Source organism: Battus philenor, unplaced genomic scaffold (genome assembly GCF_028537555.1).
Source record: "Battus philenor isolate CCGP_79_NKW_IND1 unplaced genomic scaffold, ilBatPhil1.0.hap1 SCAF_19, whole genome shotgun sequence".
NCBI lineage: Eukaryota > Metazoa > Arthropoda > Insecta > Lepidoptera > Papilionidae > Battus > Battus philenor.
Window position 1 is genome coordinate 11458831 of NW_027181681.1, and position 72089 is coordinate 11530919.

Sequence of the window (72089 nt, forward strand, 5' to 3'; positions counted from 1 at the left end):
GGGTGCGTTTTTTTATTTTCGAGTACAATAAAGTGTTAAATGATTAATTAATACAAAAACTTTTTTTTACGTCAACATTGTTCATCATTTGGATTTGAATTGTATATATTATACTACGTTCTGTGTTGAAGTAAAAAAAAAATTGAAAAAGTTATCCAAAGTAAATAGCACTGGCGGTATATAGATAAAATCCATCCATTAAGAAATAGTTCAAACAGTGTTAGAAACTGCTGCTTCGGAATTGTTCGTGTAAATATTGCAGAGTGCGCATGTGAAATATCTCGTCAACTGTCGTGTTACTTTAGGCTCTGTTATATAAGAATTAGGTTAGACACTTTAGATGTATACTTCAATTCTGAATTACAGTCATGGCGTCAAAATAGGTTATACTTTGTTCACCACGAAGCACCATAACATAGTATTGACTGCGGATTCGGGGTAATTTATTTTAAGTAAGAAAAGGACCACTATATAGCTACTTCCGCCATTACATTAGCGGAAGTAGCTATATAGTGGTCCTTTTCTTACTTAGGATGGACTTCCGCAAAATAACGCCTGAATTCATTAGTGATTTATTTTAAGTAAAATATGTTTTACTTAAAAATAGAACAACTTGATAATAATTAATTTTTTTAAAGAATGGTAATTTATTGATTGTTGGGCAATTTATTTGTATCTGTGAAGTTTTTGCTGTTAGCCCTAAGGCTCTTACAGGTATACATAAGGTCGTACAGGTACATCGGAAATGATTTCACGGAATGGAAGGGTCCGTGAACTATGGCATTGTTATATATAATAGTTCAAACATAGCATTTTAATCTGTCGAGTACGATCGCTTAATATACAAAACAGAGAACCTCTATCGGCTGTCAAAAACATTTGTAAAATAACTTTAATAAAAATTGTTACAATGTTGACAACTGTAACATTATTAATAAAACAAAATTACATTCGAAGCGTGTTGAGAAAAATAGGATCTGATATTATCACAGCATCATCTCATTATCAAAACTACTACTTATCTCATTACAAAGAATGTGAACATCGATGGATACAAATTAAATACAAACAAATGTCGTAAGGGCGGTGGGAATTTTTAATTAATTCTAATTACAAAGATTACCCACCGTACAATTACGAGATTTTATTCGTATGTAATTAATCTTTTATGTAATGAATTTCCTAATAAGCTGCTAGGCACAAAACCAAAAAAAAAACGAGTCTCCTTATTCACGTAGTGTTTCTATTCATACTTTTATTATGGCGGACATGGTTTATATAAATAGTATAAAAAATAAAAAAAAATGATGTAGTGTGTGCTAGGATGTAAATAAACAAAAAGACAATAACATATATCATAAAATATAATAATAAAAATATAACAACATTACTATAGAAGTTTTGGTAGTGTACAAAAAAAATAGATGTATCTACTAGAGTGAAGGTAATTTTAAATAAAAAATCACTAATTCATACATAAAACTGTTTATAAAGGTTTGTAACTTTCGTGGAATTATAATAACCACTGGATTCTTCTACTTTTCAGCCAATGGACTCCCACTGCTGGGCATGGGTCTCCCCCAAAAGACCGCCACGGTAACTGGTCCTGCGCTACCAGCGACCAGCGACTTTCTAGCACGTCTTTCAGCGACGCGTACCAGCTCGTGGTCGCTACTTAAAAGGCTTTCGTCCCCTACGACTATAGGCTGCACTTAGAGATTATCATTTATTCATCTTTCTCTTTCTAGTATTCAATCACATTTTTTTTATTTTACCCGAGTCATTCTTATGAAATATGAATTTTCTCTACTTATCACACTGTCTGCTACAGCTCTGCAGAAGTCCAGGAATATAGGGCTTGGACTGGTCTCCAACTGGGGAGTTGACCGACAATTAAAGGCTTTTACAGATTTTACAAGATCCTCTGTGCAATGTGGGCAAAGAAATTGAGGATTCTATACAATGAATCCGTGGAAAATCTAGTGAATATTTTCAGCTCTTAATTTGGTCTTAGGGATCTCTTGTTCACCTCTACATTTTCGTCTACCAGGGTGGCGATGTCACTTATCATAATCCTGTCTCCTAGCTCTATTTCAGACAGACCGAAGTCCTTCAAATACAGGACAGTCTGTCACGTGGTGCACCACGGTCTGAAATACGACTTCTTGTCCAGTTTTCGGATAAACTCAACAAAGACATCTGTCTACCTTGTGGGAGGATGCCCAGCGCTGCGCTTGCCGATTCGTCATCACCATAAGGCCCCAGCGGTCATATATTCTACGCGTTGCGTTGCCCACTGCTACTTCAATTTCTCAATTAGATCTCCTCATTCTTTTTTCTATCCCGATTTTAAAACATAGCCCTCTACGTGACTCGTTGACCGACCAATCTCCTTACGGTCGACAATACTAAATTAAGATAAACTATTTCTATATGTCACGTAACATAAAGGTTGTCGTAGTGTGGTGAGTGACACCGTTAATATAAACAAAACAGTATAGATAAGTAGTTACCAAATAAACTGCACATAAAATAACTAGTCAATTAATAATAGGAAAAATAGAATAAGAAAAGTGTAATGTATTAAAAAAGCACAAAACAAAGAAAAATGTGGTAAAAAAATAGAATATGTAAAATAAAGAAAAAAAAATGTACCTAGCTACCTAAGATTAATAAGATGATAGAAGGAAGGCGATTAAAGCAAGAAGGAATGAAAGAACAAAATGAAAGATATTGTGATGAAAATAAGGTAAGAATAAAAGAAATTGAGAAGTATGACAGTGAGTGAAGAATAAAGATAAAAAATCTGAAAAAATTAGTTGTAAACAAAGACCCTGATCCCAACTAATTAGGGGTACGAGAGGAAAAAGAAAAAAAAAACATAAAGGTTGTATATAGTTTTTCATTTATAAATTATCGGTATAAAAAATTACAATTAATTTAATAAAAATCTTAATATCAGTTTGTGAAGACAATTTGGTTAGCCCAGTGTATACGCAGCTTTATATAAATCTACTCATCGAAGACGACAACAGGATCTCCCGGTCGTATAAATATGTATTCGACTTGTCATAATATAACAATAAATCTGTTAAGTACTCAAGAAATTATTGCACAGTTGCGGAATCCACTAACAATGTAAAATTTCATTGATTCATCCGTTTTAATTAGTGTACAATAAATGTTGCGTAGAACGCACATCCGTGGAGTCGTACTGTAATTGTCTTATCTTTGTAAAACTATCTCCCAAGGGAGCTAGGATCGTAAATGGAAACAAAAGAATTAGTAAAATTAATTTATGGTGTCTTTTTGCATTATATTCATATAATGTTTATATATTTATTTATTTACTTAACAATTTTTTATACATTTTGAGTATAACGGCGAACCTAATGCCGAAGTCTCTACCAGTTAACTGTTCGGGCAGTGCCGAGATACATTAATGAAAGTAAGTGAAACAATATAAAGTCATAAAAGAAGAAAATGTAAAATTTCTAGATATACTATTTATATAGATGTAATAAATAATAAAAACCAACTATCGTGTTAATTTCGTCAGCTTGTCAAGAAACAGCTTTCGAACCTTTGTTTTAAATGAGGATCGATTCCTGATCAATCTAATATCTAGGTAGGAGATAGGAGAGGATCGTGGAGGAGGCTTATACAAGTAAAGGATTGTAGCGCCATAGGAAGAAGAAGATGTACATCACTTTCATTCGTCTGCAGATTTTCATATAACTGATTCAATCTCGTTAAGAATACCTGATCATAGTCCTGATTGAGTGAATATTTAATTTTTTTTACGTATATCTGCCTATCTGAGTTTTCAGCAGAGATCCAAACAACGGTATTTTCTATTACAACTGCCCTGAAAAAATCTGAGGACCCACCAAAGCCTCCGGTCCTTCGGAGCACTTTCTCTCCATCACGGAACACGCGACACGCCGTCCTTAAAGCAGAATTTAAATAAATTCCACTCAACGTATCGAAACCAGGACAATGGCCTCACATCGAGGCCCATTCGGACAGGATGCACCGAATGCCGCCCGCCTAGCATGCGTTCAAGCGATAGCGGTCAAGAGAGGCCTATATCGCTCCCGACCGCCGAGTAGTCCTCGCTCGTACAACATACACTACACCTCATTCACTACACTATACACCTACACGGATATAATCTCCTTTCATGCGTGCGTCTTCGATGTAACTGGGATAGTAATTTCCACGGATTCAGTTTCGATGAAGCTGTACAAAGCCTAAGCCGGCTAGCAGAATAAGTTCAACATAAATATGATAATAATACAATACAAGCGGATAAGATTGTATGAAAACAGCTCATCATGGATTCAGAAGGTGCTTCAACATGAACAAAACCTTAACTAAAGAAATGAAAGAAACAATTGAGAGGAACAATATTCTTTAAAAATTCAGTGGATGTTAAAAAAAAAAAAATAAAATGTTTTCACCGTTTAAAACGAAGTTTAAAATGCGTCAATGAATACCCTTCGGCTTGATTTACAATCCAGTATAAAATGCCTGTATAGTTAAACTTGTATCGGTGTAAACAAAGGATGGTTAAATTTTATACGATCATAGCAAGTTGTAATGGAAATTCTGTTACAAAGGTCAAAGTCACTGGTTTTTATGCATCGAATTTTTTTTTTCGATTTATTGTTGAGAAAAATTCTTCGATGGTAGGATATTACATCTAGTAGGAAGTAAATAATCTTGAAATATTTTTGAACAACAATTTTCAACGACGGAATTTTAAAATAGCTTTACAATTCATTATTGAAGTTTTATAAATATTTCTTGTATAGAAACACAAGTCTCTTTTAATATATTTTTACCAAATTATGAAATTTAACTAAACTATTAACTAAGAAAATTTAGTTAAAGTATAAATCATATTGGCAAAGTGACCACCGGATAGGCGTGTTGAAGTGACAATGGAAAATGGAAACGGCACATAACATGCAGAACAAATAGCCACTGGAGCCTTAAAAATCTGTAGTGGAGATCATAGATTACGTATCAAGTCTAGCTAAGTGAAGATTATAGCTCCTTAGAGACATAATATTTTTAAAATAAGAATTAGTGATTTTTTTTAATACTATTAGCACCATCGCAGCTCTATAAAAAAATAAATACTAGAAAAGACTGAAACACATTGGAATATATATTATTTATTGCTTTTAAAAATTAATAATAAACAGGGGTTGCATTTAAAATTGCTTAAAATATTTCTTATTATTTGACATCCTATTTGATATTGACGTAAAGATTTTTTAACTTTTTCTTGTGATTTTTGAAGTCGACTGTTCGACAGCTAGATATAAGTGTTTTTATTTACTCAGTGAGCCTCTGTTTGTACGAAAGAAGTGATACTTTTGCGATTTCTACGCAATTTATTTTTGCTCACGATTATATGGATAAACAATTAGCTAAATCGATTGAGCCATTCTCTAGTATTGCCTTATTTATATAAATAGTTTTTAAAATGAAAATATTTTTTTTTACACAAATTACAATTTTTCTGATGAAGATTTAAACGCAATGAAACAAATGTTTATTTCTTTGAAGAGGCTTTGTTGGGGACCTTCGAAACCTCAACATATAATTCATACACATTGTGTGCAGTGTGGCAAAACTGAGACTTACGGTCGCGGATTCAATTCCTGAAATACAATCTAATATAATTCACACTTCGTGCATTAACTTTATAATATTGCTACTGTTCACAAACAAGTGTCCAGAGGAAGCATAGTAGCACCCTCTGCGTACCACACCGCAATTGCCACCCCGTCTGCCTAGTGTAGCGATTATGGAATACCCCCACTAGATATTTTTGAGAAAAGGCTATACTTTGCAGTGGTCATTTTATTCTCAAGCCTTCCTACTTCCGTTAAGCGGTAGAAACTTTTTATAATTATTATTATAAAAGTTATTACTTATTTTATTTCTTTTTTTACAACTGTTTGGTTTTTGGCTCCACTCTAATTCCCTTACATTATTATCTAAGTATATTCTAGTAAGCAGTGGTTGTTCATGGGCTGAAACGACGACGATATAGCGTTATTCATTCTAATTTTCTCGAAAAACTACTACTAGATTCAAAATGCTGTTTCTATTACAAAGTACCTGCCAATAACCTTGTTAGGCACTCTTTTAATGTCAATGTACAATTTGTTCTTATTTTAAATCATGTAAACCTGCATGATACTAATACCAGGCATATTTGGCCACGTGTATCACAATTTGCTTTATTGATCAATGATAATACGCTTATCGGCATATGACTTACGATTTTATTAAAAAGTATGTATTTGTTCAAAAAATTACGATTCAATTGTCAACTGTAAGAAAACATGTTGGATTTAAAATTAGAATTGGTAAACCTTTTTAAACAATTTATATAATTCTTAACGACCATAATAAAACAAATGAATATGGCGATGCAATTTAAAAAATATAAATTAACTGCAAAAATGTACACAGTAATAGGATGTTAAATTAAACATGACTGTACATCAAGACGTTCTAATAACCTTTGATAGAGGCATGAGTGTGTGTAACAAAAATGTGTAAACAAAATGACCACTACACGGCGAGTTAAATAATTACCCGTTGCGAAGTGAGAGATGAGAGAATGAGGCTTTAGTATTTTGTTCGTTCATGCAATACACCAGCCTCGAAAATAATGCTGACCAATTCACGTAATTCAAGAACAGGCTGTCTCTAATCGTCTATTAAATCACTCTTATACATTCAACAAATAGATACATAGTTTATATATATATAAATATATATATATATATATATATATATATATATATATATATATATATATATATATATATATATATATATATATATATATATATATATATATATAAATATATAAATGATACAGTTTTAGCTAGAAGAAGAATCTAAAACCTTATATATACGTAATGGATTCAGGCCTTATTTTGCGGAAGTCCATCCTAAGACCAATATATAGCCACTTCCGCACATGCAGTAGTAGTCGTGCAATAAAGTGCATCGCCCGCCAGCCCGCTGATAAATTAATTATCTAATAATAAGCGATAACAATTAATTATATATACAAAAACTATTTATAAGACATTTTTAATTAGCTGTTCCTATTTCGTTTGTCGGCAGTCAGGCATCTTAATTTTCTGAAATCTTTTTTAATTCTGAATTTAAATCGTCATCATCATCATCGTATACACGTGGACTTTGCCAGGATCTATCGTTTTACGAGGACCTTAACAAAGTCACCTTTCGACCTTGTGGCTGTAGCCTTCACTCCAGTACGATAATGCCCCAATACTCATCTATTCGGTATGCTATGGGACGAAATACTGCCTCTAATCTACCTTAATAAAAAACTTAACTCTTATATTTGCCAACATAAGTGCTATTCAACCTCTTTTGAACTTAACAAGGTCATCTGTGACCTAAGTGGACCTTTGCTGTGCTTGCTGGTCTGCGGCCTCCACTATGAACCCACAAAACCTAGTAATCCATTTATTCTAAGATATGTTACTTGCCCACTACGAACTTATCAGTCCACTGTACTATATCGGTTACTTTACTAATCTGAATTGTAATTTTAATCAATTTTCCTTCAGCCAACTCTCTATGTTATCATAGTAGAAATAGTTGCTGTAGAATATAGTTATTGAAATATAGTTCAGATCTCTTATCCGACCTTGAGTCAGAATTCAAAACACGTGAGTGCCAAGCCAAGGTCCCCTATTTGTGACCCTTGACATAGAGCATCCGCCTAAGTGACGAAAGTATTTGGCAGACCTTTATTATTTATTTAGATTATTTAGAGTAATCACTCGAATCGTGATGTAAGTTATTCTAAGTAGATCTATTTTACGTTCAACAACTGTATATTCCTTCCCTAATTAGATTCCTGCTACACCTATATAAGTAAGTTGTATTATTTTGAATCACATGTACCTTCCAATGTAATTTAGAAAAGACTCAAATTAAGATATCTACAATGGCGTCTACCAAAAATATTGACAGATAATCTTGTTAGGGTAGACGAAAATGTTGAATACGGACCACTTAGCATTGGTCATATTGGAAATAAATGATAGAGACATGTCCAATAGTGGACGTCTTACGTCAAAAATGATGACAATGTATGTTAAACTTAAAGTTGCAGGAGTTCAAAACGCGTTCAGATTTAAAAAGAGATTGTAATAAACCAGACGGGTTTTTTTTTGGTCACTCACATATATCCTTTATATATATGGTAAGAGCAATTCATTTTCAAGCTTTATTATTTTAAAATATTACGTTTTTTTAAATATCGTGTTATATTATCAGATATATTGCATAGGAGTGTATTGTTAGGTCGTACGTCGATAGTAAGTAAATATAGCAAATGATTTAACCAAAATTTTTCGCAGCGAACTAAGTTTGTTCTGTTTCTCAATCCAATGCTTCTGCCCACGATTATAGTTATTGTAACGAGGTCTAGAATAAGCGCCTCCAGGTCTCTAACACTTGGAACTCGTTGAAGCTGTCAAAGTCAACAATGTCAGATTCAACGAAAAGATATCGAAGTATAACAAAATCAAGGTTAAACACATTCTAGATTGTAAATGTGTATAATTTAATTAAAAATATAAAATAATTTTGACAAAGATGGAGATATCTTAGTCCTCAGTAATACAACCTCCTTTGTGAAAAAATTAAAAAAAAATCCTGTACGATATTCTCATGTAGATCAAGTATTTCATTTATTTGCTGTAGTGTAACATGAACTGTTTCTTATATCCTTTTATCACCTTTTACATAAGCATCAACAGCTGGACATGCCTCCCCCATAGACCTCCAATAAGACCAGTAGAAGGTTGCTTGCACTCATTGTTTTTTGAGGATCTTAACAAAGTTATCTTTTAACATTGTGGCCATGGTCGCCACTCCAATACCTTAAGGCTCTAACGGTTACCTATTTGATACGCTATATAGCCTGCTCACTAAAAATCAACACTTTTCCATAATTATACTGTGCGCGAACATGAGACCTTATTAAAGCCTGGTTAAAATAATACATCTTATTGAAATCCCATGACAAAAATCTGAAGGCTTTACATTAAAATTACTACAAATAAATATATAAACCGATATCTTATAAAAAGAAATAAATATTATATTTATTCTGTGTCGTTATTAATCTATGCCCCCTGTAAAGGACTCAAAATAAAAATTATTTTACGCTACCTTAACTAGGTCGTCGGTCTACCTAGTGGGCCTGCCCACGCCGCGTCTACCGGTTCGTGATCGCCACTTCGGAACCTTTCGCCCCAAAGTCACTTCAGACAAAAATATTTAATATAATGGTATACAGTATCGTGTCTCATTTTAAGTATACTACATATAAGTTTTATAAGATTAGATATTTACTTTGATGACTTTGACTGATTAGATATTACAATTTTGCATTATTCATTTATCATTTACTTATCTTAAAACAGAAACCTATTTTTTATTGTAATTTGTGGTTGTTCGAATAAATATATAAATTATAATACAATATTATTATAAACCTCGTACACATTTTTAATTTTTAATTAGATGGTGCATTATATATATATACATCGTCCATATTACAAACCTTAACATTTATTATCTAAACTGTATTTTACAATTGTATATAACTGTAACTGACTACTTAAGCAAAAGTTTTTAAAATATTACATAACATTTACTAAATATTCAATGTTATATCTTAATTATATTCCCAAAAGGGATCAAAAACGCCTTTCAAAACCTAAGAACCCACCCAAACTTGTCAATAAATTAACTAAAAAAGAAAAAGGAGATTCAAATGTAAAAAGTTAACGACCAAGAAGACAAACTCTTCAAGAAGACCTCCTGAAGAAAAAACAGCAAGTGTCGGCGGAAGCGACGCGCCGGGAAGCGTTTTTAGTTTAAAGTTTTGTGGTTATTTGGAATTAAAAATTATATGGTCCGAGACATTAAGCTCTAACAGCCTTTGCAAATCTACTAGCACCTTCTTCGATCTGAATAAAGACTATCTTAATTTTGTCTAGTATTAGCTATTTATAATTAATATTAATTTTTATAAACAAAAAATGCTCTTTTAAAACGTAACATTTATTGTTATACTTATTTACACAACACTGTTACATCTATTTTCTGATTTGTAAATAAATAAGCTGCAACCCGGTAACAGGTGTATCTACCACAATCGCGACATATGTTTTGTGCTTTTTTTGCTTTTCCTCTGTTGATTTTAATGCTGTTAGCCTCAGGGCTTTTACAGTTTCATCGGTACTGAGTTCACGGAGCAGAAGAGTCCGTGAACTAGATTATATGGCAGGTGGATTGGGGATCGCAGTATAGTATAATGGTACACAGGGGACGCTGCTATACATCCTCTGGAAGCTTATTTGTGAGCAGTGACAATCCTATACAATTAAAGCACAGTGTATAAAATATAAAGGATTGTAATCGAACTCGCGACCTAATGATTCCAAGTCTCAGTCCTCTACCGCAGGGATACCTCTGCTTGTACATTAGCCATTTGGAAAAACATGAATTTTCGAGATAAATGCCACAGACACACATCAAATGACAAAGTAATTTTTTGTACAAGAACCTTCTGCAAAGTATGTGGACAAATCACAAAAAAGAAATTTACGAAAATCAATTAAACGGGTTAGAAAGTTCTCAACTTATAAGATGTTCAAGTAAAATAGGTATTATAAACAGCGCTGGTAATGTAAAAATCTTTAAGGCGTTTGATCCTATTCGAGTATTTATTTTTTACAAATATACCGACAAAATTAACTTCCTTTGTATATATATACATTGCCTATGTATGTACATGAATTTTAATGCAGTCACTAAATATAAATCTCATTTTAATCAAGCACATATTAACAAGTCTAATTTGTAAGAATTCCGTACGAAGCGACGAGGTAACAGTTTAGAAAACATAAATTAGAGTTTGTATATTTATAATTATGACATTATTAAAAGGTGCTATATGCATATCGCTTCCAACAGGTTCTATTGTATATTTATGTTAGAAGCTTATATACATCTGTCTACGATCTATCGCTAACACAATGAAGATAATAAACAAAAAAAAATTTTTTTAAAAAAATAAAAATACTGAAATTTTTAGATATTTTGCAATTTCCTTTGGGGTCACTTTGTGCCTTAACACGCCTCCCCAATTAAAAAGCCCTGGCTGTATTAATTCATTCATGTTTACGGCACACATGGGTTTCGCTGAGTACTTACATAGATTTAAACTCAAGGAAAGCTCCCCGTGCAACTGTGACCCAGCGGTGGACGAGATCGTGGTGCATGCAATAATAAGCTGTCCAGTATTCGCTAGGATTCGAGATTTATGGAACTGGAAGACAGGCTGGAAGTAGTGATACCATCACCTCCCTGATGGGGGACGGAGAACACCGTCATATCATCTTAAGATTTTGTCACAGAACTGTAAAGGAAGCGATCAATAGAAATAAAAGATAATTATAAGTTTGGTAACGCGAAACGCTAATAAATGTAATATAAAATAAAAATTAAATAAATAAACAAAAATAAAAATAAGAATAGAAACAAATTGTAAGCAACTAAAATGTCGAGGAATGTGGCGAACAAAGAGAGATGACTTGTGACGGACTTGGAATGAAAGAAAGAGAATGTAAGAGATTGCAAATTTTGAAAGCGGATAGAGTGTAAATAAAAAGAATGATGACAATATATAATGGGAAAAGTACTTCCATGTCCTAACAATAAGGTAAGAAGGAGAAGCTCTTAAAGAAGGGGCCATTTAAAAAAAAAAAAGAAATTTAAAACATAAAACTGTCACATAAAAGAACGCTTTAGATCAAATATATTAACACACAACTTTTTAATCGTAATTAAAAATAATTAAGCAAGTACCAAAAATACGAAACGTACACGAATCTAGTATAATTCAATCAACCGGTCGGTTTTACAAGTATCAAATTTGACCGGTATTCGAACTTGAAACTTATGACCCAGTTATATATCTATACTCGTACAAGTTATTTATAGTTATGTAAGGGGTGTGTTGTTCAATTAGCTATTACTTATTTTTTTATATTTATTAAGTGGTCCGGAAAGTAATGTCGCTTTCTTAAGTTAAATTCAAACTCCTACATTTTTTATAAGTTTTATTTCTAATAAACCACATATACATCTTCGTTATCAACAACCTTTTACCATCTATTATACAAATTTTTAATGCCGGAGCGGTAAAAAAAATCAATCAGTTTTTCTGTAAAATATATCGACAGAAACGACATTACTTTTCGGTTTCCCTAATATTACGATTCTAGTATTTTAGTTGTATAAGGTATGGGCTGTGTTACAGCCATCAGCGTTGTTATTGTCGTCTTTCAAGTTCAAAGACACCCACAGCAAGGCTCTGGCCTCCCCCATATATCTATGGGGAGATATACTATAATACACCACCTTTGGCAGGCGTGTTGGTAATCGCAGTGTGGTATTATGGTAAGCAGAGGTCGCTGCTGTATATTCTCTGGAAACTTATTTCTGAGCAATGGCAATCCTTTATAATTAATACACAAAGTGTATATTTTGTAAGATCTCAGGAATCGAACTCGCGACCTTCAAGTTCAAGTCTGAATCCTCTGTCGCTTGGTAACCATCGCTTAACAGCTTCTTGCTTCTTAAATAGCGAATTAATCAAATTAAAATAAAATAATGATTTGACTTTAATTTTTAATGTTATAATATTAATTATATTATATTATAATATTGTACAGAATGTATACTTTTTTTATTATTCATAATTTTAAAAATTTTGATTAATTAAATTTATTATGTTACTTCATATGTAATTTCAAATGTTGTATGTACATAATTTTGTACAAGCAAATCATTATTAATGATTTATTATTTGCAATTACTAATAGATATCCATAATGTTGCTATTAAATTTAAAGACTTCATCAATTTTATATGATATATATTAATAAAGCACAAGATTATTAATAAAATATTTATAATGTACTTTTGTAATTTATAAATTATATTTTTTAATAGATGATAGACAAAAACATGAAATATCTAAATAAAAAACGTAAAAGTCAATAATGAAAAACTTACAACGTAATTATATATTGTAGTGGAATAGACAAAAAAAAAACTAAAGTTCATTCTATTTATTGGGAAAAGTTAGATGTTTCATTATAATATGGAATGAATTTTGCAATACACGCCAATGCGTATATAAAGTCGAGGGAAGCTGTACCTAGCATCATTCGAGAAGTCACCTCCGACACAAAGTCACACACATCAACCATGCAGCTGGTGAGTTGATCTAAACGATACATCAATATTAATTCTACATAACTTTGATCCGATTCTTATATTGTGATTAAATAATCGATTATAAAGTTCAAATGTATTTATTATTCTATTTTTCATCATTTTAATTTTTTTTATTTACATATCACGTGAATTGTATTTTTAAAATAATATATATTACATATTCTTTAATAGTAAATTTATATATAATCTTTTCTATAATAATTTTATTATGTCAAATATATAGGCAAGAATAATCTGTGTTAATTTTTTTTTAAATCTCTGGCTGAATATAACTAATACCTTTGTCCATTTTAAAAAAAAATTATAAACTTTTAAATTACAATTACAATAATATATTTTTCCGCTGTACGCTTTTTTTACAATTTATTTAATCTAATATTAAATAATTCCAACAAAATGTTAATCAATGACGTATTAATATTAATATATATTTTACTATGATTGATATCGTTAGAACTTTATATGTAGAAATAAGTTCTAACTTTAAAGTCATTGTATAAGTGAAGATTTATCTCAGAAAGACAAAATAAAACTATGCTTTGTTAAAACGCACAGATTCAATTCGTATGTTCAAAGAAATTTTATTACGTGCATAATTCTGAGAAATACATAAGAGTTTAAAATATTTTTTAATTTTATTTATTATTTTGTATAACTGATTGTTGCATTTGCTCCGGAGAGCTTTGAGCTAAAGAGCTGCTTCACACCACATTGTGTCCCACCAGTAAATATATTTTTTTTAATATTTATCCGTACAATAATTTTTAAGATCCAGTATTTGATACCTTTTCTTTGGTTTCTTTTGTTATCAAAATGTTTAAGATCCACAAAAATCCCTCTCCATGGACGTCCTCTCTGCTGATATGAGGGACCCTGGTAACTCTAGAAATTTCTTTTTTTGCTGCAGCCCCAGCCACTGCTATTTTAGATAGCTCATTTCCATATCCCTGGCCTGCTTTCACAATGGTTTATTCCATGTCAATCACCGCCTCGGTTGCTAAAGATAGTGGAACAATAAGACCCCCAATCTAAATAACTACCTCCAAAAACCCATTTCTGGCGCGGAAAGATTCCTGTCGTTACGAAGTTCAGTTTTCTTTTAAGAGCTTTTGAACCTGGTTACTACAAGTAACCTCTGAGCTCGATTGTCTACCAATCTGTTAAAATTACCAAAGTAACCATGCCTAAGTTTTTGAACGAAGATTCTTAAAAAAGTTTTGAGGAAACTCTCGAACAAATTTACTATCAATTGGTGTAAATTATTCGCCATAGAGCTTTGTAAAGTATCAAGGGCACCGCAAAGTAATGTCGCTTTCTTAAGTTAAATTCACGCGACTACGTTTTAATAAGTTTTTATTTCTAATCATCAATATATCCACTTTCGTTATGAACAACCTTTTACTATCTAGTATACAAATTTTCAGTGCCGAAGCGGTAATAATTAATCGGTTTTTTGTAAAATGTGGCGAAATAAACGACATTACTTTCCGGTTCCCCTAATAATATAAAGTAAAAGTCTAGAAATAAAACACTGTCGTAAGAAAAACCTAATTGAGATAAATCCCTTTTAAGTTCATTCTCCCATTCTGAACAATTAATACTATTTTAATAAAGGCAAATTACTTTACAAGCTGCTGATAACATTGCTTCAACAATGCAACACAACGGTTGCGTTCCTTTTTTATAATTACCATGCTTTTTGCGAAGACGAAAACAATGAGTCTTTAGTCGAAAATGATAAGAAGAATGCACAAAGGCTTTAAACGGGCATTCAAGTTATGAGCGATAATAAGGAAGTTAATTTTTTTTTAATGTCGTTAAAACTTTTGGTGTAGTCGAATAACAAAATGAGAATTATTACGATTTCGGAATCGATTTTTGAACTCGGTTTTCGGAAAAATCGATTTTGACATATATTTTTTTATTCATTATATATTTCTGAGCTTTGAGCTTTTATTCATATAGCCTAATTTGATTTAAACTAGAATCAGATTAAACTGCCTTGTTATTCTTCAACTAAAGGCTGCAAGGGTTCCAAAAGAAGAGCGTTTCAGAAACAAATAATAGAAGAAAGAAATAGTACGGAACACGTATTTAATTTTCGATCATTATTGTCAAAGATCAAAAAGTAGATTAGACTTTTTCCAATGTCTCAATAATTTATTAATACATAACTGAAGAAACTCATAATACGAGCTGCTGCAACTTATTGTATATCGTAAGATTCTCAGAAATCAAAATGTTAGTAGAAGAGTAATGTCCTGGCTGAAAAACTAATGCCAGTGGTGGGGAAAGAGCACCCGTTAGATCTTCAGATTTGTCCTTATGGTCGACGACTTTCGTAAAAAGATGGTACTTAGAGAATAACAAGAAAAATAGATAAGTCAAACATTAAAGTACTTTGTCACCTCACCCATAAGCAGATTCCATAATAACCCAACACATACGTCATAAATAATTTAAATTTTCTTGCACAGGTATTGATCGCCACCCTCATCGGCTTCGCCGCCTCGGCCTTCGCCCCCGCCTACCCCGAGCAGTCAAACCGTCCCCAGGCCGCTTACGAAAAGAATGCCCGCATCATTGCCTTCGACTCTGACATAAAGGAGAACTCATACAGATACAACTACGAGACTGAAAACGGCATCAAGGCTGAGGAACAGGGCCAGGAGGTAAGCTTCAGCAATCACATGTCAATACATAGCTTTTTCAAAAATCAAGAGATGTCGTTACATAATCAAAATAGATTTTCCTTACAAAAATAAAACAGAATAACAAGAAACATAAGATACGTTATACATATATAAAGATATACGTATATCTATAAATTCGTTCTAAGCTATTTTATGTTCAACTTTATATATGTATACTTCTGATGTGCCAAATCACACGCCGTGTACAAAGTTGCTACAGTTACCAAAGATTTGCATTACTATTAATAGTTAAGAAATGGCGATTTAAGTAAAAAACTCGATTGTATTCTTTTTTGACTACGTACATATATATTTAAGTCAACTATATAACATATATAATCAAATAAGAGAGATTATATTTCTCATGTTTATATATGACATGTAGAATAAAAGGGCAAAGGGAACTGTAAAATAATGCGTACAAATATTATTAATAATACGAAACAAAAGATGACCTCAATAGTTAAAATGTGGTTGAAAAATATCCATCATTTTGCAAACGAATGCCACAAGCTTGCAGCGCATAAATAAAATGGTAATACAGTTCAAAGATCAAAAGATTCACGAGCGGCTTTAAAACGGAGACAACACCTGCGATGCCCGTCCCACAGGGTGACCGTGAAAACGTGAAACAAGTCCGCTATTATCATTACAAGTATTTATTTTTGTGTTAAAATATTTATTCGAATGTCACTGTAAATATCATTCTATTTCAAGTCTTTGTTTACAATTTATCCATTGAAACACAGGAGTAATGGTCAGTTAGTTAAGGCTCGTGATTTATAATCGCATACAAATTTAAATCACTCGCTAACGGTGAAAAAAAAATCGTACAGAAACCTCGATATAGGATTAAAAATAGTAAAGATATTTGGCATCACCTTATTCATAGTTGACTTTGATATCTCCGCGAAAATGAAAGCATTCTACATTTTAAATTGAATAGTAACATAACCTAACTTTTAAAAATATATGTTAAAAAACTATTCAATAAAAAACGGTCTACAAAAGTCATAGTCGGCATCATTTTAGTCCATAGACGGTCACAGGAAAGCAAAGGCTTTCCCAAACAAATCTATGGCAGAAACGATAAGTGCCAAGCCTGACAGGCGGGTTGATGATCGCAGTGTGGTATTTTAGTACTCAAAGGACGCTGTTGCCTATCTTCTGGATATTTATATGTAAGCTGTGACAATCAATTTAAGATTGTATCCTGGAAATCGAATCTGAGACGTAATCGCAAGTCTCATTCCAATTTATTCACATTATCATCCACTAGAATTATTTACAATAACTACTTGTATAAAAGAGAATACATATGAATCTATATTGATATGAACTAAAATCAGATTGAGAGTTTGAAAAAAAGTGCTTTATCAAAAAAAAATCCCTGCAAACTCCAAAGTTTTATTTATTTATTTAAAAATCTCCTATGTAATGTATAACATTTTTGATAACGGTATAGTATTTAGTTTGATTTTTTTGGCAATTTACTACAATATTGCAAATTTCTTTAACAATAACCATAATTTTTATGTAAAGTAATATGTGTCCCAATTTAATATTCCTTAATATGGTGACACTAGTACAAGACGATCCCATGTGTTAGATTGCATTCGCTAAGTTGAAAAGGCCAGTGACCAACTCCGTCGGCCGACATTTGAAAGGTTGTAGCGATTATGCAAAAGATCAAGATAGATCTAATTATAGATTCTAGTACATTCATCATTTATGAGGATTGCCATGATGAGTAAATATTAACTCGACATTAATGTCCATATATATTTACAAGTCTAGATTAATGTTAGTCATTAATTCTGACCATCGTTATCAAGTTAAAGTGTTAAGACCTAAATTGCGGCAACTAAATTTTTCGCATATGGAAACTTACAGATATATAATTAAAACTGCGAAAAAAAAATTGTTATCCATTTGGTAGTTTGAAAATCTTTTCTTACTTGGAATTATATTTCACTCTCCTTTTATCCGCTCTTTCTCTTTCTTTCTCTTTCTCTCCCTCTCTCTTTGTGTATATATACATATACATATATATATGAGACATCCAGCTGTGTACTGACTCATCACCATATATCTAAAACCAGGAAGTTTAAACACTTGAAATTTAGTGATTTTTTTTTCACTGAGTACAGGTCAGTTATGACCGAACTTTATGAAAGTTTATCCAGAAGAAAGATTTAAGGGTCATTCAATAAGTCCGAATCGGACTCCCCGGAGCTAGTTACCTTATATAAGCGTGTGGTTCATTTCAATGCATTATGCAATGTACGTTCTCCAGTTTTAAGAATCCGTGTTAAAGTTCAAAGCATATCTACCTTTTATTTTGTACACATTTTTTGTAATAAAATAGTTAAAAACGAGTACATCACTCCATTTGTTATAAAATTATAACGCCAAGGTTTTTTTGAGAACAATATCTTTATATTATAATATCTATGAAATATGATAGGACTTCTTAACACTACAATATCCAACAACGAAATTCAATTTATAATAGTTATGCTTACGTTAGTCTTAGTTCTCAAATATCGCCACGCCAGCGACTCCCAGCAACCCAAGCTTTAAATTTATCTCCATCTAACCTTGTATTTATAAAATCCCAAAATACAGCCCTGCATTTGTAAAGCCTGTTAACAAAGCATGACTACATTCATGACATATAAACTAAATATTTGTTACATGGTCACAGTAATAATCTAAATGACGCTCAAAGACATAATAATCATCATAAAATAGTTTAAAACTTTATAAATGCATCACGTATAATTTATTAATGATATGTCAAAGTTTAAATGTAAATACAAATTGACTAATCTATGTCACAACATAATTTATAACTTTTTTTGTAACACTGGCGATCGATTTAGGTGTGGTGAATTAGATGCTTCATCTCTTTAAGGTTAACGGGTGTTTTGATGTATTTATTTAACCTCCTAATGATGATTTAAAATTTAGTTTCTATAAAGTATTTATTGCTGGTATAGTGACAATTTTCAGTTAGAGGTATCAGAAGGAATATATGTTTATTCCTGTTGTTTACTGTCGAATCTCCCGATCAGTATAGGCACAGTGACACTTCCTGTGACATTATTAGTAAATCTGTAAACTTAAATAGACATAAAGCGTTGAGATATAATCAAACGAATACACATAGACGTAAACGTAGAATGACAGTAAAGTCTAGAAGATTAGCAAGTTGGTGTAGTATCAACAAAATGATAATAGATCGACAAACAGTGTATGACATCTGTAAGATGAAAAGATGACTTTGTTAGGATCATCGGAAATAGGTACAGGACGCTTCCGATCGGTCTTATTGAAAATCTAATGAGTTGGCTTATGTTCAACAGTGAACATCCTATAGCTAAATTTATTACGATGATTTAAATTTTGTTTATTTAATAGTTTACCATTAACATTCCTTACATTCTTTTCACTACTCAAAGATCTATCTAGACATAAAGGTGTAACAAAAACATTCTAACAAAGGTGTCATGTTATAATTTCGTAATTATTAAAAGACTAATGAAGTTACAATAATAAAAACAGTAAATTGATACCAGAAGGACATTCGAGATGGATGTTTAAATGACTGGAACGTGTGGAATCCGATCTTGCATCATATCTTCAATGATGCGCGAATAAGTTATGTTCGTAATGTCAGTAGTTATATAACTTAAGTCATGTATACAGGATGATTGTTTATCGAAATAACTTGGCTAAAACAAATTTTCTAAATTCGTTTTACTATACTTTGTACCATGCTAGGAGTTATTGGTTTGACCTATTCAAATAGAAAAAATAAATATTTCAGGGTGATCACTCTATACAGCCAATAATTAAACCTATATCCAATCAACCTGTATATTTTTGTAACTTTTAAGATGTATATGTGATAAAGTAGACATAAACTCAATTTTTTTTAATAATTTCATTTTGTGAATTGTTTTTTCCAGGTCGAAGGTATTGAGGCTCAAGGTGGCTTCCAATACACAGGTGATGACGGCCAGGTGTACTCCATCAGCTATTCCGCTGGTCAAGCTGGATTCCAACCACAAGGTGCTCATCTCCCAACTGCTCCCCCTACTCCTGAAGCCATCCTGAAGGCTTTGGCACAGAACGCCGCTGACGAGGCCGCTGGTATCATTGATGATGGTAAGTTAACAGATTTTATCATAATGACAATATTATAACATTTTTTTTATTTCCAGAACGTTATTACAATAAAACATACTGCTCAACAAAACACTATACGCCAAGCTCATTCTATCTGGTACAGTAAATAAAGTTGAAATAACATTTTAAACTGATCTATAGCGTAAGACAGTATCGAAAGTATTTAAATGTAATGGTTACTAGTTATTATAAATATTATCATACAATTTTTGGTGTGGTGAATCAAATTATCACATCTTTTAGATGTGGCATTTTTGACTGATAATTTCTTTTATTGAAGAGCTCGATAAAAAGCTTAAAGTTCTAGCGAATACTACTCAACTTTAAGTAACTGGTTTAGCAAATATAAGATTAGATGTTTGAATGCATTCATGTAAGGAACTTGTCTGACATTCTAGGCATTGTATACATTAGACTCAATATATACATTGTTTTGAATTTAGAACTCTTGGAAATTATACCAGCTTACATCTACATGTAAACAATAGTTCATCAATCCTGCTAAAGTAATGGGGTAGAAATTTACATAACAATGTTTAATTACCTAGTAACCAAAGTTACCTATAAACTCGCTGTGACACATTGATTGATTGCTGGTAATTATTACACTGAACGTATGTTAGTTTGTAATCTTTAGTGTTTCGTCATTGAGGTAAATTTAGGTCGCTCATCTTCCTACATAAATATATCACTATATCTAGGTTAACATAAATATGTACCTATATACATATATATGGCTGTATCCCATTCGTCTCTTGGCTTTCATAGCTTTTTGTAAATATAATTTTATTAAATTCATTCTTGTTAAATTTTAGCACAAAAAAAATCATTTAGGTATTTTACTTATAGGACTTATAATTTGAAAATATGTACTTTTTATGAAACCCCTTAACCCTTCTTAAGGCTTCAATTTTGTAAAAATCCATTCTTAGCTGATATGTACTTAATATAACAAATATTAATGTTAAATTTCAAGTCTCTTAACTTTATAATTTTAGAGATATCATGATGAGTCAGTGTACAGGTAGAAATCTATTCAACGTTTGTTTCTGAATCGATGATCGAATCGAATGAGTAATAATAACACTTAAATGTTTTGCTTGCTGTATTGGCCAGTATAGCTAGTCTAGCTATAAATTATGTTACTGGCTATTTACATACATTTAAAAATAAACTTATTAAGTATATTATTACAGACCTTTGTTCCGAACTATATAATTTACAAATGTATGAATTATTAACATCGTATTTCTCTCAAATAGTACAAGTCTGGCCCATGTCTTTCTTTAATGTCAAAGTGGACTCGACACAAGTATAACCCTTTCGCTTTAATATAAGAATATATATGTTACATAGGGAGGCACAGGAATTTTAGAAAGTATAAGATGAGGCGCAGTTCATATAATATGAAAAAATACTGCGATATCACCATGGATGTCTAAGATATATGTCTCTTTTGCTATATATATGTGCTTTTAATCATATAATACTATAAAAAATAATATTTAGAAATCGCATTTCGAAACGCATAATAAATCACGGCGAGATGATAGCTTACAACGTTTATATGGCTAAACAGAGAAAATTATCGAATCACTCCACCCAGATTGCGAACAAGGCAAATTGCAGCGTAATATGAAAATAATGGCCGTCTATACTTTGTAACATTCGACAAAGCGAAAACGTGGGATACATCTAAATAATAGCGTGAATTATATTTATTTATTTATCGAATAAGTTTAAACAGTAGAAGTTAAAGATATTAATATATCTTTGCAATTATGAGTATTTGTGAATAAATCGTACCACATTAAGACAGTCACAACATCTTCCAATATTGATATTCCTTAGCATTGTTTTACAAAATATAGATCAAGATAAAAACATAATTGTTTACGATAAACCTATATATGAAATGTAGCTAAACACTTAATTACAATAAGATAAAAGAGAAAAATTCTTGATATAGGAACTCTTTGGAACAATGGTAGCTCAGCGGTAGAAGGTAGACTTGTAATCATATGTTGTGGGTTTGTTTTCTGGGAAATATCATATAATTCACACTTTATGCATTAATTATATAAATTTGCCACTGCTCACAAACATATTTCCGTGTTCACTGCGTACTATAATACATTGCAATCATCAACCTGCTTGCTAAGTTTGGCGATTATGGTATGTCCCCTCGTAGATATGTTTAGAGAATACCTATGTCTTACAGGTAGCATCTGTGATCTGAAACAACGACATTAATAATGATATACACTAAAATTGAAAAGGAGAGCCTAGCTTAGACATCCTTAAAGGTAACGCTCGACAGCTCCCAGGAGAGTCCCGGATTGAGAGGCCACCAAGTTCTTACATAGCTTTGTTAGACGCTCTACGGAGTAACGAGGTCCAAGAGTCACCACGAGGGGTCCCAGGCGTTAGCTGCAACTTGTCGATAATACCCGCCAATTATTCCTTAATAAATGCAGCCGAGAGAGTTAAACTTGCTTGTTCGGTACTTACTGTCTCACTAGTACGACTTGGAAAAGCGTTAGCGCTGGTAAAAGAGATAGTGGAAGAAACTCCAGCGACGCTTGTGTTCTGGTATGATCAGGGAGAAATATAGCTGTAGCATATATTTCATATCACTCTTCTGTAAGATTTCTAAATTGTTCATTAGATTTTGTTACGTTTTCTATTAACAATCAATTGTTTCATTTATTCATATGATTATACATTTATGATGAATGCTAAAATCATATTGAGCTTTCGTATAATGGCAACTTTAACTTCAAAGAGGTTTATAAGCGTGTCCTGGTCTGATAAGAGCTCATAACAAAGTTGGATAGCTTATTGTGACTTTTACATATCTCTAACACAAAAAAGCAATTTATTTCCAAGTTCATTCATTGCTTAAAATTCCTTGAAACTTATTTAACTTAGATTTATTACAAAGGTTGCTTCAAACGATGTATTCATTCCTTAATAATTTAACAAAAAAAGGCTGATTACAAATTTGAAATAACAAATCGCATCCGTTTCACACGCTTATATGTCCTTGCAGCAAGAATTGGTGGTTAAATCGTTACATATCGCACTGACCTTTGTACTTTTACACAATAACCTCTCACTCCACAACACATCTGTGAAACTAGATGCGATTTAAGTCAATGGAATAACGTATATTTTAACTTGTTCCTTTTCTAAAATTATGAGAACATTTAAAGCTATATCCGACGTAGGATTTTATGATATACACATATAGTAACGCTCAATGATTGCCTTAGTTTTTACGTGAAATTGTTGAGAATAATGAGACAAAATAATAATAGATACAATCACATGTCCATGTTGAAATTAGATTCGACTTTTGTTGGATATAATGACTTCGTATTGTAATAAAAATACACTACACGAATAACTTTGAATACAATAGCTTTGTATCTAATTAAGAAGCAATTTAAGAATTTCCTGGTATTATAAGTACGCAGTTTTATTAATGTGTTTTAAGGTCACATATAGCTGCTTACTTTAACCTTTATTTATTTATTAAACCTTCTTACAACTTGTATAATGGCGGACTTAAAACCTATTTACATTCTCTGTCAGATGACAGATGACATCCAAAATAGCGCAGAGACAATTGACAAGTGTCTAAATGTTATCCAAAAATTAATTAGATATATGAATATATGCTACATATATATGATTAATACTATACTTATTATTTAATTACTAATATGTGCACACATATATACATATGCTCTATAAATAATTCGTCAATAGAGAGAGTTATGACGATTCTTCCGCGTATAAGTTTTGAAATTTTTTATCTGTTGTCAATTTATTTATCTATTTCTTCTTAATTTACAATATTTAAAAATCAAGGAGTATACAGTATATTAATTGTAAACTATGGATATCATTGAAAAGCAATGGTATACCAGCGGTAGACGTTGTTATAAATAATAAAAATATAGATTCTTTGTAATATAATAATAAGATAAAAAATAATAGATTAAAGTTTAATCATTTCGCTCTTTAAGAAGAAGGACCCTGATGGGCAATGGTAGCCAAGCGGTTGAAACTGAAACTTGTAATCGAACGAAGATCTCGGGTTCGATTCCCAAGATACAGTCTTTTATTATTCACCATGTTTATTAACTATATAGGATTGCCACTGCTTATATAAACCATACTGCGACATGCCCACTCGCCTGCCAAGCGTGGGAATTATTGTAAATCCTTCCATAGATATCTTTAGGAAAAGTTCATGCCTTGCAGTGGGCATTTATGCGCTAAAACATCGATAGATATTATTTTTATTATAATACAGGGTATAAAACTTATATTTCGTTAAATTCAATAAAAAAATTATTTTTTTAAAACGTTTTTGTATAATCGTGTTTTAACATTTTCTCTTCTTGATTCCAGGTCAATACAACCCTGGTAAATACGGTGGTGGTGCCCAGCAGTACACAAGGGCCCAGAGCACCGGTTTCCGACAGGCGTACAAATTCTAAACGTTACTTTACGTCGCAAAGGTTGCCAGTATTAAAATAATACTCGATATTTTCATTGTGAAATTTTCGTTTTTAAAATTCAGATCGATTATTTACGACTATAAATTTATTACTTATCATTGCCATACATAATCTTAAGACACACCAAATTCATGCTCGACCAAATAGATCTAAACCAGGCTCTCTACATTATGTTGCATGTGAGACTTAAGTTATTTTGACCACAACACCTGCAAACAACTAGATAACTTCAACAAAATATAGGTTATAGATGAAGTAAACAGCGGAAAACTACATTGAATGATCATTTATCTTCCGGACTGTTTAATTCAAGTCAATAACATATCTTCCTCTTACTAATGCCTTGGAATAGACCAGAAGATATGATAGCATGGAAACATCTGTTTATTCTGTCAAGACATTTCAAGACAGACACGATCAAATGAAGAAACAGTTGAGAAGAATCACAAATAAATGTTAAATTAAGTCGAAAAGCAGTCGTTTGAAATGTTGAAATGAAAATTTCACAATGAACACTTCTATATATCATTTTAATAGGTTTTAATATAAGAATTTCGTGATCATTTAGTGTATAATATTCGATAATGCTGTCATAGTCATATCATTTATCAGTTACATCAATGAGGCGGTTTATTTATTCTGTGAATAAATCCTTTTATATTTTCTCTATAATTGTATTTTTATTTCTTCTTTTTTTCTCTAGATAAAACATTGAAAATGCTCTAACTATGGACAAATTCCATATGTACTTCAAAAACTATGATTCGTTGACCTACTATACTAAAAATATATAAACTATAAAAATTACACATCGATATCTATTCTATATTTGGGGATTACAATGATACTCTTTAATAATTAAGCAGTAGTTAAAGCCATCCCACATCTATTCTATATTTGGAGGTTACAATGATACTCTGTAATAACTAAGTAGTAGTTAAAGCCATCCTACATCTATTCTATATTTGGGGAAAATAATAATACTCTGTAATAACTAAGAAGTAGTTAAAGCCATCCTACATCTATTCTATATTTGGGGAAAATAATAATACTCTGTAATAACTAAGTAGTACTTAAAGCCATCCTACATCTATGCCATATTTGATAATTACAATGATATTCTATAATACCACTTAGTTAAAGTCATCCTACTTCAGCTCGAGTAGCTTATATGATGTAGCTTAATGCCATCCTTTATAAGCGAGTCTAATAGTGATATCTATTCTTCATTTGCTAATTTTTAAGTATATTCGTTAGCAACGACGTTTATTTTGATTTAGCTACATTCTATCAGAGATTATTCAATAGGTAAAGTCGTTTTGATTAAATTTCAATTTAGATTTCTTTTCCGTATTTGTGGATGATTTAGTGTTTTTTCTGTGATTTTTTTTGTCTACATTAATTTTATTATAACATTCTAAGCATGCTACATAGTAAAGCATCTCAGTCTCAATTAATGGATAACTTAAAGTCTCCTTGGTAGCAATTGCATTGACCTCCATTTTATACAATGCTTGTTCCTATAGTAAACCTATAATATTTAAACTTGGGATTTCATATCTATTCTGTATATGTAGATGGCTTAAATAACTTTAAACAGCTATTATAAGTACCTCAATTTTACAAGTAGTCACTCTCTACAAGCTTGGGTAGATGTCAATATTAGATTTGGATATTAGATAAACATATACCATTTAAACTTAAATACATTACCTATCTTGTATTAGCAGATCATTTAAAGTATTTATGGTTGCAAATACTTCTACCTCCATTTCACCATGATTTTCTATCATACTACAAGTCTTAGGTAAAGAAACTTCATTTAGGCGTTGTCACCGATTTATTTTCTTAGTTAATATATGATGGCGTCATACAATCAGAATGTACCAATAGAATATATTATTCCTTACTTACTTACAATACGAATGAAATGATAAATATAAGAAATTACACTAAATGTAAATAAAAGAGAAATTTAGAGAAGACCATTTAATTAAAAAACTTTTTAGAATAAACTAAGATAGTGTACTTTTATATATAGATTAAAATCTTATTTATTATATGTACACAAATTTACAATGTATTTCTAGCGGGTTAAATAATCTAGTTAAATTTGATATATACTTATTGTTTATCATCAATGTTGTGAATATAATTTTTTAAAAGCCAACTAAGAATAAATATTAAATTTATTTAAAAAATAAATATACAATGTTACAGAGAAAAATTTGCTAAAATCATTATAGATTAATAACTGTATCCAGTGTTTGGGTTGTAATTTCCAGAACCTGACGAGGATGAGGTTCCTCCGTAACCTCCTTGACCAGGCTTATTACCTGATTTTTCAGGATGATACTGACCTGAAACAAAAATTATTTATTATAAATGATCTAACTCAAATAATATGGTACTTTCAGAAGTAATTGGCCTGTTGCCTTACAATAGAAAAGATTAATTAAAGTAACATATTTTAGAGTGATAACTTCATAAAATATTTCGTGATCAGTCAATATTGATATATGCAGCTGTTAAACAAGAATACAGCTGCAGATTATAGCAGCGTGAACTGTCAAACGCGCGAAGTTCACAGCGAACTGTCAAATGGGAAAGTTTTAGTAATAATTGCATCTTTTGGAAAATTTCAAGTGTCTACTCAATTTACTAAACATTTTTTTCCACCTTCTACGAACTATTTAGTAACGTTACCGGGGGATTCCTGCAAAACCGTCACAAAATAAAGAATTTGGATGACCGATTGGTGATCAATATAGATAACTTATCTGAATACATTAATACAATAACATATATTTAACTTTTAAAGGCAAATTAAACATTTAAAAATATTTGTATATAAGAACACATTGTTAATTACCGTCATCAAATATTCCTGCAGCTTCATCCCTAGCGTTCTGTTCCAATGCCAAGAGAATAGCTTCAGGGGTTGGAGGTGCTACTGGTAGATGAGCTCCCTGAGGACGGAAGCCGCCTTCTCCAGCGGAGAATGTTATGGAGTAAACGTTTCCATCGTCACCCTTGTAAGAGAAACCGCCGTTGGTTTGTAACGCATTTCCTGCTTCCTCAGCACGGATACCGTTGGATGTCTCATAGGAGTAACGAAAACCTAATTTAAAAAAATCTGTATAAATTATAGGATGAACATCTCTTATTTACATTAATCAAAGACCTGTTCGGATAGCAAACTAGCTCATACCTGAGATGAACAAGCAAAAGAAACTTTAAGTTTAAGTTACTTATTTAAAATTTATATATCCTGAAGGCAAACATATTATTCCAGAAGTATATAGTATGTCGTTAATACACAAACGTTCTTTAACAATTTTTTAAATTCAGAATTGAAAGGTCTTTTACATAATGTGAAATCCCAGTATAAAAGCAAATCACTATAAAGAGGAACATTCGTCATCCTCATGTCAAGCGCAAGATCTATACTCCTGGACTTAGCCTTCCTTCATAGATCTCTATTGGAACCGTTTTTAAAAGCCTGCACCCAGCGTCCTTTTTGACATTATCGACTGTCAGTCCGTCTATCTTTAGAGTCCTACGATGCGTTTGCACTACACTACAAGTATCCTGAATATATACATCCTCACCTTTGGCATTATATATACTGGATTCAGTAGTACCTATCATGGTAGTTACTTGCAAGAAGACCTCATCACCAGTGAACTATAGGCAATTTTCACTAATTACCATCACACAGTTAATCGAATTTATTGCAAATTCTATAGATTGTACACTAATTGTATATAATTTTTAAGGAAACCAGAAACCATTTTGATAGCAACTTATGATCATTTCATACAGAATATCAATTCATAATAACACTAATCTGAATTAGTCGCTTTATTCCACATGGCTGTTAAAGGTAAAAAACAATTAAAAAAATATATCGTGCCCTTATGGTACATTATATGAGCAGTGGTAGCTCAACGGAAGGGAACTGAAATTCGTGATCATAGGTCGTGAATTCGATTCTCTGGATACAATTTTATATAGTTCACATTTGGTGTATAAATAGGATTGTCACTGCTCAAAAATAAGTTTCCAGAGGATGGACAACTGCGTCCTCTGCGTAATATAATACCGCACTGCGATCGCCAACCCTAGCCTAGCACGGTGGATATGGTATATCCCCCCCATAGATGTCTTTGGGGAGACCTATGCCTTACAGTGGGCGCCTATGACGATGTCTAAAATATTACATCAAGAAAAACCAAGAAGTCTATAGCTAAATTTTGATGATGTACAAAGATGTACAGTTTAGTATCAGAGGCAGGTGTAAGGCATATAAGAAATATATTTGGGAGACCTATGTCCAACAGTGGACGTCTTATGGCTGAAATGATGATGATGACGTCATAGATTTAAGTAAGATTTATAATATATCGTCAACCTATTTGTTTCACATAATAAATAAGGAGTTCTAATTTTCAACTAAATCTTCAACAATGGAACCTTTACCATTTTCATCTATCTCCTGGTCCTGTTGTAAAATTTCCGCGTTCTTCTCAGCAGCTTGCTGGGGACGTTTGTTTCCTGTGTCTCCATAGCCAACTCCTGCTCCAAAACCTGCTCCACCTTGGCCTGGTGGTAAATAACTATTGGTGGGTGATGAGACACCTTGGTTTGGCGGAAGATAGTTCTTGGAAGGTAGTTTGGCGGCCGAAGCTAATGCGACGACAACTGACAATACGATCTAGAAGAGAATATTTTTTTTATTTAAGGTAATTGTTTGAAAAACTTTTTTTATGTAGAAAGTTTGAAGCATAAGGTATATTAAATTATTTTGCAATTGTCTATGTTGATGAGCTTGATCTAGCATCTGATGTCAAAAGCATAAAATCTTACATGGGAAATTTTGTAACATTTAAACCTAAGCTTTTTGTTTAAAAAGTTATATAAATATGCTATCTATATATTTCTTTTTATTACAGTCGACAAATATATTTACGAAGGAATGTTTACTTTAGATAAAAATTTACATTTTATTTCTACTACGAATTTGTGTTTACCTATTTCGACCAAAAGGTATCTTTTGACGACTTTGCTTTTGGATGTAAATAACTATAAAAAACATTAAAACATGTTCTCTTTTTATTTTTTTGTATTTTAATTGCAAAATAAGAAAATAATGAAACATTGGAATATTATTAGACTTAATATACTTTCCGTCTTCACAAAACTTTAACAAAAATCTAATATAATATTTGTTTTGATTTCTTGTAATTGTTCATTTATACCGACTTCAATTGGAATATTGTTAAAGGTATATACTCGTATATATATACTTTAAGTATACTATTAATTATTTATGACAGATAAACAATCTGTAACCATCTTAATATTAAAATTATCTTTATTATTTTATATTTCTTATTAAATAATATTGAAATATATATGTTTGACATGTACAAAAATAATGAAAATTAAAAAATAATACTTAATTTTTGTAATTACTATTAAATTTAATATACAGATTATATAATAAAAATACCTTTTTTATGTCACAATAAAAATTAGCTTATAAATGATTATAATAAAAAAATCAATATTATTTTAAAAAGAAAAATTAATCTTATTACGTACCATATTCATGATGATAATTTATTTTTTCGTTTTAAAACACTTAAACGAATTCGAAGTTTGAAATTGCACTGTGTATAGTTCTCTTTGTATCGGACTTTTATATTAAACGAAAAAACTATCAAAACAATTACCGATTATTTTTATTATCGGATGACATCGATTTAATTGTAAACCTTGATTATACGATTATCGGAAGAAGTTCACTTTCGAAGAATTCACACAGTCGCTCCGAATCTGTGGCAGGGTCGAACACACTATATCAGGGATGAACAACACGCGGCCCGTAAAACATGCTAAAGCGGCCCGCGAAGTATTTTTAAAATTGAATATACATTTATCGACTTTCTCTCTTCAATGTATTACAATAAAATGGTAATACATACAAAACCAAATATATAAGTCAAAAATGACCATCGGTCAAGATTGAGTCATGTATACGTCTAGCGACCCCCTTACTTCCGACTTATATTTATCAGATTGTATCGAAAAAACTTTTCCAATGTTTTTATTATAAATTTCAAGTAATTTCGTTTTTCTGTTCTTTTCGTGTTTAGTTTTACATTTTGCATTAAAATTTGTACGAGATATGTCTATATTTTTAAAAACACCTATGTCATTATTTATAATAAATAAATAAATTATTAATATGTGTTCTTTAAATGTGTGCTCCGTAAAAAATTGTAAATTAAAAATGGCCATTTAATTATAAAAGTTGCACACCCCTGAACTATATACTTTTTATAATTGTAACAGTTACATTCCAAATCTAAAATGTAGATATTATATGCAATACCCTGGTTTCTACTGCATTAGTAGTATCCAAATTTTATGTTACCTTTTAATTTATTTATTTTTTGATATTATCCGCTTGATGGACCTACGAAATAATCAAGGTCGCCAATGCTGGATGGGGGCAGTTCAAGTTCGATCTTTGTGTCGATTTTGGAGGAGGCCTAAATTTTTCAGTGAGCATGTATGGCTGACATAATGATAATGATGATTATCTGCTTAAAACGTTTAGAGTTCCTGATAAGATAAAATAAAATTAATTTATGTAACATTCGTACTTTTAACTGAACTTACTGATCGTTAACTTATTTGTTTTCTAATTTTCTTTTATTTTAGACCCTACTCTGCTTCGCAAGGTCATAGTTGTGGAGAAGAAGCAGGAAGAAACTCTTCAACAAATGACTTGATCTAACTAGTATACGTTAAAGGAAGAATGCCAGAATAGCCCAATTTGTCAGAATCTGGAATAGGATTGAGCCGCCCTGTAATCGCATTCTTTATCCACAAATTCTCCAATCGCACTATTATTTGAAAAGAGTCTGTAACAAATTGAGACGGCTTTTTTACTAAATCCCTAATACAGTAGTAGAATAATTGATTTCAAATCTTTATTATCAATCAAAAATTTCTCACACTGTAAAAAGGATTTTTACTACTTATCGCTCAATAAACCGTAACACACCTATACGTATTTGTCCACAAACGAAGTAATAACTCTATGAAGCTGAATAAGTCTGAAGGATATTATTTAAATAGCACATCTTGAACTATTTTTTTCTCCAAATATTTGTAATTCACTTAAAAGTTTATTAGTTTCTATTTATTAAAAAAAAGTATATTCGGCTAATGTCTTTTTACTGTACGGCAGGCGTGTAACCTTTGTTAAAGTTTTTCGTCTTATTTTACAGATATTGCTTTTTCAATTTCCTAACCTTTTTTGTAATAGTCACATATATGTTATCTTTTTTACTGTCAATTTTTATTTATCTTAGAATTACAGTACATTCCGTACAGATAATAAAAACATTATTAAAAAAAATCATCTTTTATAAAATTAGAATCAAATAAGTAACGTGTTTAGACACTTTTTATTTATACCGATGCTTTCCGTAGGGCTTTATCGACATCGAACAGTATTGTGAAAATGACATCTAAACGTTTTTATTTTTTAACTGTTACAATTAAATATTGCCCCAGGGATAAAATATCGGTTAAAATTAACATAAACAGAAATGAATATTTCCAGAGTAATATTTTTGTCATCTCTTTAATATTCATTATAATCAAATATCTATTAAAAGTGACAAAAACACATATTTTTATAGTAAAGTACAAACAAAAATTTTACTTAAGCGCCATCTGTTGTCATACCGATGCACTTGCATGGTTAGCGCATGTGCAAAATATTACTACAAATTAATCTCGTTGATGTTAACATGTAAAAATATTAATGTCTAGCAATGTTTTAATATTAACATACATTAGAATAAAAAAATATTTAATAACCCATAGATATTATATTTGTTTACAACAACTGTAATTGCGTTATAAAAGAAATACTAATTAATTCTTAAAATAAATTTGCTCAGTCTATACTAACAGGCGCTAAAAAATTTTTATTTAAATGTTGGTATAGATTTAACTGCGTGAATATAAACATAATATTTGTTTTTAAATGTATTACTTTTATGTACTACTGACTGATATTAATAGTAGTAGGTAAGTGTTTAATATTATTGCGAATTTCACTAATCAAAATACGGAAAATTATGCCTAAAGTATAAGGAAACGTTGGTTATAGATGTAAAAGCTTTACGATTGTCTCTTTCTAAAGGTCGATGTGCAATATTTTACGCCGGGTACTGTAAAGGGGTAAATTTATCACTCATTTCTTGTCAATTAATCTTTGCTTTACCTATCCAAGAATCAATGGTTTAAAATAATAAATGCCCTAATGATAATATCGCAACAAAAAGCTGTTTCAAAATTCAGAATAATACATATTAAAATTAATTATTATTTGCTGTATGTTCCTGCAGACTTCTTACTATAATAAATAATTGGTCTGGCACATTTATCAATAAAATAAAGTAACATATTTCAGTGATCACTTTATACCAGTGATTCCCAAAGTGGCTTTGCAGGTTGTTATCGACCCCTAGGGGTCTATGACAACCTGCAAGGGGTCTACGTCAGTGAAAAAAAATTTGGGGGTCCACGATAGTGGATCTCAACACATACATTGATAGCACCTATTTACTAACTATCATACTATCTTATAATATCAAAACATTTACATTATTTATAAAAGTACCTATGAAGTAAAAAAATTATTATATATGTTTATAAAATTGTGTAAGTTGTATGATGTTGGTATTCGCTTTGTGGTCGCAATACATTTTGAACATACACTAAACTTCACTACAGTTAAAAATTTACAGGAAATTAATATCAGGTAAGTAAGGGGTCTACCCAACACGGAAAAACATGGCAAGGGGTCTACGACACAAAAAGTTTGGAGAACTCTGCTTTATACAAAGTAATTGGAAATAGACTTTAAAGCTTTTACTGTTAAACGAGCTATATGTAACCAATCAAGCTATTTATTAATAACTGCTAATAGCATTTAGCTAATAGTCAATACTTCGCTCTAACAACTTCGACAATTACTTACGTTTATTGTTAAGTACAATACAATAGCTGGTATATTAATATACAAATATAAAGTTTCTTATTGTATTTTGTTTCCCATTTAAAGTTTGTTAGTTATTTGCTTCATAATAACTGTTTAGTACAGATTATATATAATCAGGGGCCGCTTAACCTATAGTGTACGGTGTGCAGTGCATAAGGGCACCGCCGTCTTGGATCATCATGGCCGTAACTAATACCATACTATAAGCTACTTATAAAATAGCTTGTTGGAATATGAAAAAACTTTCTTGTTATGTTATTAATAGTTATAGCAGCAGTGGGGGGGGGGCTAGGGGGCGTCAGGGTTTTATTGCACACGGGCCCTACACGAGATAGAGTCGCTCATGTATATAATTGTTAATTATTATTGTTATGACTTGAAGTAAGTCGCTTGATGCAGTTCAAACTGCAAGAGAAATAATCAAGAAAGTTCATAAATAAACTTACAAATCAATACTATTACATTGTGAATATTTTTTACGTGATAATAGATCTTGGGGATGAATTACTCTGTCTTAACAATATTAAAAAGAGACAAAAAATACCGTCTGAGTTTGTTGAAGGTTTTTCTCAGATCGCGTTTGGTATCCTTATAGCTATAAGTTCAAAAATACCTCATAGAAGAGTTCAATATTATTCTAATTTTCAGAAAATTAGGATTTTCTAGAACTCTTCACATGACGTACTCGAGTGGTTACTTTTATTGATCCTATGTAATTATTGGCGCCCACTGCAAGTCTAGGACATCTAGGATATCTATGGGGGAGATATATCATAATCGCCACTATTGCAGTGTTGTATTATGGTACTCAGAGAACGCTGCTGCCAAATCTCTAGACACGTGTTTGTGAGCATAGGCAATTCTATATAATCAATAGACAAAATGTGAACTATGTATAAAACTATATGATCGCAAGTTACAGTGGTCTACCACTGCTCAGTGGATAGTAATATAAATAATTAAATGGACTTATATGTGACAATATGATAATTAATATCGACCTCGTCTAGGTGTCGAATTTGAATTTCTGTAACCGCAGACATCGACCGCACGTCTATACGGACGTAAATCTATACGATTAGTAAATAGTTTTAAACATGCATTTTGTACGGATCAGATATCTTCCAGACATATACGTTATAAGAGGTAGGATTGGAGTGAATAAATAAATTTTTAACAGCCTAATTTAACAACTACATTCAACTAATTAACATAAAAAGATCTTAGTAGATCCCACTATTTTTGTCTTTTCAAATAACTACAAAAAACTCAATAAAAATGTTTTTGTTACGCCAAGACTCGATTTCTTTTTGATTATTGAATTACTCGTATAAAGAGGAATTAAATATATAAAGAATTCAGGCGTTACTTTGCGGAAGTCCATCCTAAGTAAGAAAACGACTAATATATAGCTACTTCCGCTATGTGGCAGTAGTCGTGCAATAAAGTGCACCGCCCACCAGCCCACACACCGAGTGCGCCATCTAGTTCAGGATTGAAGAACTATTTTTAATGGTCCATGTTATTGAGGATCTCTCTTGCTCGTCTGCCATGTTTGAACAGGGATATTATTTACAATAAATTTTTGACAATTTTGTTTTGTTATTTCCACGCTCCATTTTCGTCCTTCTTAAGGTCTTTCATTAGTTCCTTTACATCCAATACATCTCATATATATCATCTCTTCTTTCGCTTTCTCTATAGAATACTGTATTAATTCAAAATTTTTATTTTTGATCTTTATTTCGCAATTCTTATATTTACCTAAGCTTTAATTTGTATCCATTACTTTATCCTTTACTATTATATGTTTCTTTATCTTAATTTTTATTTCGATTTTTCACAGTTTGTTCGCAATATTTACCTCTCTTCTATTGACTTATGTCATATTCCTATTTATTACTGTTCCGATTGTCCTCCTAAAATGCTCCAGAAAGATTTGGTATCCTCCACTTCTTCCCTTTCTTCATCTTTTTGCAACCAAAATATTCTTGTTATGAACATTATGTGTGTATTATATATGTGGTCACTGTAATTTTTTTAGAGCCCTTTCATTTGTCTTACATTGTAACGGGCAAGCTTTTGCAACCAAAGATTAAATTATATCCCGGACCCATTGGGTCAAATCGCTTCCGTAGGTCACGGAAATAACAGCCTTTTCATAGTCAACAATCAATAAGAATTGATTGTTGACCATAAAAGATTTCGGTTCACCATGTGTTTATAGTAATGGAGACGATTTACTGAATAACTGAAATAAACAGCTATTAGTGAAATACCAAAGCGAAACAGAACCTCCCAGTTGTTTGTGTTGCGTTATGAAATCTGGAACCTGATTTAAGTAAAGAAAAATTTTAATGGCTTTGGGATATTTGTATAACACATTGCACACAATCTAACTTACTAACGCCTCCTTGTAAACACGCATTACACACACATTTATTAGTAGTGAAGAAATTCGTGTATTGTGGTAATACAGTTTTACCTGTTTTTTAAATTAAAATTTTTTATTTGCACATTATACCTAGTTTACTTTAACATTTTGATATACCAAAAATCAACTGTATTAATTAAAAATGTCTATAAACCTAAAATTAAACTTACGTATAAATTAAGGTAAAATTGCGTATGTTTTTTTATAAAAAAAAATTGTTATGTAAATAAAGGATCTGTAGTAAATATAAGGCGACCGGAACAGCTCTACTATGGTAGCTGTAACCAGCGCACGGTCCAGAAGTTGAAATAAATAAATGATCAGTTGTAATTGAAAAATAAACAAGTTAAAATAGTTTAGAGCATACTCAGAAGGGTTTGGAGCTTTTCATGTAGGTGGTAGCGGACCGTGGGCTTTATGAAATCTTCTTAGCGGTTTCCTCATAATCGAGAGATGTTGCCCATTAGACTAGTCTTCGCTTTCATATTTTTCAGGTTTTTCCGTCTGAAAGTTTCACGGAGCAATACACGGTGATGTTGAACGCTATTGAAAATGGATCAGTCCAGCGATTAGGTGCCCAACCTCAAGCCCTTTAAGTTTTTTGTTAACATTTTCGTACTTCCATAATTTAACTATCTAGATTTACTGAGCTCTTCCACGCAATGTGATTACACTCATTGTTTACAATACTTGAGAGTTTTATATATTATATATGTACAAGCAAACCATAGATAGTCGAGTCCTTATTCTGAGGGTAGAAGAATAAGTGCGGCGCACTATTCGCTGGATTCTTAACATTCAACGCTAATGCTACATCTTGAATGCGTCTATCCTTTGCTTTGTATGAGACCTTGTCTAGTACACGGAGATGAAAAAGACCAGAGCGTATAAATTTCACTTTGGTGTTTCTGTGGATCTCCCTGTGTATCAAAATTCTTATTACAAATGTAACGTCAAGACTAAATAAAGAAGTAAATTAGGTACTTAAATCAATAGAAATACTGTATGATGGAAGACACGGATATGTAACGAATGTATATATAATATTAGCGCGAAGCATCGTGCAGATTATAAAGGTAACTCATTAACAAAATCTCAATAAAAAATGTATAGCTTCATAACAATTAGTAGCGATATAAAAACATGTTAAAAATCGTTATGGATCTATCAACTCGTGTGTAGACGTGAATTAAAGTAAAACAAGTTTAATTTTTTTTACACTAAATATAATTTTATTAGGAATTATTGCATCTAGTCTAGTACTAAAATTTGAAACTGAACTTTTAAAGACAGATATAGCTCCGTCTATAATCATTTAACGCAGTGTGGGTAGGCTCTTGCAGGATCAACTGACGGTATAGTAGAGGTAGTAACAAGTAGTTGGATTCGAGTAAAGTAAAAGATAATAATAAGGCTCAAAGTCACTCAGTGAACAATGAAGAGGGTTATGCTTGGAGTTTTGATGTGAGATATTTAATGGAATCAGGCGTTACTTCGCGGAAATCCATCCTAAGTAAGAAAAGGACCAATATTTAGCCACTTCCGCACATGCAGTGGTAGTCGTGCAGTGAAATGCACCGCCCGCCAGCCCGCTGACAAATGCGTATGCGGCAAACAATGCGAATCACACAACCGCCACCACCAAATCACTCAACACGTGTTTTACCCCTCCACGGGGCATCTTCAGGAGTTATGTTACACCGATTTTCTTACTTTTGATGTGAGAACAGAAATGAAGAACCAAGATCACCGACGTGACTCGAAGAATTGCTCGTCTGAAATGGCAGTGAGGAACATCGCTCGTGCAACTGATGGCCAACAGGACCGGAAGGTTATTAAGTGGCGACCACGAGGCAGTAGGAATAAGTAAGCCAATAGGTAGACCATCAACATACTGAAGATCACGGAAAGCCACTGGATGTGGTTAGTGCAAGACTGGTCGTCGTGGTGACCTTTAGCGGAGAAGTGCCTTGAAGTTGGCACTGGCACTGACATGATAATGACATATCCATATCCTCATCATCATATATCATAACCATGACATATCTAGTTAAAAGATGTTCACAACCATACAATAAAACATCGCAGTTGCAGATATTAAAAAAAAAAACTAACTTACATTTTCCTTGCTCCAATAACAAGTGATGCCGAAGATGCGGAGAATTATTGTGAGAGAAGAATACGACCGTACTACCGTCTAATATTCACGGTTATGAATTTAAATTTCGAAGAAATGATTTTTGATATAATAAGAAAAATTTGCTATTTAAATATGTATTTCAGGAAAGAGGCAATTTAGAATTTCAAAAACAAAGAAAAATTCGAATCGACGTACAAACAAATATAATATTTATTTTAAATACAGTTCATGTACGATGAACGGTTTTGTACAACCAAGGTCACTTGTATTAATGTAATAAGACCATCGCTCACGTAACTCGTGATCCGTTTTAAAATGGGTACAGATGTTTGCAACATTTAATTATAGGCATTTCTGAACGTTTCACATGGTAACAGCGTTCATTTCAAGCTAATAATAATACTGATATAAAAGAAGAAACACAGAGTTGGCCATTAAGTTAAGGGGATTTAAAAAAATCGTATAGAGAAAAGGTACAAAGTTCAGAAAACGAAATAAGGATAAGTATAGATATAAGTAAAGATGTAAGAATGCTGGTTTACATATAGATAGATAAGTAAAGTCTTGCAAAGTTATTGAATGCGGGGAGCGCAAGAACAGTCAACAGTCATTTTGAGAAAGGCCTGTACCTTGCAGAAGCGTCTATCAGCTGATATGACGTGATGAAAGAAATTTGAAATTTATTTAGAAAAACATTCCAGAGTTGTGTGTCATCTAAAGTACATACTATTCGATTCTAGATCACAAATTCGTAAGAACTTCCTGGTTTAATGTTATTTCTGTGGTAGGCAATCATCGTCCCTTTATTGGCGTAGATTGAATCAGTTTTTCGCTAAATATTTCGCTTACAACTGTCATAGACTTACTACATGTACTATCTATTAATAATCGGATGTTATAAAAAATAAAAGAAACACTTTTATAACTATATGTTAAATAATTATGTATATATTAGATTGTAAGCTGTTATAATATAGATAAAGTTCACCGTTTTCTTGTCTATTTCATTCTTCTCTTCGTCCATATACTATTAATTACAGATGTAAATACTTTAAATATATGTTTATATATAGTTTGTTTGACAGTTTCAATCACTCTTTATAAAGTGACCACTTTAATTTTTTCCAAACATTATTCTTTTTTTTTTCTATTAAAATGAGATAATCCAATAACTTCTAGCAGTACAAATTCTGCAGGGATAAATAACAAGCAATTATTAATTTTAATATAGTGACCCGAATTTTAAAAGCGCTATATTTTTACTATATTATCATCACGCTATTTATTATTTCTGAAAACTATTTTTTACATCGAATATACCATAACTTAATTAACTGCAAATGAGTTATACATTCACCCGTTTAGAGCTTTTATACCTATAATCTAGCACCCTGTATATAGCCATCAGGATCAGTGAGTCAAAGAATACATCACCCGGTACTTCTGTCAACGGTGGTAAGCATCAAATCCCTGAGTACTTTTACTGTATGGATATAAAGGTGAAGTGAAAGTCGGATAAATAAAGATCATTTTTTAATCGACGAATTAACTGAATCAAATAAGAATCCGTTGAGTCGCATCAACAAAATTGAGATGAAAACTTTAGCCCTTATAAGCTTGTCGCACTATAAAATAATTAATTTAGGTAATAACTTAGAACTGATATAGCTATGTTTCTCATATGTACATTATACATCATGCATTGAAATGATTCATCTTCTCCTACTTCTTCCTAAACTGTTAGTGCTCTTTCCAAACCACTGGCGTAAATGTTTCAGCCAGGATATTAGTCTTCTACCAAAACTTTTCTTACTCTGTACAATTAGATGCAGCACCTCGTATTTTGATTTACTCAACATTTAAATGCAGTAGTGTAAGCAATTAGCTGGTATTACGTATATATATATACGTGTAAAAAGTGGTATAAAAATACGAACACAACAAATGCAACACAATATCTTATTTTAGGGACCAAGAAAGTACTCTGATACCATCTTTTTGAATTCTGACAACGATTTAGCGCATCTTTTTGCTATTATTGTAATTCATTCCACCACCTGACAGCGGTAATAGTGGAACAGAAGAAGAATAGAACAGACACAGTGAATTTATGTTTAAAATATATAATAGACACCAGATACGGTGTTCGGGGCTGATGATCTGCCTAGCAGGTTTAAGGAGCAATGTATTGGGGTCGACGACCACTGGTCACTAGTTCTCTTTCTACATCAGCAAATTTGAAAAGTTCCTCCCAGTGGTGCTTCATAAATCTCTACCATAAATAATTTAATATTACTTTTATATGCCTAAATTCATCAGCAGATTATAACAAGATTTCACTGTTTACTTTCGCTCCTAAGACTACCGTGTATAAAGTAAAAGAATAAATTTCAAGTTATTTCATTAACTAACGTCGTATTTCTTTATTTTAGTCGTTTGATCTTTGTGTATGTAAATGTCTCCTGAAACAGTAGGTTCTATTAGTACCACACGTTTTAATGTTCTGAAAAATAGTCATAAGTACAGCCTAGAAGACATTACTCTGGTCAATTTCATCGCCTCATCTTCAAAGATACTATATTATTCTTTATATCACTTAATCAGGTATCTTTTATGAAGATATAGTAGAAGAGAATTTAATAAATGACAATGTGTGGTTTTAAACAATTTGTGTGACATTCATAAATTTGTAGTTTTATTATAATCTTTATTTTTAGTTTAAATCTTCAAAATTAAACCATTCGCCGATCATTGTGTAGACAATACACCAATCTGCAAAACAGTCTAGCATAGTTTTTTTCAGCCTTTTTTGTTAAAATATTACATACTCTTATGTAATAGAAATAATTTTTATATTAAATCTAAAATGTTAAACTAGTGTGGAGTCAGTCCAATTGCCCACCTGTGGGGCATGAACCCCACTTTAGGAAACACTGGTCTAGCCCCTTCTACAAAATATGGTTAGTTTACGTGATGTCATTTTTAATGTCAAACCAACGACTATTCATTGATATTTTTTTTCATTGATTAATTCAAAAAAACAGTGTAGGGGAGAGTAGGGTAATGAGAGTCAGTGGGTAATGAGAATCACCCACACATCCACAAAACAGTACACGAGAGCGACTCGTAAATGAGGCCCTCTACCCTGCCTTGGTCCTCAGGCGTTGCCTCGAAAGTCTAGCACCAGTTGGCGCCCGCACTTCTGAGATATGGCTGTATTTTGTTTTTACGCTCCGCTGATCTAATTTTTCGTCAATGTAAATTAAAAGGTAAGTGTCGAATAATTTGCAGTATACGATTAAGACATTCACACGTGCTTAGTTAGACATTCAAAATTGTGATGTGCAGTTCTTAGCGTGTTAATATGTTACAGTTTTATTTTCATTCATTTTTTTTCTAATTTGTGTAGAAGTGGGTAATGAGAGTCGGGTGACTCCCATTTCCCACGAATGATCATGTATCGAAAGAATCATAATCACCAGTTCCGAGCACATCAAAAGAATTTCATCCCATAGTACCGAGCACACCAAAACAGTCAGTGTCTTCGATTAACTCATCAGATCCTAGCACTTCAAGTCAAATTACATTGCATGATTTGATCAAGTTACCAGAGAAGACACGTATTATTAATACAAGACAATGCCGAAAAAAACAACATGCAACACTTTTAACTTCAACGCCATTGAAAGAAAACCTTGTAGAAAAAGAAAATAAGAAAGAAAAGAAAAAAAGAGAAACACAGAAAGAAAATAACAAATGGAAAGGTAAAGGTCAGGGAAAAAAAGTAAAGTAGTGAAGAAGACTCCTGAAAAGGTAAAGCGTCAAATACTTCAAGAATCGAATGAAACCTCTGTATCTGATGTTGGTACTAACGATTTGTGCCAGCATGATGAGGATGATGACCTAAAAGATGTAGGAAACAAGTGCCCAGTATGCAACGATTTCGGCAGAAACAATGAGATATGGTTCAGATGTACCTCATGTGGTCTATGGGCTCACTCGGAATGCACTGGGTGGGACTCAGCTCAAGGTTATGTCTGTGATATGTGCTAGATTTTCATTGACTCTGATTGCCCCCAGGGTGACCACCATTACCCTCATATCGGTGCAATGGGAGTCAAATCTGTTTTTTTTTTAAACTTGAATAATTTTCAAAGTTAATTGCCAAAGTGATTGAAACTGATCTCAATTGATAGTATATTAGTTATATTATATTTAAAGGCGGTTGCAATAAATATATTGTTTTATAATTAATTTTTTTTTGATTTCTCGCTTAAGTGACCCCCATTACCCTGTTTTACCCTATTATTGTTAACTGCGAAGATAAAAGTATAAATTCAAACAACAAATACATTTTAATATTTTATTCAAAGATAGAATTTAATAAGACGAGTAAATATATTCATGTACATAAAACTTTTGAAAGAACACAATTGTGAATTGGCTAAAAACTAACAAGAAATTATTTTCCTTAGTAGTGATAGCCGGTTTGCTCATCAAATCTTTGCTGAGGAATGTTCTGGAAGCCAGAAGACTGCTTGGGAGTCAGGTATTGGTTGCTGACACCGAATTGTGACTGGGAGTCAAATCCTTGCTGGAGACGAGAAGAAGACCCTTGGGATCCAAAGCCGTTGGAGTTTCCGAACGCTGGTGTTCCATACTGGGTGCTAGGGGCTGTGAATATTTTAATTATTGGCTTATTAAAATTTTAACACGAGTCAATTAAAATATTATATATACTATATTTGTACATAGTTCAACATAGCTTAACAATGAAAACAACTTTAAAAATTTGAAAATATAATATCTTAAACTAATGTCTTAATTAAATTTAAAAAATAAATATATCAAGTTCATACCGAAATTTGCAGTATCAAAAAAAATTGTTGTCAAAATGTTTGAAATTATTTCATAATGATTGGTGTATTTTTAATTTGACTTTTTGTAGTTTAAAAGCAACTTTAAATAGTATAGATAATTATATTATAACGTTTATTCATTTTATTATCTACTTTGGATTGTTTACAGAGAACACTTGTGTAAGTTATGAGAAAAATGCCTGAAGTACCCAAATAAAGAAGAATTATATTTATCTTCCCGATATGGGCAAGCTATCTCTAAAAATAAGTGATCATGATGAACATCATGTTTCAAACACTCCCTGATCTGAGAAGTGTCCATATTAATTTGTTTGTTAATTTATGTTTTTTGTGATCACTTCATCACCCAGAAATTATTATCTAATAAGATATTTAACGTGGCTTGAAATTTATAAATTTAATTTATATTTATTAATAGCACTCGTACACACTTGGCTACAAAAGAGGAGGAGTAATAAGCGATTTCATTTAGCCTAGACAAAGGTTACAAGCTGTTCTATATTTCTAGAAATAACTTTGAGGACATCGCAATTTTTTAATGGTTTTTACTATAATCATATAGACATAGTTATGATATACATACATACATACATACATAAATATAAATATATATATATATATATATATATATATATATATATATATATATATATATAATATGTGTTTTTTAAATTTGAAAACATTTTTATCAAATAATTGGATATTACTTTAAATGAGTAATCAATAATTTTATCGAGGCTCGGAGGGGTATCCTAAATTGTCGTAATGCATTATTCAGTTCAGATATCAGAAGTGATTAAATGACACATACCTATTTCTGTTTTTCGCTACGTGCTTTATAACACACATGTTCCTTGTTAAATTTTGTAGTGGCAAATGAATAAATGAACGGAAAAGATGTATTGAGTTTTAAAACATACCTCTGTAAGCAGAAGCGCCGTTTCTTCCAAAACCGTTGGAGTTGGATGGTCCATGGTTGGGTGGCAAATATTGGTTGGATGTGGCAGCTCCAAATCCATTACCATTGGACGAACCGAAACCGTTTCCATTAGATTTACCAAAACCGGATTCTGATCCGCTTGCAGATCCAAAACTTGAAGAACCACCGTTTGAACCGAATGAACCATGAGAACCGCCATTTGAACCGAAACCGTTACCCCTTGAGTTTACAGATCCAAACGAGTCGTGTGAACCAAAGGAACCTGAAGCTCCCTGCCCGTTGGAACCGAAACCGTTTTGTGATCTTCCATTAGAACCAAAACCAAGGTTATTGGTGTTATCAGGAGGTAGGTAAGAACGTTCAAGATGCTCCAGGCGACCCGCTGAGCATACGGCGATGAAAGCGACGAGAATGATCTATAAAGAAATATATATTTATTATCTATACAACAACAAATCTGAACAAAGAACAAAATATAAAAAGGAACAATATATAGAAACATTTTTCAAAAACAGAATGAACTAGTCGTAGTCATTTCAGCCCAAAGAATCCCAATGCAATACCTTCCACAAATATATCTATGGGAAATATATACCATAATTACCACGTTTGTCAGACCGGTTGGCGATCCGGTCTGGTATTATGGTACACATAGGACGCTGCTGCCCATCCTTTCGAAACTTCTTTATGAGCGATAGCAATCCTATATAATTCTTACACAAAATGGAAATTATGTAAAAATAAAACATTAATTTCGTTTATTCAACATTTGAACTTTTAACAGAACTATAGTTGATTGTCAAATTATTAGCTATTTATTTTTTAATCTATTTTATTTTCGACTCTGCTCTGTTTAATATGTTGTTATATTTGTGAAGAAGAAGCAGGAAGAAACTGCACTATAATATATATTTTAATAAAGTTTAGCACAGATTTTTACATATATACTTTAAAAGATGTAGTGTAAATGACACCAAAACAAGGCGACATCACTGCGATGGCTACTTGTCATTTAAATATTCGTTTTTTAAATAATAATCTATTTAATTTTTTAATTTTTAATATCTGTTTTGTTGAACTGAATCGAACCCGTGACCAACGTTCGTAAGTCTACCTGGTAAACCACTGTTCGTTGAGTAAATATATAAATAGAGTAAATTTTATATAGTAAAATTATTAACAATTATATACAATTAGAAAAAAAATGAAATTAATTAAATAGTGATTTAAATAATATATTTACCAGTTTCATTTTGGTATTCGCTGTGGTATTGCTGGTGCGGTACTGCCAAATGTGAAGCGCACAGAAAACTGTGATTCTTCGAGACGAATTGACCCAATATATACCTGAACTGTACCTAATCCTGATCATCTCACAAGCGGTGACGTCACGGCTTGATAGCTAAAATAATGAACGAAGTTTATGTTATGATATGCACGGGCTTGTAATTAGTTACCAAAGGTTTTTTTTTCTTTGCCTTCATGCGTGATGCGACCTCGTGATGTCAAACGTACGCGCTACCAAGGATGCGGTGTCGAATTATTTCAGTATTACGATTTCTGATTGAATCGATTCATCGGCAGCCGGGCACGACGCCGGTGTATTGTTTCAACTGTTTAACCATCGATAACTAATTGGTTGTTTTTAATTGATATATTTCAAATGATTTAATGGATTAATACTTTATATTACAGGAGTATTAATGTTTCCTTTTTTAACTTACTACTATTACACCACATTACGTGATGAAATAAATCAAAAATTTTAAAAAGAATATTTCTTGAAAATACATAATCTTAAATAAAATATGTTTTCCTCTTCACCCTTTCAACTGATGGACGACACCTGTCAGACATAGGTCTCCCGAGCTTCGGTTTTACGAGCGATGTAACCCGGTACTATAGATGAGCAATTCTTCGAAATACATCGATGTTCGTGTTTCTTCCGTAGATCTCCAAATTTATGACTGATCTCGCAGCTAAAATATGTACAAAACAAAAACTATGATATAACATATATACAAAAATACGTCTTGTTTTACGTTACTAAAACGTGGTCTTTAATATTGGGCTTTGATATGACCACAGTCGCTTATCAAGCCATGAATGGGACTATTTCTCGGGATTGCTCTACTAAAGTGAATCAGAATTGACGAGATCCGTATACGAACGCAAGTAGCTGACTTAGTTCAGCGGATTGGCAATTTGAAGTAGCAGTTGGCAGGCTACTTACGCAGAACTGATGGTCGTTGGTTCCTTAAGATGATGACCACAGAAAAGCAAGCGAAAAACTACTAGACTATCTTGTTGCTTTTGCTTTTTCTCTGATGATGTTAGTGCTTTTAGCCTTAAGGCTTTTACAGCTTCATCGGTACTGAGTTCACGAATGGAAGGGTCCGTGAATTAGAATTAAATACTACTTTGTTAGGTTCATCGGAAGACGTGGAACCCTTCGTTCCACTTGTCACTTGTCATACTAATTTTGCCATACTTTCATTTCTGAAGAACTTTTGTCATGTAATAAATTAGCGGATTTTATCTACCTTATCTAGTTTTGCGCTTAGCAACACATTTATGGATTCTCTTAATTTTATATAAATGATAGTAGAATTTTGATCTAGGACCAGCGACAGAAATATATATTTAATATCTCGTATTGCTATGAAAGTAATAAAAATCTTTCGAAGTGTATAAGCCCAGGGTTGATTGATCGCCTTGCGATCGTAAGTCACAGGTTAGATTCACAGTATACAATATCATGTAACTCACAGCCTGTGCAGTAATTACTTAGAATTACTACTGCTCACAAACAAATTTCCAAGGATAAACAGCTGCATCCTTTGTATACCATAGTACATTGCCATTGCCATCCTGCCTGCCCAGCGAGGCGATTATTGTATATCCCTACATAGATATCTTTAAGACAGGTATATGGCTTAGAGTGAGCGTCCATAAAAATACGTGGGTATGAATCACGAGAACAAACTTAAACAAAGCCTGTTTGTTCTTCATACTGTAACATTTAACTTATAAACTTATAAATACATTTAAAAAACTTTTAAGTTAAACTGTTTTTGGATACCCATATTGTGGTGGTTGTGGAAAAATATGTACCTAGCCCGCCCTATTGGAACGGCGTCCATCTTGAATTTTAAATTTTGTCATAATCATCGTGTTTTACTAGCGTAGCCCTTTCATTTGATACCCATATTGAGGGGGTTAAGGAAAAATACGTAATCCGCCATTTTGTATCGGCGGCCATTTTAGATTTATAATGTTATTGATTTTATTATATTGTATTGTCATCTAAATTAAATGTGTGTACCAAATTTCAGATCAATCTGACAACGGGAAGTTGCTTAAATTTCAATTTCTAATTTTAATCCAAATAAATTCCGTACGGGTCGAACTAAATAAAACCGTGTAATAAAAATATTATTATAATATTCCAACAACTATTATCTCTTTTCCAAGAAAGTTCACAATAGATTGTTCCAATTTGATTGAACTAAATAACTTTAAATTTAATGGACTAAGTAGATAATAAAACAACAATTTAAAACCTATTATACCTATATATAAGATTCGGTTATTTTAATATGAACCTTTTTTGGTTTTTAGGTTCAATTCCAATTATTGATGTAATTAAAATCAGTTAGTTATACAGGATGATTGTAAATAGATTCAAAAGCTTTAAAGGGCTAAATGTATGGCTCATTTGCTTACGTAATATGGTACACCCTTTCTAAATGTCAATTGTTTCATGAGCAATAAATAACTTAATGTTAATTATTGTTTACTATCTATCCCTCATGACTATGTACTGTTAGAAGTTATTATCGTGTGGCATTTAAAAAAAAACTTGAATTAATGTAAAAAGTAAATAGTTTCAGAGTGATCACTGACATACAAGATGATTAAAAAAAATGTGAAAGATTTAGAGCTTTTTGCCATCAAGTGAGGTATAAATTCACCCATTTAAACCTTTTACACATATAAGCTACCATCTTGTGTTATGTAATTAAACATTATTATCGTAAATAGATAATTAAAAATAATAAAAAATAATTATAAAATGTAAAAAAAATGTGTACGTCTTCTCTGTACCTTCAGTAGAGTACCTAGATCTTCTATAAAATGGACTCTTAATACTGTATTTCATTTTATAAAGCAACCTCATTGTGCCGTTACACTATGAAACCATGCGTTGATGTTCTTATGGAGTTCGCCATATGAAAATATCTTAGATTAAATTGTTATACAGTGTGTTTGGTTATATGTATATAAGTTTTAGAGTGGTGTTTCTATAGCTCATTTTATATCAAATAACATATGTTATATGCAATTCAAATATCAATGATTTTGGAAATAATAATGTTTAGATAATTTATTAAAAAAGAGTTTTAAAAATTAAATGTGATAGTTACATATTAAAATTATTTTTTGTTTACTATCTATCCCTGTAGAGTTTGTACCACCAGAAATTATTAGTCTGTTGTATTCCTATATGAAAGTAATTCAATGCAACATATTTCAAAATCATCAATTTAGGAAAGGTAATTGAAATAAGGCGTTTGCTTAAAAGCTATTTACATCGATAACAGATCATACTGTATAGTCTAATCTTCTGGTAATTCAAGTACCTTTTTTAATCTTTGAACCATTTTGTAACATTATCTATTTTCAAATAAAACCTATTTGATATGGAGTATCCTTTTGTGTGTATCCTATAATAAATGAATACTATCCTAGCTGTTTGTCTGTTTGTATTTACAAGAGTTAAGATACGTTTAGCAGAATCTACTTTTTATAAATAATGCATCATCATATCATAAATGAGTTACAGCTTATCATCATAATATCTACAGTATGACGTCTCCTGCTTGAAGTAGACTTCTCTCATAGACTTTCAAACAGACCTTTTGGAAGCAGATTGTACTCAAGGTCTGCCAATGACTGCAACAAGACCATCTGTCCACATTGTATGGAGACGTCTTACGCTGTGGTTACCAATCCGATGGTTATATCGGCTACTTTCGTCCTTCTCGTCGTTATAAATCTAGAGCAGTGATTCCCAAAGTGGTCTATATCGATCCTTAGGGGTCTATGACAACCTGCAAAGGGTCTACGTCAGCGAAAAAAAATTTGGGGGTCCATGAAATGAAAATGGGGGTCCACGATAGTGAATCTCAACACATACACTGATAGTACCTATTTACTTACATCATACTATCTTATAACATCAAAACATTTACATTATTTATAAAAGTACCTATGAAGTAAAAAAAATATTATATATGTTTATTAAATTATGTAAGTTGTAGGATGTTGGTATTCGCTTTGTGATCGCAATATATTTTCATAACATAACATGTGTTTTTACTTTAAGTTTTTAACACTAAACTTCACTACAGTTAGAAATTTACAGGAAAATAAATATCAGGTAAGTAGGGGGTCTACCCAACACGGAAAAACATGGCAAGGGGTCTACGACACAAAAAAGTTTGGGGAACTCTGATCTAGAGGATATGCCTCTTCATTTCTCTTTAAATGACTGAAAAATGAGACAAATGAGAGTTCACGTTTCAGTGCTACAAGTAACATAAATTTGTCGACGACTTTCATCTTTAAGCGCTGAAACATATTTGACATTTTTAGTAGTTAGAAAAAAAAGTTGGGAAGTATCTTTCACTATCCCTGAAGCGGAAATAAATTGTGTAACTTAAACCAAAAGCCTTCTTCAAGTCTATTGTATTTGCGTAATAGTCAATAACAGAAGCGATACCTTCACCAAAGATATACTCGTATGTCGTTTATAGTAACACAATACGTGCTTCGCAATATCTGTATCACCTAACAAATATAAGGTTTCAAGGCTACTTCATTTCGAACTCAAATTCACGACACACGCCACTGAATCTATATATATAAATCGGTACATTTTTTCCGTTTGTTCAATTAAAATTTAAAGAGTAATTAAAAATATAGTGTGATTTATTATAAGTGTAAAAGGTTTAAACAGGTTTGGTTTCTATACATAAAATAAATATTTTCAGAAAAAATATATATTTAATAAAACAAATAAACCAAAAATAAAAAAATCGTCTGAAAACACGAAGAAGAAACTTTAGCAAGTAAAAGCGTTTTTAATTGTATTTACTACATATAAACATGAATTATTGGGGATGATGTGTTCCTCTTCTGCCACGACTTCTTTCTGCCACGACTTCTTTCTGCCACGATTTCTTTCTGCCACGAAGATCGGTGGTCTTGAATACAGTAAACTTAACTATATCGCCGGTTCCACTAGTGACGAATCTATCAGCTTCAACCAGCTCGTGGCCGCTACTCGAGGACGTCGCTCCAGCGGCTTTTGATTACTCGAATATGCCACACTCACTCTCAATTCAGACATTCTTAGTTCACTCACGTCACATACGTACGATGTGTTCACTTCGAGACTATTTCAATAGTTATTCAATTAAATGGTGGTGAGTGATGATACTGTCAAAAGAAATAAAACAGTATAGATAAGTAGGTACAAAATAAACTGCACAAATAACTAGTCAATTAATAATAGAAAAAGTAAACTAAAAATAGAATAAGAACAAAGTAGTATTGTATTAAAAAAGTCAAACCCAAAAATAAGAAAACTGCGATATAAAAAAAAATAAGATAAGTTATAAAATAAAGAATAAAAGAACCTAGCCACCTAAGAGTAATAAGATGATGGAAGGAAGGCGATAAAAGCAAGAAGGAATGAAAGAACAAAATGAAAGATATTGTGAAGGAAAAAAGGTAAGAACAAAACAAATTGAGAAGAATGAAAGTGAGAATGAAATTTGAACAACTTATTTGTAAACAAAGACCCTGATCCCAACAAATTAGGGGTACGAGAGGCCTCCAATAGCGGAGGCCATAAAAAAATAGTAATTAAATATACATTTATTTGTTTAAAAAATACATAACTCTACTAAGATTTTTGCTCCTTCTGAGATTCGAGGTATTTATTATCCGAACATGTGCTAGATTAAACTAGACGTCAGTAAGGTATTTAATTAAACGTATGTTCTATAAATAAGTATTCTTTAATTGATATTGAGATTTCTTGAGTACTTAGTTGTCTTTTAGTGGGTAAACACCAATGAATAATTCTACAACTTGTATAGTGATTTACTTATTCCAGTAGTTCTCAAAGTAATCCAGATTGACCCCCAAGTCGCCCAAGGGGGTCTAATATTAAAAGAAATGTTGAATCTTTTTAAATTGAATGATTTCATAAAGAAAATGTATTGCTATGTAGATGCTAATTAAAAGTGGAAGGCTGCAGTTCTTTTCTAAGGTGTTGAGGCCGTTAAAACACTGGCAGTATGTGCAGGCTTTACTATAGAGTTCCGAACAAGACCGAAGAGTTTTAGCGCGAAAGAGTTCGGTATAACCCTTTTTTGTCCCCACAGTGGAAGAGTATACCCTGCACGATTTACCCGAGAAAAAAAAGGATCCCAAAATGTTTATGCATTTATGAAATAATAATTATTTTACAGTGGATTTTTTTTTTAATATTCTTATATAAAGAAAGTAGTATATAACAATAAAACTAAAGAAATGATAAACAAGAATTTAATATAAAAATGTGTAACAAAATAATTGTAAAGTAAGAAACACAAAAAATAGAAATAAGAACAAAAATAAAAATTGTGATACTAAAAGAATGAGATAGGAGGAAAGGAAGAGAAGCGATGTGTACAAGAAAATGTAAAGAATGAGAGAAGATATAGTAAAAGAACTTGTGAAGAAAGACTGAAGAGAACGTTCATAAAAAAATTCACTGAACACTGTTTCAAATAAAAGTCCATATCATAGATTTAAGATTGAACGAGAAATAAAAATAATAATTATTTTATACTTACAATAAATTGATTTTAAATGATTTTTTTCAGGAATTACTACTCTATTAAAGCTTGGTATAAAATAAAATCATTCCGATATTGAACTTGAGTATTCTAATAACTCCAATACCACTTTACAAAGCTAATATTGAAATGTGGTTTTATGTTATATATATATATATATATATATATATATATATATATATATATATTTATTTATATGTATATATATATGTGTGTTTATATATATATATAATTTTTAGTTTTAGCTAAATGAAAAATTGCCATCGTTTTCTTTATTTTTATAAGTTTTTCTGTATTCAGTTTACTTTCTTGTATCGTTATGTATGTATGGTGTTATGGGGTAAAGTAAAAAAAAAGTTGCACCTTTAATACGATTTTATAATACACTAATGTATCTATAATCTACTATCTTGTGATAAATATAAATATTTCAATGTACAGAAATTCTAAAATAAACTTATTACAGTGTAAAGGATTTAATAGATGATAATACAGTTGTAATGGAAAGCGCAGAATAAGACGTTGATGACATGAACATTGAATGATGATCGCTTTCGACCTCATTTTAGAAGTATGTCTACAATATTAATATATGTTAAAGTCATATATAAAGTATACGATTTTTTTTGGGCTCTTTTCAGTAAGGAAACTTTTATAATTCTCGTGGCTTTATGTTGTAGTACTAATATAGGGGATCCAAATTTGATTTAAATTGTTTTTTACCCCTATAGGTGAATTATTTGACCTCTGTCTTGCTTGATGTTAAACGATGGCGTGGTCTACGACAGTACATGCATGCCTACAGGAAACCTATTCACTCCTGTCTTGAAGATATCTTAGTTATAATTGTCTGGAAACAATGAGACCTTGTTTGTTCGCACTATAAAAAATATTAGAAAAACGCTTAGTGCGTGTGAATGGAATTTAAAACGTGTAAGAATTTGTATTAATGTAAGCGAGCTTTTTATAAGTTATCTTAAGTGGATATTAAAATGAATTAATTAAACTGTAATCATATCGTATACGTGACGTGAGGTATAAATAAAAAAAAACATCCAAGGTTTCATTAAAATCGAGTCTGCCAATAACGTTGTTCGTTAGTATTAAATCACGTCCCAAATAAATGAGTGGCAAGTTTGCGAATCTTTTAGACCGCATGAAGTAGATTTACTCAGGTCACGAATCCTATTGTTTGAGTGTACAAATATATATTTGCGTACAATATATTGCTTTAGATGTATGAAAATATATTTCCCTTACCCGTGTTTTTGTCATTATCTGAACGTGGTTTCTGAGAGCAAGCGACTCGAAAAATACCTGCCATCTTAACATCAGCTTATAAAGAAGAGAGAAAAGCTAAAAACTGCCTTCATATAAGATGTTTATTATTAAAAACATAGGGCTGATAAAACGTCCCAAATAAGCATGTTGAAAATCATTTATTGACACATTATTGATATTAAGCCTATCTTCAATTTAACAAAGGATCTGATATAATGTCAGCAGATGTATTTTATTTTATTTTATTTTACTTTATTGGAGATAAACACTAACAAAAGGCAGTAAGAAAGTACAAACTTAGAATTTTATACTTCTAAGTACAAAATTAGTTACAATTGTTACCTTATAACTATCTCACTAAGAACATATAATGATTTATTGTCAAACATAACAAATAAAAACATTACTAAACAGGGATCAAAGATTATGGTTTAAATATTTATATTATGTTTGTTTATATATTTATATTATGGTTAAAATTGTATTGTGTGTACTCAATAATTTCAAACGAAATTGTCTTTTAAAAGATACGAGAGAGCATGATGAATTAAATTGAATTATTAGATGTATTAAAGTAAAGAGTGCAATGAAAAAAAAAACATGAGTTAAAACTTTACACTAAGTTACGAAATTTTTTATGGCCTCCGCTATTGGGGACCTCTTGTTCCATCCCCTATTTTATTGGCAACAAGGTTTTGTTACGGCAATTATTTTTTCATTTCTCTTTTAGTTATTTTACATTTAACATTTCCTCTATTACATTTTTCCATTATACATATATTATTTTTACATTATATTTATTACTTTTATTCATCACCTTCCATCCTATCCTCAGTCACCATAGTTTAGGTCTATTTTATTGTTACAATGTATTACATTTTTACCTAGATTTTTTTATATATACATTCCTACAGTTTCATCTTCAGTTTCTTTCAAATATATTTATTATATTTTAATTACATTTTGTTTTGTTTTCTTATTTTAATATTTATTCACATTTACATTATTATTGTTTGTACCTAACCAAATATTTAACCTAACCTAACCAATTACCAAATTATTATTATGTACCGTTTTAACCTAAGTTTTATTCCTTTCTATGTTGTTTTCTTCGACCCTCCTGCAGAAACTGAGGAAGGGTGTTCTGCTTTCTTCATCTGCTATTATGGAGGCAATTCTCGCCTCCTCATTTATTATACCGCTTCGGCATTCGGTCTTGATTCGGGTCCTCACGGATGCGGAAGAGTCGGCGACCGGGAGAATTACGGTCTGGTCCACATCCGGTTCACAGAAGCACGTACTTACGAAATTAAAAGTATTAAGGTAACTAAAGATTTCAAATGTCGATTAAAATTCATGGTTTGTTAAGTCTCCTATGCTTTTACAGAGAAGGTGTTTATCCCAATGGCAAAAATAATATAATAATCAATTTTATTTTTAATGTTTATCAATCAAAAGCTGTCACCTAAATTTTGTAGTCCCAGAAATAGGCCCCCTTTCAGTACCGTAGAAAAAAATTAATGTAACGGTATTTCGAAATAATGGCTTTATTTTTTGATTAAATGTGAAATAAATATATAAATAATTGTCGTGATCGATAAATGCAGACTAATGCCATGTAGCGACTACAAATATGCATTGGCATTTTGTCACAGTCTGTCAACAGTATATTGCGTAGTTCCGTTTTTAATTTTTAAAATTTTTCACATTTCTGCAAATTCATGTAATATTTTTTTTCATGAATAACTCCTACAAAATATTACGAAATAAAAAGAAAAAAGTCGAAATCGATCGAGTAGTTCTTAAGTTATTGTGTGATTGAGGGAAATATAGTTATACAGAGTGACTTGTTACGTATATAATTTTTTTAAAGTGGTAAGTATTTAGCTTATCTTTCTTATTTTTTTATTATTATTTAAATTATTCCAGTAAAAAAAATTATAGTGTACACATAACAAAGTAATGGTCGTATAGTAAGAAATAGCGTATTTAAAATTCATTCTTTTAATAAAAAAATAATATTTTCTATCTGTCTGTGCAGACTTTGTACCGTAGAAGTTATAAGCCAATTGCAATCCATGTAATATGTTTCAGATTGATCACTTTATAAATGTTGATTATAAATAGGTGTAAAATCATTAGGGATTTTACTGACATGTGAAATATACATTCACTTCTTTATATGTTTTATGCCTGTTTGCAACTTCGCCTTAGTAATATTATATCAATTATATCAATATTGATTTTGACAACTGGTTATAAACGATCCTTTCACATCAATGGAATGTTTACGACTAACATAATTAATTTAAATTAATTTACTATACTTTAATCCGTGGACAACTTTGTGAGATAGAAGTTTGTTTTTTATTATATCTTTTATTTGTCATAATTCTTAATGTGTAACAGGTTATACTACAAAAGTATAACACCCGGCATATGATATGGCACATATTATTACAAGAATTACATTACATTTATATTAACGTTATCTAAAAAGCAAAACGTATTAATTTACTTATATGAGATTTCTTAATAAGGGTCGACGCGACGGTCTGAGAATTCACGACTCAAGAGCAGGGTATCGTTATTTATTACGATTATGTCTATTTCGTGATGAGAAAGGTGTGTCGAAGTGAAGGAGAATCGCACAGTTAATTGGACTTTGCAGTCGATATGAGCACATAGGTCTAACGCAATAAATAGTTTATTTATAACAGATTATAACCCGGAGTGCTAGAAAGAGACGACTGTTTTAAAAGAGATTGAAGAATGTGATATAAAGAAGCGTCTAGAAAAAAAAAACTAAATTTCATAGAGTTTTACATACTATATATTTACCTATATATACATTTGTAACTTTATACATAACAAACTAATTAATAATTTGGAGTTTGCGAAGGTATAGGATTTATTAAATAAATATAGGTATTTGTTTTAATTATAAAACGTAACCAACGACGTTAACAATTTATAGCTTCATCATCATGACAGACGAGTTCTTCCAAAAAGAAAGTCTTGATCACCGGTCTTATGCTGTCACCACTCAGTTACTTTCCTCAACCAGCATTATGTCTCCAGTCTTCATAATGAGGGGTCTATCAACGTCATGTATACCATCTCGTGGTCACCACTAGAGAACCTTTAGCCACCAAAGCTATAGGTTTCACCAGCGAGACGGCAACTCTTCAAACTACGTCAGGAACCTTGGTTCTTCTGCGGATCTCCGAGCAAAGTTCTCTCCACGACTCTTTAATTGAATAGCCTTCTAATAAGGTCCACCGTAAGCGACCACGTCTCGTATCCGTAAGTATGGCAGCAGGTCGAAAACTTTTCAACACAAAAAAATACTATTACAAATTGAAAAAATAAGGATGACAATATCTAATAGATTCAGGCGTTACTCCTGTCAGTTTTGATGCCCCTGCTGCTCTCGCTAAGGGTGGACCAGTCAATATCATCTTTGCTGGCATAGTTGCCATCCTAAGTAAGGAAAAGACTAATATATAGCTACTTCCGCTATGTAGCAGTAGTCGTGCAATAAAGTGCACCGCCCACCAGCCCGCTGATAAATGCGCATTCGGCAAGCAATGCGAATTACACTACTACCACATTTTAAATCACTCGACACGTGTTTCACCCCTCCACGGGGCATCCTCAGGAGTAATGTTACACCGATTAGTGCGCTTGGTGTTTGGTACTACTGGGCGGTGCACTTTATTGCACGACTACTGCTACATAGCGGAAGTAGATATATATTAGTCCTTTTCTTACTAAAAATGACAATTATGCCAGCAAAGATGATATTGACTGGTCCACCCTTAGCGAGAGCAGCAAAGGCACCAAGACCGACCGGAATTTGACCACGACCACTCTTATAGGAGTACCTGAATAAGAAGAGAAGGTTGACTTGAGAAATGATGTATAAAACAATATTTTAATTATGGTATAGGAGACAAACGCTTTTCACCTGAAAATGAGTTTGATACTAATGCATACTGATTTTTACGTGACAGAAAATTGTAGAATCAACTTTTGTAAGAGTTACCATTTAGATTCTTACTGGTTCTTCTCCAATGAATTTAAAATTCCATAGAGACAGAAGCATCTAAAGAAAATTTGGTCCAATAATAATATGTGTAAATGTGTTTAAATGTACATTAAATTTTTGACGTTTTGAAGATACTTAACAATGCCTATGCGAAAGAATTATCTGTTTATTTATTTAACAATTTATATATAACAACGAACTTAATGCCGAAGGTATTCTGTACCAGTTAACCATTTGAGCAGTGCAGACATATAAAACCTTACCTTACCTTAACTTAAATATATATATGTATATATATATATATTTAAATGTGTATATCTATACATATACTATCTATATAAATATAATAAATAATAAAATCCAATTATCGTGATGATTCCATCAACTTGTCATGCAACAGCTTTTGAACCTCCGCTTTAAATGTGCAACGATTTCTGATCATTCTGATATTGAGGGGGAATGCATTCCAGAGAAGAATAGATTGCGAAAAAGAGAGTAAAGTCGGTGCTATGGGGGGAGAGGGACATCTATGGAGACGATTGCTCAGGTAGCAGTGTTTTTTCGTTTACACTGACTACGAACTGTAATTGAGATATTAAGTAGGCAGGTAAAGTGGCAAAAAAATACTTGTTTTAAAGTTTGTTTCATTAATTTTAATTTAATATAAGCTATGTTTGATACTATTCGATGACTAGTTTGCAAATCGGCCTAAGGATTAAAAACACTCGTTTATCTCAAGCATCAACAGCTTCCGCTTCGGATTCCTTAATATTTTATGCGTTGTTATTATAAATTAGTAACAACATACTTGATTGCTACCGCAAGTGATTCTTGACTACCAAACAAACCGCATCCTGGGTAATTGAAGTGTTAATTGAGAATGAATTTATAACCCCTGTCAATATTAAAACTATTGTATAAAATTAGCAATTATTATAAAAATATGTTGTGTTAACAAACAATGAATAAAAGAAAGGCACTAGTAAATAGTAACTGAGGCTGTGACATGTGATACCTTAAGAATGTAAGAGAACGTTTGAATTTCTAAAGCAAGAAATATGAAGAATAGAAAAAGAAATTATAAGAATGAAAAGAGAGTAGAATAAAGATTTTAGTTTGAAAATATGTGGTGAACAAGGGGTTTCCAAAAACGGATGCCATGAGAAATGTAATAACAATACGACGTTGTATGCAGTCAGCATTGCACCGACCCTATTCAAACTTCATAAGGAAGGCCTATTATGAACAGTGGACTGTGAGGAACGTGAAGAGAGAATGCTAAAAATATATTGCAAAAAAGCTCCCTTTATAGCTATAAGATAGGGGCAACAAGACGCCCTCAAAAAAGGAGGCCGTTAAAATAATGCACTAACTGTGGATAGTTGGAATACGTGCTTACGTGTAGATTGTCACGTGACAATTTTCTTGACAAACAATAAATCATTTATGAGTTGATATTAAGTTTGTTTTTTGGTTTAATGTTTCAGTATCGCCAACATACTTGTTTTTATTATATATGAAACTTACTGGAATTAGGTGTTACCTTGCGGAAGTCCATCCTAAGTAAGAAAAGGACCACTACTTAGCCACTTCCGCACACGCAGGAACAATGCGACAAACACAGAGTCTGGCACTAATCGGTGTGACATAGCTTCTGAGGATGCCCCGTGGAGGGGTGAAACGCGTGTTGAGTGATTTGGCGGTGGCAGTTGTGTGATTCGCATTGTTTGCCGCATACGCATTTGTCGGCGGGCTAAATATTGGTCCTTTTCTTACTTAGATGGAACTTAAACGAATAATATTAAAACGTTTCATCATTTTAACGACACGAAGCCTAGTTAAAAAAAAAACTATACTCAAACTTTTTTGTTATTCTTAATAGATACAGTTTATGCCCTTATAAGGTCATCAATTCGAAACCTTTAAAAGTTCAAAGGCAGTTCAAATGCATTAAAAATATATTCATCAAAACGTCTGATTTTTTATCTTATTGCTCTTATATGTTTTAAAGTTTTTCTTACTTGACCTATCGATTTATTGATTCAAGTATTTTAATTAAATACACATAATTATTGTAATAAGATGATGGATGCGACCGCTTTTGGAAATATATCAATAAAGCCTGTTTCCAACAGACGTTTTATAGCTGATATGATGATAATGGTGGTAATGACGACGACGATTGACAAATATTAGGTGGACCGGAAAATAATGTCGCTTTCTTAAGCTAAATTTATACGACTACATTTTTAACAAGTTTTTATTTCTAATCAACAATATATTCACCTTCGTTATCAACAACCTTTTGCCAACTATTATACAAATTTTTAATGCTGAAGCAGTAAAAAACAATAGATCTTTTTGTAAAATATGTCGACAGAAACGACATTACTTTTCGGTACCCCTGATATAATTTATTTTTAACTTCAGTAATTATTATTTTAGAGCTCAAAGTTTTGGCGCTTGTTTTAAATTTACTAGATATCAACCTTATGATTTATAGTTTTTCATTGCAGTCGCTCTGGTAATTTATAAATAGCTGCAAGTAAAACCACTTTGAGAAGCATTGCACCCAGTTCTCTGCTATGAAATTTTCGTCCACTTTTTTATACAAGTATTCTGTCTAGGTTTAAATTTGATTAAACATTCTTTTAATATTCCTTCTCAAACAGTAGTGGCCTAGCGATAGCGGACTGACACTTGCAATCGTAGGGGCGCGGGTTCGATTCTAGAGATACAATTTAAATCATTCACACTTTTTGCATTAATTATATAGGATTGCCACTGCTCACAAACAAGTTTTTAGAGAGACAGCAGCATCCTCTGAGTAACTGATACCATACTGCGATTGCCAACTCGCTTGCCAAGTGTGACGATCATGTGTGGCCTATGACTTGTGATGTGTGTCTTTGGGTTGAAACGACGACGACTGTTCCTTCTTGGTCTCTTTTATAAGAGATCGAGGCAAACGGATAAAAATAGAGTCGCATAGGTAGAGAAATGTTGTTATGCAGTGGATAGGGGAGTGGAAAACCCGAGTTTCATTAGTATCGATACATTGGTTCTATGAACAGTCTATGGAATTGGTAACACAATCATACATATATATATATATATATATATATATATATATATATATATATATATATATATTTATATATATATATATATATATTAATAACAGGAACACATATATTAATTTACGACCATCATATAAACGTGAGGTAATTATTGAAGTTCGCATAGTTATAATTATCTTTCCCATTAAAAATTTACCTCGGCGTAAATCTTAACCCGGAACAATTTATTTTGGTAATTTGCACATCATCTGAATCGTTTACACGGTGTGTGTTTAAACTTGTTATTAATAGGAACCTTTTTTATTGGTGCTCAAAGTTTTAATAATTATTTATATATGGTGATATTGAAAGTTTTAGAATACAAAAGTTTGAACTAGGTGTCTACTCATAAAATATTTATATCCTTTTTTTTCGACGTAGACCCTTTGACAATTTAGATATCACTATAATCTATAAAAACATCGTAACATGCAGTGGACTTCCTCATTTTCATATAAACCTTATGAGCGTTATTCGTTGAGGGAAGACAACGTAAGTAAGGCGAGGTGTAGAAGGGATACAAAGAATAAAATGGAATGCGAGAAATTGTGACAAAAGACGGAGGAATGAATCGATGACATTAGGATGAAAGGAAGAATAGTACGGATATGAGAAAATTTACTGAATAAATTATTATTGTAATTGTTATCCCTGTATAAGGACAAAGGAAGTACAAGAGGCTTCAAAACGGAGCCTTATGAAAAAAACGTCACACTGTTTCTGTTGACATGTTTTACAGAAAAACTGATTGATTTTTACCGCTCCGGTGTTGAAAATTTGTATACTAGATGGCGAAAGGTTGTTGATAACGAAGGTGAATATGTTGTTGATTAAAAATAAAAAGTTAAAAATGTGGTCGTGTGAATTTAACTTAAGAAAGCGACATTACTTTCCGATCCTCCTTAAACATAATAATTTGGAGCAAAAAAAATAAAATTGAAATATATATAGTCTATAATATAATTTTTCACTGGTAAAAATAGTTTTAACTCTTTTGCCTATATAATAAACTAAAAAAAATTCAATGATGGAAAACCCATTCTCTTCAAGAACACATACCAAATAAATCTCATCGAAGCATCAACAATCCAGTTCACATCTGTTCTATGAAGATGGACTAACAGAGATGCGGCGTTACCAGAACTGGACGTATAAGGCAATTGGCCGCATTCGCAAACAGATTGAATCAGCTGAGGCAAGGGCATGCGAAATAACATTCGCAAGTGCTTTTCAAACTTATGTGTTACCACTCAAGACTTATTATTTGTTCCGAATGTTTTATACTTTTATTTATTTGGGTAACTACAAAAAATATAACATGCTTAAAATAAATATGTCAAGTTAAAAATAAAATTAAAAAAGTCATATCATAGTCCTCGGGTCTTATGGTTTCCTGAGTCTGGGTGTACGCATATATAAGAAAGTTCTAAAAGCCATTTTAAACCTTACTTTTCCTAGTTATAATCTAAATTAAAGTTATATTATTTAATAAATCGTATTATAGCATTCAAATACATACGGAACTCTACCCTGCTGGCTATTGCCACCTTTGTGGAAGTGAAGACGATACAGCTTAGCACACGCTTGAGGAGGGTACAGATTGGAAAGAACTGCGCCGAAAACTCACTGACATTTCGGAGAAAGACCTATCGTTGCCAGGCTTGATTAGGGCAATGGCACAGAACGGGGGGATCATGGAACAGTAGTATAACTCTCTGCAAAAAGTGATGCTGCAGAAAGAGGCAGCAGAGGAAGAGAGAGAGGAAGACCATCTGAGCTCCTCATCCGAAATGGAAGATCACGACGCCATGGATCTTGGCATTGGCGACGGATTCAGGGTGATCCGCCGAACGTATGTCCTGGCCCTGCGGTGATGGGTGAACTAAATCTCGCGTATTTATGACGATTTATTAAGGAGTCAAGGCACCAGGCCAATGCCGTTGAAACTACGGTAGTATGCAAAGATGTTGTAGTAATTTTAAGAAACGGCGTAGAAGAAGACCGAAAAGTTGTTATTACCCTATTCCTAGCTAAGACAAACCTAAGAATGTACAACTAAAAACATATAAAGCTGTACCCGGAATTCCAGAAATAAATTGTGTATATACACGAAATCGTTTTATGTAAACTCATGTGATATAATCTAATATATAATTAAGTTTATATAATTACAATATTTTTGGATAAACTTTTCTTCTTTTACTCTTAGAGCAGTGGTAGCCAGTAGTAGAGGGCTAAGACTTGCTGTCATAGACCGCGAGTTCGATTCCCGAGATACAACCTTATGTTTTTCACACTTTGTGCATTAGTTATATAGGATTGCTACTGCTCACAAGTATCCATATCAGCAGCAGTATCTTTTGACTACTATAATACCACACTGCGATTGCCAACCTACCTGCCAAGTGTGGCGATTATATCCCCCACAGATGCCTTTTAGAAAGGCCTATACTTTACAGTGGGTGTGTATAGGCTGAAACGAAGGGAAAGAATAAAAACTTTGAGATCCACTGATGGGTGTATTAGTTTTATTGCACATATATATGTCATTGTCAATTGCTTTAATTTTGTATTCATTTTCACTGCGATCCAACTACATTTTTCATGTAAATTAATTGAGTTCATTAACATTTTTGTTTTGATTTTATAACGAGTTTTACCACGCGGTATATGGTATATATCTGTTTTGGCGTTCTTTATGATCTTTTATAGATGAAATAATATGTGAAAATGAATTAATTATTTAGAAATAATTTGAATTAAAAATTGGCCCTGTGTACCCAAGACAGGGGAATGTTGAAGAGTCACCCAAAAACGGATGCCAAAAATTAAAAAAAAAAAAAACCGTTGCTGCACTTCGGAAAGTGTTGGCGTTGGGAGAACGCATGCTATATCTCTATATATTTAAGATATACATTATTTTATATCGTAATTTCAATATTAACTTATAATTACTTCGTATGTTATTTTTTTTGGAGAATTTAAAATTAAATAAAAAAGATTTATTGACATACGTTCTATTTTTTATATAGATAGAGTAACAATCGTCAGTCTCCAAAGGATGAACAGCAGCGTCCTCTGCGTACCATAATACCACACTGCGATCACCAACCCGCCTGCCATCACCTCATTTTGTAGAGCCATAATTACCAAAGCATTTTACAAAAACAAAAGTTAAATAAGTTTAATAAAATTGTAAATAAAAAATAAGTAATAGTAGTAATAATTGTAAGTAAATTGTAAATAAATAAAATTATAAAACTAATGTGAAATAAATGTAAAATAAAAAGAATGTAAAACTAACAGAAACAAAATAAATAAAATGTTAATGTGTAATGAGAGAGGAATGGAAAGTCACAGAGCGAAAGAGGATGAAAGAAGAAATGTGGAATGAATACCGAATGGAAGATAATAAGATGCATAAATGAAGAGAGCGAAAATAAAAAAGGTTGTGTAAAATTAAATATATGTAAACAAAAAGTCCCTGTCCCACACCAGATAGGGGATACGAGAGGCTCCCAATAACGGGGGCCATAAAAAAAAACCCGCCTGCCAAGCGTGGCGATTTTGGTATATCCCCCCAGCGATATCTTTTGTGTGGGCCTATGCTTTTAAGTTGGCGTCTATAGGCTGAAACCTAATGGGAGTATATGTACAGTCACCAATAATGTTATATATGTGGGAGTGAATCACGCAGGCGAATAATAGATGTTTTTAGATATTTTTAAAACTTTAATTTTTCACTTCTTACATAGTTGATACAAACCGGCCAATCGCCATCTTCCCCCGAGAATGCCATAATTCATTTCTACTCTTCATTCATTCATCAATCAATCGCTCACTTCCTTCACTCTTACGTTCCGTTCCCACACATGTAAAGCGTAGACAAAGACATAAAAATTTTACTTCTATTTCTAGACCTAACCTTATATACATATATATATATATATATATTATTATGTATATTCTTAAAAGATGGCGGCGTCTGTCTATTTAACACCGAGGTCATCTAATAAATAGCTAATAGGCTCATCCCATCTGCAAAAGGTAGTGATTACCTTAACAGATAGTGTGTTTTTGCTTGGTACTCCATTTTTAGTGTCAATCCTCATACGACGAATTGCGTTTTATTAATTAGTGGATTTTTTGCGTGGATCTAAATATCGTCTGGTTCTTTGGTTTGAATTCGAACAAAAGTGTATCGTATAATCACGTTATAAATATCTACTAAGAAAAGTAATGATATATCGTTCTAAAATACATTTTATTATTAAGTTATATATAGCTAACAAAAGACACAAAGGATAGAAATGAATTTAAAATTAATACAGAACTAAATACTGTGTACAATTTTTATAATAAAAATATGTATAAATATGTGTTGTTAAACATTTTGAAAATATGTGTTGTTGTTGTGTTGTGACTACTTCTTCTCCACAACTATAACACTTTGTTGAAAAAGATTATAGTCTAGAACATGGATGCACAGACCGCGGCCCGCCGGTCGAATACTGGTGGCCCGACGACAAGAAAAATAATACCTTCGCATATAGTACATTCGCAAAATATTGAATTGTATTCCAGAAAAAAAGCAAAAAAATATAATTACCTATACTTTTACGGCTGGCCCGCCATCAGTTCATGATTTGCCCGAGTGGCCCCTAGTCTTGATAAGTCTGTGCAACCATGGTCTAGAAGATATAAGACGTTAAAAAATTCAAAAAATATCAATCATAACACCAATTACTAAGGTGCCCAGGTTTATTTGCAGTATTTATACTTAAAAAGTCTCTGGATGGTGGTAGTGTAAGACCATCATCAAGGAGATCTTTGGGAGAGGCCAATGTCTTGCAATGGCATGTATCGGCTGACCTGATGATGGGAACGCAATTCGGGACGAGAGGGAACTTATAAGCTATCACGCGAAACGATTTCTGCATTCCTTTTCGTGTGTCGAATTGTCACAGTGAAATAGAAGAACGTAGTAAATAAGATATTCAATGTAATTTCGTTATTGATTGCCTTCTTGCATAGAGAATGTTTATTTAAAAAATAACTCTTGTTTTTTGTACACCAAAAGAATTTGGTAACAATATGAGTTAACAAAGGTAAAAATCCTAATTATTTTCTTCATTAACGTTAAATGTTTGACAACTGAAGATATGTACTATTAATTAAATTAAACAATATTATTGTATATTGTAAAAAAAATATAGTTTGTCTTTATTTCTCCAAATTCTTCCATTTCCTTTACCCATAAAAATGATGCAAATATCTGAGCGACAACATAAAAATATGCCAAATAGAGAGCCTTTCAATTGTTTTGCGTTAAGATTCATTTAATAATTCTTGAACATACAGAGACATCTACATGCAGCATATAGACCAACTTCAATAATATTTTCAAAATATATTTTCCACGCCATCTAGTAGTAACAAGTATAAATAGATAATTGTTTTAATATCAAATTTTTAAATTACACATTTGCTCACATGATAGTCAAATTGCAGCTAGAAGAACTTAAGTTGTGTCGATGTATGGTAGGCTTGATGTTACTGTGGATACGATAAGGCTATCCAGTAATTAGCATAGTGAGTAACTAGAAATAACTCTGGTAATAACTTTAAATACAGAACTAAATAAAACTATACATGTAACTCGGAATCATCTTAATAAAGTGAAGAGGTTTTTACGGTTATTTATCTACGGAATTGAATCAGGAATGAGATGATCTTTAAAAGCACGGAAATAATCGAGTTCGTTCATCAAATTAGCATATTGAGCTGGTAGTGAGTAGGCTACATTACTCACAAAATAGGCGTCCGCAAGAGCCTTAATATACTACCGATTTACTAGAATAGGGCTAAGCTATTCCCAGCCTGTCGAGGCATTGGGTTTAGGGTGGGAGCCTTCATCGACCATTTAATGAGAACTCGAGAAGAGGAACAACGCGAAGTGGTCTAGGGTTGCTGCGGTACAACAAGGAACAAGGTACAGGCTAGCTGAGGTACAGCTTCCTCCTGGATCATGTTGGCATAGTACTGAGAAGTAGCTGCAAGTTCCTTAGTAGATCCGGCGGCCGTCCAAAGGTACCGAAGCCGACCACCGAGGGAGTTTTATTGTGTAGGAAACTCCTATTCTTCTCCAAGAGTGCAGGGTATCATGTCCATCCAGAATATTGCCCCCCGGCACCAAAAAAAGAGCCTTAAGGTACTGGAATGGAGACTTCTGGTCAGGAAGCACAGCGTAGGATATCCACATACAAGGAAGACAGACGACCTCGTCAAACTCTTCGAATGACATTGCATGCAGACCTCTTCAAATCTCTCTTATCGGAAATCTATAGGGGTGGCCTATAACCAGCAGTGGGGGTCATACGGCTGATGATGAATGATGATAATGTTGATGTTACAACCGTTGTTGAGATACTAATGGAATTGGTCGTATATATTGTCGCCATATAAAAATGAAGTAAGCTACCTCTTTTGACTGTTGTTTAATTGAAATTATTATTTTGTAAGTGTCAGATCTTTTAAAAAACAAGACTACGAATTTATTCTACATTTACTTTAGAAAACTAAAGTTTCGAATGAAAATTAAATTTTATTATTTCATGGTCTTATATACATATAAACCTTTAAATCAAACATAGCAACGTTAAGTATTTGGTATTGTTTGGCAGTAGATTTAAAAGCTGTAATGGTAAAACCAGATAAGTGCGCCCTCTGGTAAAACACAAAAGAAACGTTCATATGCAATTTTTTTAATGTACGCGTTGTTTGGATATAAGTGTAATTTGTTGGTAATTAATATATGGTATATCTTTTACAAAAAAAATATTTCAGAAAATAAATGTAATAATAACAGTATGAAAAGGCGTTTTAAAAGGTATTAAATTGATAAATTATTGTTTACTACCTGTCTGTGTGAACTTCGTACTTCTAAAAGTCATTGGCTTAACGTATTTCTTTAGAAAAAAAAAATACTGTTACTTATTTTAGAGTGATCAGTTTAAATAGTGTGATATTCGGTATCCTGAAATACGTGTAGCTTTAAAAAAGGAAATGAATAGATACAGTAATCCTTTGATTAGTTTTCACAAGTTTGTTGTGATTTATTCCTCTAAATTTTTACTATTACATTGCCGATTACCTTCTAAAGGCATCGTATAAATATGTATCAAGTATGATGATATTAATCTGTATAAATTTCAGGGCATCGAAAGAAAAAGAAAATTATAATTTGCTAAATTCTCTTTATTACATTCATATTTACAGAACTTAGGTCTAGAGCGTCGTACAAAAATATTTTTTATACATTTTTTTAAACTTATATCTAGTACTGTCCATTTACAACTTCACGTAAGAACTAAAGTTTTAAACAATAGAAATGTAACGGAAATTATATCGATATAAGGGGAAGAATGATTTTGAGATCAAATAAGAATACGACATCGAAGAAGAATTTCTATTTGTAAATAGACAATTGAGTATTACGATAATCACATTAACGGTTCCACAGCTTGCATCGTCGCCGTTGATACGTATAATGATAGAGGGCTTAATAAGTGGAGAACGAAAAAGAAGATGCGAAAGAGAGAATAAATTACCACGTAAATGAAGAAGTGAACGTAGAAGGCACATGAATTAAGCAACCAGTTCAACGTTACACGAAATGATCACGAATGCAACTCTTATTTCGTTCTCGTCGGTGGTTTCAAGTGAAGAACGTAAGAGAAGTAATATTAGAACTAAGTGATAATCTAAAAAAAGCGCATATCCGACCATTCACTAGCCCTCGTCATCATTACTATCCTTTTAATAACGGTATCCGGTTTGAGCGTTGAAGTTTCCGTTACCGGAGCCCCTTGGGCCAGAGTTAGGCGCAAGGTACTGACGTGAAGGGGCACCAGCACCGAAGCCGTTGCCCCTTGCTCCAAAACCAGAGCCTCCAGCACCAAAACCAGAACCGCTACCTCCGAAACCAGAACCGCCAGCTCCGAAACCAGCTCCTCCAGCGCCGGCACCGCCGGAACCGAAACCTGAACCTCTGGAACCGGAACCGAATCCACCAGAGGGAGCGCCGTATTGGTTAGAGGGTCCGGAGTAACCACCAGCTCCTGCGCTAGCACCTTCACCGCGGTATGATCCTGTAAAAAAATAATGTATTCGTGAACATATATACAGATTCAGAATTACTAATATGTATTTCAACAGTTTGTTAGATTCTATTATACTAAAAATATACGGATAAATCTCTTTTGCAGCAGATCGCCTAGATCAATGGTTCCCAAACTTCCGTATACAAAAAAAGAAATGCAACTCACATATTCCTTTGCTACATCTTTTCTATTTAAATTTTTATTATAGATTGTGAATTATTGTTTTTTATGATGGTATACAATGGATTACACCTTGTGCCCATAAGATAAGTAAATTCTTAGTATGGGCAGGGAAATCTTCTATATGCTCAAAATACTCTGCCTTTCAAAAGAGGACAGAGTAATGTGGGACTTCTAATTACTAAAACTACACTGTGGTAGCCCTCTGCGCAATGTAAGGTACTCCGGTACCTCCATAAGAATTTTTTATTGTTCCAGACAGTACCTCGCGCTATGTATTATGTATAGCCTGTCCCAAAGTATGCGTTTTTTATGCTACCTCTGTTAATGTCTATTTTATATGTCCACTGTTATGTTAATGCACTGTGTAATGTATCAATTTTGAGACTACCGCACCCGTCTGGTCAAGTTGGTGTGGAGTTCTCCTGTCTGGGGGAAAGTGCGGAGGAAGTCCGACTTGCCACCGCGGCTGCCGATCTGGTAATTTATACCGACGGCAGCCGCATAGAGGATAAGGTGGGTGCGGCGTTCTGCGTCAAGCGGGGCGCCGTAGAGTCATACACAAAGAAACTCAAGTTGGGCAACTTCTGCACCGTATACCAGGCAGAGCTGCTGGCTCTAGCTGAGGCAACAGGGTACGCGGCCGGCGAGTCGGCGCAAGTCTGCGCCGTACTGAGCGACTCGCGGTCCGCTCTCGAAACTGTCGCAAGATCGGACACCCTCCATCCCTTAGCGTTAAGAGTGAAGGAGAATGTAATGAAAGCGAGAGAGAAAGGGAAGGATGTAAGGTTGTTCTGGGTGAAAGCGCACGCGGGGATGGAGGGGAACGAGAGGGCGGACCAGCTGGCCAAGGAAGCGGCCCTGAAGAGTAAAAGACGACCAGAGTACGAGAGATGCCCTGTTTCATTCGTCAAGCGGCAACTGAGACTGGAGTCGCTCGACGAATGGAACAGGAGGTATGTGGAAGGAACGACGGCTTCGGTAACGAGGATGTTTTTCCCGGACGCCGTCTCAGCCTACCGCGTGCTCCGCAGCATCGAGGTGGACGCGGTCTCGGCCCAGCTCTTCACGGGGCACGGGGGGTTCTCTGAGTACCTTCATAGGTTCAAGCTCAAGGAGGACCCCTCGTGCTTCTGTGAACCGGGCGTGGGCCAGACCGTGATCCACCTTGTGGCCCGGTGTCCCGCATTCGGGGGACTCCGGCTCGACTTCGAGTGCCGGTCTGGTGTTCAGGTCAAAGAAGACACGATACCCTCCCTGATAGGCGATAAAGCTACTAGGCAGGATTTTGTATATTATTGTAAAACAATAGTTAAAAAGATTATAGAAATAAATAAAACCTAGGTATAAGATAAAAGACTGTTATAAAATAAATAATAAATGCGCAAATATGTGATACCTAGAAAATAAGATATACAAAATAAAAAAAGGGATGAAAGAAGAGTAGTATAGAAGGGCACAAAAGAAAGAAATATAGCATGAAAGACAGACTAAAAGAATATGTGATGAAAGACTGATGAGTATGAAAATAAAAAAAAATATATGTGAAAAAATTACTGTAACAAAAGACCCTGTCCCACAAAAAGATAGGGGTACGAGAGACCCCCAATAGCGGGGGTCATTAAAATAAAAAAAAAAAAAAAAAAAAAATGTATCAATTTATTTGTTATTTGTTTCATAAAGATTACATTACGCAAATGGCGCTTTTTCTAAATCTATTATAACTAAGTTGTAAAAGATAGTTCGTATAAGAAAGTCACCAAGAACTTAGGTCACTCAGAGAGGTACTCTATGGAAGTGTCAAGTTGAAAATCCCACGGCAGGGAAGCTTGGTGTAACCGAAGCTTTTTTGTTCTATCGAATATTCTTGTACAATCCAATTATATCGAATTTATTTAAAAATAGTAAATGTTCTTGTAACTAACTTTCTAACGTATTTTATATCGTAATCAGATTTAAAAAAAAAGCTTCAAATGATTGCGAAACATCGCAGTTAATATAAAATTACATCAACCGTCACAAAAATGTCCAAATACGATCATCTTTCGTTCAAGCTATCGAAAAAGCAAAACTTATGAACATTGCAATTGCAACATGACCATAACAGCGACTACCTTCTCGCGCATGTTTCTGGGTTCACTGTACATGTTCCGCAGTAGGGCCATGAAGTAAGCGAGTAAACATTTTATTGCATCACTCATTAAATATTTTTAGTATATAACCTAGATTATTCTTTTAAGATTAGTAAATTATTTGACTAATATGATATATAGAGATGTGATATATCGATCTACAATAGTACATCTGTCTCTTGGTAATAGGGTTTTTTTTTTTAATACCATAAAAACCCTTCGTATCACAGCGCTTGTATGTGAAAGCCACAACTTAGAAAGTTGTTGATTCTCAGTTTTGTAATTTCGAGAAGCACTATTTTTTTTTTAAAAGTCTGCCTTACTAAACTACTGAGCAATAGGTCACCATTACCCTTTTGGCTATGTCCACGATTTCTCTATGAGTTCGAATCAGAAGTGAGTCAATGACGGCGGCAAAAACTTAAGGTTCTGTAGTAAATAGATTAGGAATTTGTAACAAAAGATACCGACCCACTAGTAGATAGACGACCTTAATATTAAATTTTTTTGCCTTAACTACTCTATCCGGTATTTTATGCCATCAAATAGGACTAAATACGATATTTCTCATTTATTGATGTTATTGTGAAGTATTTTTATCATATTAAAAATAATTACTAACATATTTCAAAGTGAGATATACGAAGTGAAATAATAAATTAAAATGAGATATTCGTTATGAGTAAAACGCTGATTTCATAGCCACACATCACAGGTTCGTCCGAAAGCACGTCGAGGTCGCGATCGCAAAACCGATCTATTTGTTGCGGTATTCTTATTTAGTACATAATGACCTTTGAATTCATCGTTTTTTTTTTGAGAATTATTTGTGTTAGTGCCTTATGGCATATGGTATACGATGCGATTTGTATATCCATTTTAATAAAATTTTATCGAACAATAAAAAAGGTTTTACGAACAATTTGTACTATATTGTACAGAAGTCCTAAAATAT

The 72089-nt window shown here is 32.4% G+C and overlaps 4 protein-coding genes across 4 annotated transcripts in view; 1 reads left to right on the forward strand and 3 right to left on the reverse strand.

The window, feature by feature from the left end:
* Positions 1–13335: 13335 nt before the first annotated feature.
* Positions 13336–25434, forward strand: LOC137921541 (cuticle protein 3-like). Its single transcript, XM_068764336.1, has 4 exons — positions 13336–13371; positions 15870–16064; positions 20060–20258; positions 24702–25434. Exons 1-4 carry the CDS (start codon positions 13363–13365, stop codon positions 24788–24790), a joined length of 492 nt encoding a protein of 163 aa, XP_068620437.1. The 5' UTR covers positions 13336–13362; the 3' UTR covers positions 24791–25434.
* A 1624-nt stretch (positions 25435–27058) lies between these two features.
* Positions 27059–30427, reverse strand: LOC137921723 (pupal cuticle protein 27-like). Its single transcript, XM_068764536.1, has 4 exons — positions 30419–30427; positions 29288–29528; positions 27684–27932; positions 27059–27171 (listed from the first exon to the last, which is right to left on the reverse strand). Exons 1-4 carry the CDS (start codon positions 30425–30427, stop codon positions 27059–27061), a joined length of 612 nt encoding a protein of 203 aa, XP_068620637.1.
* Positions 30428–42842: 12415 nt separating this feature from the next.
* On the reverse strand, positions 42843–45595 carry LOC137921342 (uncharacterized). Its single transcript, XM_068764049.1, has 3 exons — positions 45540–45595; positions 44277–44712; positions 42843–43150 (listed from the first exon to the last, which is right to left on the reverse strand). Exons 1-3 carry the CDS (start codon positions 45546–45548, stop codon positions 42948–42950), a joined length of 648 nt encoding a protein of 215 aa, XP_068620150.1. The 5' UTR covers positions 45549–45595; the 3' UTR covers positions 42843–42947.
* A 22356-nt stretch (positions 45596–67951) lies between these two features.
* Positions 67952–72089, reverse strand: part of LOC137921341 (pupal cuticle protein 36-like) — a 10000-nt gene continuing 5862 nt past the window's right edge. The window contains exon 3 of the mRNA XM_068764048.1: positions 67952–68810. Coding sequence (XP_068620149.1) covers positions 68479–68810 — 332 coding nt within the window. The 3' untranslated portion in view covers positions 67952–68478. The remainder of the gene's footprint in view (positions 68811–72089) is intronic.

What these genes read in the sequence shown, in the direction of transcription:
- LOC137921723 (XM_068764536.1), bottom strand. An exon ending in GATAGATGAAAATGGTAAAG is followed by an intron (nt 27,933 to 29,287) that starts GTTCCATTGTTG and finishes TTTTTAAATTAG; the next exon opens with GTTTTCGTTACTCCTATGAG. An exon ending in TGCAGGAATATTTGATGACG is followed by an intron (nt 27,172 to 27,683) that starts GTAATTAACAAT and finishes TTTTTGTTTCAG; the next exon opens with GTCAGTATCATCCTGAAAAA.
- LOC137921342 (XM_068764049.1), bottom strand. An exon ending in CGGCGCTTCTGCTTACAGAG is followed by an intron (nt 43,151 to 44,276) that starts GTATGTTTTAAA and finishes AAATATTCACAG; the next exon opens with CCCCTAGCACCCAGTATGGA.
- LOC137921541 (XM_068764336.1), top strand. An exon ending in CTGAGGAACAGGGCCAGGAG is followed by an intron (nt 16,065 to 20,059) that starts GTAAGCTTCAGC and finishes TGTTTTTTCCAG; the next exon opens with GTCGAAGGTATTGAGGCTCA. An exon ending in CGCTGGTATCATTGATGATG is followed by an intron (nt 20,259 to 24,701) that starts GTAAGTTAACAG and finishes TCTTGATTCCAG; the next exon opens with GTCAATACAACCCTGGTAAA.